Source organism: Rhinoderma darwinii, chromosome 1 (assembly GCF_050947455.1).
Source record: "Rhinoderma darwinii isolate aRhiDar2 chromosome 1, aRhiDar2.hap1, whole genome shotgun sequence".
NCBI lineage: Eukaryota > Metazoa > Chordata > Amphibia > Anura > Rhinodermatidae > Rhinoderma > Rhinoderma darwinii.
In genome coordinates this window covers 661,481,208-661,553,296 of record NC_134687.1, presented here as the reverse complement: position 1 = coordinate 661,553,296, position 72,089 = coordinate 661,481,208, and the positions used below count along the sequence as shown (strand labels likewise).

The window sequence follows — 72,089 nt, the reverse complement described above, 5'->3', positions numbered from 1 at the left end:
AAACATAGTATGAACTTCGGGTTAATTACTTTATGATCATATTTTGATGAGACTTCGGCACCATCTACCCAGTGGCAGATTATCATTAGGGTTTGTTCAGCAGCCTGGGGCCCAAGGCTTCCAGGGGGCCCATGGCCGCCCGAACCGCACATGACCCCTCATACCTGGTCGCATCGCTGGCACCGGAGGGGGACCGGTTCTAGCAACAGCCACCAAGGGGCATAGCTAGGGGGGCAGGCGGAGCATGTGCCCCAGGCGCAATTAGGTGGTAAGAGGGGGGAAGCTCCGCAGAGCAGATGATCCGATAAGTCACGTCAGGCAGAGCGGAGAGTGGTAGCGGTAGGCCAGGGCTTCAGTGTGTGGTAATATCTACCGGGAGCAGCGTGTGTGGTAATATCTACAGGGAGCAGTGTGTGGTAATATCTACAGGGAGCAGCGTGTGTGGTAATATATACAGGGAGCAGTGTGTGTGGTAATATCTACAGGGAGCAGTGTGTGTGGTAATATCTACAGGAGCAGTGTGTGTGGTAATATATACAGGGAGCAGTGTGTGTGGTAATATCTACAGGGAGCAGTGTGTGGTAATATATACAGGGGGCAGTGTGTGTGGTAATATCTACAGGGAGCAGCGTGTGTGGTAATATCTACAGGGAGCAGCGTGTGTGGTAATATCTACAGGGAGCAGCGTGTGTGGTAATATCTACAGGGAGCAGCGTGTGTGGTATATATACAGGGGGCAGCGTGTGTGGTAATATCTACAGGGAGCAGCGTGTGTGGTAATATATACAGGGAGCAGTGTGTGGTAATATCTACAGGGAGCAGCGTGTGGTAATATCTACAGGGAGCAGTGTGTGTCGTAATATCTACAGGGAGCAGCGTGTGTGGTAATATATACAGGGAGCAGTGTGTGTGGTAATATATACAGGGAGCAGTGTGTGTGGTAATATCTACAGGGAGCAGTGTGTGTGGTAATATCTACAGGGAGCAGTGTGTGTGGTAATATATACAGGGAGCAGAGTGTGTGGTAATATCTACAGGGAGCAGTGTGTGGTAATATCTACAGGGGGCAGTGTGTGTGGTAATATATACAGGGAGCAGTGTGTGTGGTAATATATACAGGGAGCAGAGTGTGTGGTAATATCTACAGGGAGCAGTGTGTGGTAATATCTACAGGGGGCAGTGTGTGTGGTAATATATACAGGGAGCAGTGTGTGTGGTAATATATACAGGGAGCAGTGTGTGTGGTAATATCTACAGGGAGCAGTGTGTGTGGTAATATATACAGGGAGCAGCGTGTGTGGTAATATCTACAGGGAGCAGCGTGTGTGGTAATATATACAGGGAGCAGTGTGTGGTAATATATACAGGGAGCAGTGTGTGTGGTAATATATACAGGGAGCAGTGTGTGTGGTAATATATACAGGGAGCAGTGTGTGGGTAATATATACAGGGAGCAGTGTGTGGTAATATATACAGGGAGCAGCGTGTGTGGTAATATATACAGGGAGCAGCGTGTGTGGTAATATCTACAGGGAGCAGCGTGTGTGGTAATATATACAGGGAGCAGTGTGTGTGGTAATATATACAGGGAGCAGTGTGTGTGGTAATATATACAGGGAGCAGTGTGTGTGGTAATATATACAGGGGGCAGTGTGTGTGGTAATATATACAGGGGCAGTGTGTGTGGTAATATCTACAGGGGCAGTGTGTGTGGTAATATCTACAGGGAGCAGTGTGTGTGGTAATATCTACAGGGAGCAGCGTGTGTGTGGTAATATCTACAGGGAGCAGCGTGTGTGTGGTAATATCTACAGGGAGCAGCGTGTGTGGTAATATCTACAGGGAGCAGTGTGTGTGGTAATATATACAGGGAGCAGCGTGTGTGGTAATATATACAGGGGGCAGTGTGTGGTAATATATACAGGGAGCAGTGTGTGGTAATATCTACAGGGGGCAGTGTGTGGTAATATATACAGGGAGCAGTGTGTGTGGTAATATATACAGGGGGCAGTGTGTGTGTGGTAATATCTACAGGGAGCAGCGTGTGTGTGGTAATATCTACAGGGAGCAGTGTGTGTGGTAATATCTACAGGGAGCAGCGTGTGTGGTAATATATACAGGGGGCAGTGTGTGTGTGGTAATATCTACAGGGAGCAGTGTGTGGTAATATCTACAGGGAGCAGTGTGTGTGGTAATATATACAGGGAGCAGCGTGTGTGGTAATATATACAGGGAGCAGTGTGTGTGGTAATATCTACAGGGAGCAGCGTGTGTGGTAATATCTACAGGGGGCAGGTGTGTGGTAATATATACAGGGAGCAGTGTGTGTGGTAATATCTACAGGGGGCAGTGTGTGTGGTACTATCTACAGGGAGCAGTGTGTGTGGTAATATATACAGGGAGCAGTGTGTGTGGTAATATATACAGGGAGCAGTGTGTGTGGTAATATCTACAGGGAGCAGTGTGTGTGGTAATATCTACAGGGAGCAGTGTGTGTGGTAATATATACAGGGAGCAGTGTGTGTGGTACTATCTACAGGGGGCAGTGTGTGTGGTACTATCTACAGGGAGCAGTGTGTGTGGTAATATATACAGGGAGCAGTGTGTGTGGTAATATATACAGGGAGCAGTGTGTGTGGTAATATCTACAGGGGGCAGTGTGTGTGGTAATATATACAGGGAGCAGTGTGTGTGGTAATATCTACAGGGGGCAGTGTGTGTGGTACTATCTACAGGGGGCAGTGTGTGTGGTACTATCTACAGGGGGCAGTGTGTGTGGTAATATATACAGGGAGCAGTGTGTGTGGTAATATATACAGGGAGCAGCGTGTGTGGTAATATATACAGGGAGCAGCGTGTGTGGTAATATATACAGGGAGCAGCGTGTGTGGTAATATATACAGGGAGCAGCGTGTGTGGTAATATATACAGGGAGCAGCGTGTGTGGTAATATATACAGGGAGCAGCGTGTGTGGTAATATATACAGGGAGCAGCGTGTGTGGTAATATATACAGGGAGCAGCGTGTGTGGTAATATCTACAGGGAGCAGCGTGTGTGGTAATATCTACAGGGAGCAGCGTGTGTGGTAATATATACAGGGAGCAGCGTGTGTGGTAATATCTCAGGGAGCAGCGTGTGTGGTAATATATACAGGGAGCAGCGTGTGTGGTAATATCTACAGGGAGCAGCGTGTGTGGTAATATATACAGGGAGCAGCGTGTGTGGTATATATACAGGGAGCAGTGTGTGTGGTAATATATACAGGGAGCAGCGTGTGTGGTAATATCTACAGGGAGCAGCGTGTGTGGTAATATATACAGGGGCAGCGTGTGTGGTAATATATACAGGGGGCAGCGTGTGTGGTAATATCTACAGGGAGCAGCGTGTGTGGTAATATCTACAGGGGGCAGTGTGTGGGTAATCAACAGGGAGCAGCGTGTGTGGTAATATCTACAGGGAGCAGCGTGTGTGGTAATATCTACAGGGAGGCAGCGTGTGTGGTAATATATACAGGGAGCAGCGTGTGTGGTAATATATACAGGGCAGCGTGTGTGGTAATATATACAGGGAGCAGTGTGTGTGGTAATATCTACAGGGGGCAGTGTGTGTGGTAATATATACAGGGAGCAGCGTGTGGTAATATATACAGGGAGCAGCGTGTGTGGTAATATATACAGGGGGCAGTGTGTGGTAATATCTACAGGGAGCAGTGTGTGGTAATATATACAGGGAGCAGTGTGTGTGGTAATATATACAGGGAGCAGTGTGTGGTAATATATACAGGGAGCAGCGTGTGTGGTAATATCTACAGGGAGCAGCGTGTGTGGTAATATCTACAGGGAGCAGCGTGTGTGGTAATATCTACAGGGAGCAGTGTGTGTGGTAATATCTACAGGGAGCAGTGTGTGTGGTAATATATACAGGGAGCAGCGTGTGTGGTAATATATACAGGGAGCAGTGTGTGTGGTAATATATACAGGGAGCAGCGTGTGTGGTAATATATACAGGGAGCAGCGTGTGTGGTAATATATACAGGGAGCAGCGTGTGTGGTAATATCTACAGGGAGCAGTGTGTGTGGTAATATATACAGGGGGCAGTGTGTGGTAATATATACAGGGAGCAGTGTGTGTGGTAATATATACAGGGAGCAGTTGTGTGGTAATATATACAGGGAGCAGTGTGTGTGGTAATATATACAGGGGGCAGTGTGTGGTAATATCTACAGGGGGCAGTGTGTGTGGTAATATATACAGGGGGCAGTGTGTGTGGTACTATCTACAGGGGGCAGTGTGTGTGGTACTATCTACAGGGGGCAGTGTGTGTGGTACTATCTACAGGGAGCAGTGTGTGGTAATATATACAGGGAGCAGTGTGTGTGGTAATATCTACAGGGAGCAGCGTGTGTAGTAATATATACAGGGAGCAGCGTGTGTGGTAATATCTACAGGGGGCAGTGTGTGTGGTAATATCTACAGGGAGCAGCGTGTGTGGTAATATATACAGGGAGCAGCGTGTGTGGTAATATCTACAGGGGGCAGCGTGTGTGGGATTATCTACAGGGAGCAGTGTGTGTGGTAATATATACAGGGGGCAGCGTGTGTGGGATTATCTACAGGGAGCAGTGTGTGTGGTAATATCTACAGGGGGCTGTGTGTGGCGTTATCTACAGGGAGCAGTGTGTGGCACTATGTACAGGGGGCTGTGTGTGGCACTATGTACAGGGGGCTGTGTGTGGAACTATGTACAGGGGGCACTGTGTATGTGGTGCTTTACCTTACAGTGTTTGGTGCTATTATATTTAGGGTTGCAGTATATGGTGCTATTATATTTAGGGTTGCAGTATATGGTGCTATTATATTTAGGGGTGCAGTATATGGTGCTATTATATTTAGGTGCGCAGTGTATGGTGCCATTATATTTAGGGGCGCAGTGTGTGGTATTATATTCTGGGGCACAGTGTGTGGTGCCATTATATTTAGAGGCACAGTGTTTGGTGCCATCATATTTAGGGGAATAATGTGTGGTACCATGATAATTTTATCTTCGTTTATAGGTGTGGAAACAATGGAAAAGTGAGAAGCTGAAGACATCTGAGTGGAAAATTCTTCAGAAATGGGTCATGGCCTGGATACGATGGAGAAGAAAAGAGGAAAACAAAACTACTGGAGTCTGAGAAGACGTCACCTGTGAGTCACTAGATTTACAGAGAATCTGTCACCTCTGCTGACATGTTTATTATAGGAAATCCATGTATTTCGCATAATGTCTTTGTGCAGTCCAGGACTGATAGACAAATGTGTGTTACCATTCGCCTTGTCAGGAGGATGTGTCCCTGCAGAGTGTGATACTGTCAGCGATGGTTGGAGATTGTCAGCATGTAGGGACACAACCCTGTGACAAGGGGAATTGTAACACCCAATTGTCAATGATTGCACAAAAAGGTAGTGTTAACAATAGTTACGGCGCAGCAGTGGAGAAGGGGGGCCCAAGTTTGGGTAACAGCCCAGGGCCTATGGTCTACTTAATCCACCACTGCATCTACCTGCTGATTCTCTGGGACATTGTGATTTTCCCCTGGACAGTCCTGGGAATACAGAGGACTGGGACATCTCTCTGGTGGATTTCTTCTACTGGATCCATCTGTAGGAAACACACAGTGACTGATATATAGACAGATATACAGTAGTCATGTATTCAGACACTTCATTAGGCCCACGGCGGCCATAGAACACCCTGCGATCTTACACAGGGTGCCGGTGGGGTGAGAGAGGGAGCTCCCTCCCTCTCTCCAAAACCACTCAGATGCGGCGCTCGCTATGGATACCAAAGAAACGCAACCCAATATTTATTCCTCCGATTCCGCATTTTATAGAAATATCGCACATGTGGCGCATGTGTCCTATTTAGTGAAACACGGGCCCCAGAAATGAAGGAGCACCTTGTGGATTCTGGGGTCTCCTTTTCATTAGGGTGTTTTCTAGGCACCACTATAGGTTTGAGGAGGCCTTAAAGGGGTTTTCAGACCCTAAAAATTGATGATAGGCCACAAATAGCTGAACGGTCGGGGTCCGACTCCTGGTACCCCCAATGTTCAGCTGTTTTGAAGGAGGTGCAGTGCTTGTGTGTTTTTTTTGGGGGGGGGGTGGGGGAAATAGAAAAAAAAACCCAGAAATTCCGCCATCGTTCTATGCATTATAAACTTACGCCTTTACGGCGTTTTTTTTTATGTTTTACGACTTTTGCAGAATAAAATCCCTTTTGAACGAAATTATTTGTTTTTGCATCGTCGCTTTCCAAGAGCCAGAACTTTTTTATTTTTCCATCAATGTAGTGATATGAGGGCTTGTTATTTGCCGGACGAGACGTAGTTTTTATTGGTACTTTTTTGGGGTACATGGGTCTTCTTGATTAACTTTTATTATTACTTTTTTGGGAGCCAATGGAAAAAAAAACAACAATTCCGCAATTATTTTACGGCATTCACCCTGCGGTTTAAATTACATGTTAACTTTATTGTGAGGATCATTACGGTCGCGGCGATACCATATTTATGTACTTTTATTTATTTTTTACACTTTTACTAAATAAAAACACTTTTTAATGGAAAAAAATGTTTCCAATGTAGTCATTTTTATTAATAATTTTTATTTCACAGTAATTACTTATTTTTTTCTCCCACTAGGGCACCTCACTGTGCGATCTTCTGATCGCAGATATAGTGCTTTGGTATACTTAGTATACCGGAGCATTTCTGCTTCTGGTACGGCCTAATAGGCACAGCCAGGGCAGGCCTGGGGGCTTTGTTAGGACCCCGGCTTCCATGGTACCTCATCGTGGGCCCGCGATCACGTTTGCGGGCCGCCCATGGGTGACAGAGGGAGCTCCCTCCCTTCGTAAACTACAATTGATGATGCGATCACCATTGACTGCAGCATTTATGGGGTACCCGCTCCAGCCTACACGGGACGACCGTGCAGAACTTAGACTGGGCTGCCATGAAAAGGCATTTTGGTGGTCACAAAGGGGTTAAACTTGAAATCGTTTTTCTTTTTTTCATCTTAGGCCTCATTCACACTACAGGGTTTCCCGGCCGGGTGCCGGCCGTTCATAAATCGGCCGGCACCCGGCTGCATTAGGAATAATAGACCCCTAATGGGGCTATTCACACGACCGATTTTTTGACGGCCGGGAAAAAAAATAGGACATGCTCTATTTTCGGCCGGGTACCCGGCCGCCCGGCTCCCATAGAAGTCTATGGGCCGGGTAATACACGGCCATCACCGGAATGTGTCCCGAGTGATGGCCGGGTTTTCCGTGGCTTGCGCTCTATCTCCTCCTCCTCAGAGCGCAGAGTGCATGTGAGGAGGAGGAGTTTATGCCATTCGGACGAATGGCTACGCTGTACACTGTGTGGCAGGGTCGGGGTGTACAGCAGGTGGAGGGAGCGCTGCGCTGGCTCCCTTCCCCTGCTTGTTTTAAAAGCGCCCTGGCCCGGCGACACTTTCCATGGCGCTGCTAGCAGCTGCTGCGGCTGCTGTAGCGACGCCACTATAGCAGAGCAGGGAGGTATCTCCCCGCTCTGCTATGTGCTAGCTCCATTTTAGCTCCTTGAAGGAGCGGAATCCCCGTGTGTTCGGGGATTCCGCTCCTGGACAGTGCGCTTGATGTCTCTGTCCATATCTGGCCAGTGACATCAGGGGAAACTCCAGAAGCGGAATCGCCGAACACATGGGGATTCCCCTTCAGGAGTGGCCGCTGATGTCACTGTCCAGACCTGCCCGGCCCGGCACGGATGCAAAACTAATGCAAACCGGCCGGGAAAAATGGCCGATTTTACCGGCCGATACTCGGGCTCGGGCGGGACCCGGTTGTGTGAATCCCGCCTTACTAGGGGACTTGAAGATCCAACGTTGTGGTCACTGGTATAACGCTTATGTGTTGCAGGGTATTACACCCGTCAGCTTTACACTGACAGACTGACTATTAGACTCCCCCTCTGGTAGGGCCTGACAGGCTTCCGTAGATGGCAGACCTGGAGGACATTGTTAGACCTCCAGTTGCCATAGCAAAGCCGAACAGAAACTAAACTGCTGAGCGCTTCTGCCGCTTCGTTTTAGCGATCGGTGGGGGTCTCCGTAGACGTCAGAAGTCTGGTGAACGTTTAGTTACACTTTAAGCATTTTTTTAGTCTAACGTTTAAATTATGTTCTGGGGTCAAACATCTTCTATAAAGTGTTTGTTTGGAGCTGCCAGTGACAGCTCTATAGAATGCCGGACAGCAAGCACTGGACATAAGAGAATAGGGGGGGGGGTGACCCCATTATGTAATACAGCAGTGTGTAGTGAGCATGCTCCCACCTCGCCCCCTGTACTGAGAGGAGGGGGAGGCAGCCGCTCACTCCCTGGACCACACGTCTATCACACACCGCAGTATGGAGATGTGTATTACCAAGCTGCGGATGTGTATACCCCACATGATGACACAGAAGAGGGTCCCGGACAACAACAGTCTCATCATGTGGGGAATACACCCCCCCGGCACGGCAATACCTCTGTATACTGCAGTGTAAAGATGTGCACTCCATGCAGTTATGGGGGAACGGAGGACAATAATAACGGAGGCTGTCAGGACATGCTGGGAGTTGTAGTTCTGCACAGCAGGAGCGACACAGGTTGGAAAACATTGCCCCAGGACATAAAGGCGACGGTGTAAGTGCAGAATGAAGTGTCTGCCAGGAGAACGTCTCATCCATGTGCAGAAGAGAAGACCCCAGTATTAGATCTCACACTGAAGCTGCAGAACATCTTTCCACATGATTGTCATGTCCGAGGTTCACACATGGTAGAACTTTACACTCCTCATGTAGGAGATTATAAGAGCGGCGCAGATCAGTCACTGGTTATATAAGACCATGTTCACACACACAAGTCACTGTCCATCTCACCTGAATGTACCTGCTGCAGAAACTACAACATTCAGATATATGGAAACTTCTACAACAAATCTGTGACCATCGCCTAGTGCAGCACTGCAGCAAAGCGAGGAACGTGCGATCAGAGATCAGGAATCACATGTCTGTATATACTGCACATGACGAAACTAACACTGCAACAACAAACTAATAATATATCAATTATATATCTATATCTCACCCTGTGATGTGCGCGGCCGATAGTCCTCCATCATGACCTCCTCGTACAGATCCTTGTGTCCTTCTAGATACTCCCACTCCTCCATGGAGAAATAGACAGTGACATCCTGACACCTTATAGGAACCTGACACACACAATGATACAGTCATCACCCAGACACCTCCAGTGCTGTTACTGTAGAATTTCCCAGCATTCCCAGCAGTGTCACCTCTCCAGTCAGCAGCTCAGTCATCTTGTAGATCAGTTCTAAGATCTTCTTCTCATGTATCCGGGAGTGAGGGGGAGGCTCTGTGATGGGGCTCTGACTACTGCTCCATCCTCCTGACTCATGGATGATGGGAGTCGTACAGTCACCCGATGTCTTCTTCACTATTGTGGACTCCTGTGTATGGAGTGACACACTTAGAGAACTGAACACAGTATTCCCCCCTCAGTAGAAAGAGGGAGATTGTGACCCCGCTGTATAGAGCTTTAGTGACCCCACATCTGTAATACTGGAGACCTCACCTACAAAAAGACATTGAGAAAATAGAACGAGGCCAAAACTAAAAAGGAAATAATATTGGGGGTCTAGATGGACCATGTGCTCTCCTCCTGCCGTCATCTTCTATGTTTCTATATAGAGGTCATCCTGATCCTCCTGGTTCCTGGTCATTCTCATTGCTCTACAACATTACTATTGCTGCATTGGTGACATGACACATAACTGACCATATTGGTGGCTGATCTGCAGCTTTTCTGCTGGTGGCTTCTTGACGTCACTTGGAAGGTCTGGACGCTGTTATACAGGACACTGGACTCTTCCTATTATGTATTGTCCCTTCCCTATGTGTGACTTGTTCTATAATGTAGAAAAGTTTACCTCTCCGCTCAACAGGTAGATGATCTCCAAGGTGAAGTCTAATATTCTTCTGCTCATCTCATTCCTGTCCTTGTCCATCCTTGGTGGGTCACTCAGGAGAAGGAGCGTTGTGGAGGAGAAGATGAGAAAACTGGAGGCACTGGAGGATCTAGTACTGGAGACGTCTTTATGAAGAAAGGAGAAGATGGGAATCATACAGGGGACAACATCATGTGTGACATACAGAACCTCACTTATTCATCATTGAGAGAAACATCTTCTCAGAGCCGTCACCACATGGAATAAAGGTCTATTCCCAACACGGACATTTCTCCCCAGGATATGCCAGAAATGTCTGATAGATGCGGCTCCACCTCTGGCCGTGCTCGGCTGTTTCTGGACCTCCTATACAAGTGAATGGAGAGAGTCGTGCACATGTGTGGTCACCTCTCCATTCATTCTCCACCTGGATGCAGTCATCACCTCAATAGGCGGGTCGGGGGACCCCCATTCTCCACATAGAGGTGGGACCCCCACATATCAGACATTTATGGCAGATCTCTCAGGTAAGGAGAGTAAAATGAAGACATTTCCCCCCAGACAATGAAGACCTGACTCCTGACAACCTGACACATGGCGGATACTGGGGAGACATTGCTGACATCTGACAAGACGTGGTGCACACTATGCAGTCAGTGTTTGATATGAGGTGTGAGGTTCTGCAGCAGCTGAGGTGTATTTATATATAGGGAACATGCAGTGTGATCTCTTATCATCATGTTATAGCGCAGGTGGAGCGGAGCACAGTGATACATTGTTTTGTGGGATAAGATTCTGTATAAACTTTTATTTTACTCATTTAACCCCTTCCTGCACAGGACATTTACCGCTCAGGAGTTGTTCACATGACATAGAGAAGACCGGACACCTGCTGCAAAGGCCGGAGACCGGAGAGGACTACGATTACAGCCATTTAACCCCTTTGATGCTGCGGTCAATAGCGACTGAGGCATGGGTTTGAGGTTTGGGAGCGGGCTCCTCTGTGAGATCGTCCTCACCTTGAGATTGTGGAGTAATGATGAGATGTCAATTTCAATTGTGAACAGAAACGAAAAAAACTTCACCTTACAAAATGTTTTATTATGGATTTTTTGGAACTATAAATAATTTTGATCGCCCCAAAAATAATGTCCGGACTTATAAATGATGATATTTTACGACTTCTTTCAGCGTGAAGTATAAGGAGCTCAGAAACATTATTGTAAAGTGTCTTCCCATTTGCGGTCAGGACTGGATGACATTATTCGGGATGGTGTACGAGTTATTCCAGAGAGACCCCAACACGAGGACAACGTCTCCCCCGAGTTTATGTGAGAGTGAAATACGGAGTCAGACTTGTCTCACCACTGAAGGTTATTTCCACCGTGGTCATAAAAAGCCGATCCTGGAATTATAACAGAGCTACAAATAGTTCTTGGTCTTGTACAGATAACGGGGTGTCACTAGTAAGACAGATATAGATTATACACATCACGTCATTTATCTCATCCGCTCTCTACAATGTCAGGGTCAATATGTCAGTTGTACAACATTAATGGTGCGAATACATAAACCTCTTCTAGATACTAACAAGAAAGACGCCAGTAATCCATCAGTCATGTCCAAAGGCGGCCAACCCCATGACAACACTGAATGTCATAGTGCGAGGGGGAGAAGTATAGAGCTGGTTTACAGGCTGAGCCCGCTCCACACGCTGCGGGTGTATTACAGCCGACACCTCGCACTGACGGCCAGGATCAGAGAGAACGCCGATCCCGGATATTTAACTACTTAGATGCTGCGGTCAATAGCGAGTGCAGAATCTAAGCTTTTAGAAGAGGGGGGGGGGTCCTCTCTGACAGCTCATCGTCCCCTCACAATGCAATCAGCCTGAGGGTTAATGAAGGGCCGCCATCTTTCTGCTCCTATTAACCCCTTAATCACAATATACTGCGATACATTAGTGTTAGGGCTCGTTTACACTGCTTCTCACGCGTGTCGCACGGACCTATGCCAGTCTATGGGGCCGTGCAGGCGTGTGTCCGCTGCGAAAAACTCACGACATGTCCGATATTTGTGCGTTTTTCGCACATCGCGCACCCATAGAAGCCCTTCCGTGGGATGCGCGTGATTCGCACAACAACAGTAAAAGAATGAACGTAAACAGAAAAGCACCGCCTGCTACAAACATCCAAACGGAGTGTCATAATGATGGCGCCTCATATGGTGATGACACTCAGAGCTGAACCGCACCCGCTGGTGTAGACCCGCCTTACAGTGGATTGTCCCAGCGATCTGATCAGCACCGGTTCACGTCCTCCAGGAATACAATCTGTTACAAGTCACACTTTTTAGTTTTGTACAAAAAAAATAAAAAAATTAGATTTCCCATTTTTTCTCCAAAGCAACAAAAAAACAAAATGATAAACTAAACTGGAATCTCGGCGTCCGTAAAAGTCAGAGTTACGATATAACGTTATTTACCCGCACGGCCAACACAATAAAAACAAACAATCACTACAATCGCTGTTTATTGGTCTAAATCTACAACTCGTCCCGCAAAATCTAATCCTCACTCCGCGCCATCCACGGAATAATAAAAACGTTATAGATCAGAGAAGACGGAGGGGGAACCGGAAACAGAAGCTGGCCTGGTGGTGAAGGGGTTAACCGGCGCTGCGGATTCTAAACACGCAGGATATCGGATTTATAACGCGGATTCGCTGCGTGTGAACATTCCCTTAAACCGCACGGTGAACAACATGAACAAGAAATGTATAAAAGTCAGTGAATAAGTTGTATGTCCCGAATATTATGTCATTACAAAATACGACTCGTCCCACAAAACATCCGAAATAACAACTTACCCCAAAGAGGCCGGCACTGGAGGGGTTACATCCCGGCTAGGAGTCCAGTGGGCGGGGTCACTCAATGATTGACAGCTCTCTGTATACACACTCATACAGGGGTGACTGATAACAGAGAGAACACCCGACCAGCGCTGCTCTCTACCTCATACACGGCAATAGCTGAAGGACCTGTGATGACGTGACCACCACGTGATCGGAGGGCAGGAGGGGCGGGGCTTATCAGTGGAGAGACGTGGAGGATGAATGAGCTGTGATGACGTCGACACTCCACATGACAGACAGAAGGGGTGGAGCTTATCAGTGGAGAGATTGAGGACGTATGAATCACCTGTGATTATATCAGGATCACGTGACTGCGGCATCAGGGGCGGAGCTTAGAAGTGGAAAGATTGAGGCTGTATGAAGGACCTGCGACGAGAATCACGTGGCATGAGAGGCGGAGAAATGTCCCGGTCACATGGTGGTGACGTAATCACAGGTCCTTCAGCTGTTTCCTTGTATTTCCCACGATGCAGTAGTAAGGTAAGGTTACATGAGGTGGTTTCTGTCCGGTTTTGGTGCGTTTTTGTCCGGCACAGTGCTGGTGATTATTTATTATTATCGCTGTAAATATGAAATACAGGAGGGTTTAACCCGTTGGTGACATCAGATCTATAGTATTCTGTTGGACGTGCGGCGTCACACTAGAAGGAGCAGAGCCGGCACCGTACACGACTTCTGACCGCCGCCTGCAACCGCCGAGATCGGAGACAGCGCAATCCCGGCCGTGTAACCCCTCAGATGCCGTGATTAATAGCGACGGCGGCTTCTGATCAGTTCGGCCTCATGCACGGCCATGGCCATTATTTTCTAAGAGTCTGGACCGCAGAACACGGCCGCAATAACACATGCCCGTTCTTTCTATGGTCCCGGCTCCTGGGCCACGCAGGAACCACGGAAACCACGGTCGTGTGCATGAGGCCTAAGAGATAGCGGCTTCCTCTGTCCTCCGAAGAAAGTGCGCGATGCCGACCGGTCACCAGAGTAAGACATTGTAAGAGGGTTTTATGTTTTGTTTTTACAATAAATGATGTAAATATTAATAATCAGTAACGTAATCGCCGCATCCGTTATTATCCAAATTATTAACTATCAAGTTCTAACCGGCAGAAATAATTCACATGTGAACGTCGCTGTTTATGGTCCCCGCGATTCTCCAACATAGGGAATAAAAAGTCCCCAAAATGTCACCCACAAAATCTACATCTCACCCCACAAACCCCCCCCCCCCCCTCACCGCGCAATCACCGGAAATATAAACCCCCCCCCCAACACCACGCAATCACCGGAAATATAAACCCCCCACACCGCGCAATCACCGGAAATATAAAACCCACCACACCGCGCAATCACCGGAAATATAAAACCCCCCACACCGCGCAATCACCGGAAATATAAACCCCCCACACCGCGCAATCACCGGAAATATAAACCCCCCACACCGCGCAATCACCGGAAATATAAACCCCTCACACCGCGCAATCACCGGAAATATAAACCCCCCACACCGCGCAATCACCGGAAATATAAACCCCTCACACCGCGCAATCACCGGAAATATAAACCCCTCACACCGCGCAATCACCGGAAATATAAACCCCTCACACCGCGCAATCACCGGAAATATAAACCCCCCCCCCACACCGCGCAATCACCGGAAATATAAAACCCCTCACACCGCGCAATCACCGGAAATATAAACCCCCCACACCGCGCAATCACCGGAAATATAAACCCCTCACACCGCTCAATCACCGGAAATATAAACCCCTCACACCGCTCAATCACCGGAAATATAAAACCCCTCACACCGCGCAATCACCGGAAATATAAAACCCCTCACACAGAGCAATCACCGGAAATATAAACCCCTCACACCGCGCAATCACCGGAAATATAACCCCCCACACCGCGCAATCACCGGAAATATAAAACCCCCCTCACACCGCGCAATCACCGGAAATATAAACCCCTCACACCGCGCAATCACCGGAAATATAACCCCTCACACCGCGCAATCACCGGAAATATAAAACCCCCCACACCGCGCAATCACCGGAAATATAAAACCCCCCACACCGCGCAATCACCGGAAATATAAACCCCTCACACCGCGCAATCACCGGAAATATAAAACCCCTCACACCGCGCTATCACCGGAAATATAAAACCCCCCTCACACCGCGCAATCACCGGAAATATAAACCCCTCACACCGCGCAATCACCGGAAATATAAACCCCTCACACCGCGCAATCACCGGAAATATAAAACCCCTCACACCGCGCAATCACCGGAAATATAAAACCCCTCACACCGCGCAATCACCGGAAATATAAACCCCCCCCCCACACCGCGCAATCACCGTAAATATAAAACCCCTCACACCGCGCAATCACCGGAAATATAAACCCCTCACACCGCGCAATCACCGGAAATATAAAACCCCCCCACACCGCGCAATCACCGGAAATATAAACCCCTCACACCGCGCAATCACCGGAAATATAAAACCCCTCACACCGCGCAATCACCGGAAATATAAAACCCCTCACACCACGCAATCACCGGAAATATAAAACCCCTCACACCGTGCAATCACCGGAAATATAAACCCCTCACACCACGCAATCACCGGGAATATAAACCCCTCACACCACGCAATTACCGGAAATATAAACCCCCCCCCCCACACCGCGCAATCACCGGAAATATAAACCCCTCACACCTCGCAATCACCGGAAATATAAACCCCTCACACCGCGCAATCACCGGAAATATAAAACCCCCCACACCGCGCAATCACCGGAAATATAAAACCCCCCCCCACACCGCGCAATCACCGGAAATATAAAACCCCTCACACCGCGCAATCACCGGAAATATAAAACTCCTCACACCGCGCAATCACCGGAAATATAAACCCCTCACACCGCGCAATCACCGGAAATATAAAACCCCTCACACCGCGCAATCACCGGAAATATAAAACCCCTCACACCGCGCAATCACCGGAAATATAAAACCCCTCACACCGCGCAATCACCGGAAATATAAAACTCCTCACACCGTGCAATCACTGGAAATATAAAACCCCTCACACCGCGCAATCACCGGAAATATAAACCCTCACACCGCGCAATCACCGGAAATATAAACCACTCACACCGCGCAATCACCGGAAATATAAACCCCCCACACCGCGCAATCACCGGAAATATAAAACCCCTCACACCGCGCAATCACCGGAAATATAAAACCCCTCACACCGCGCAATCACCGGAAATATAAAACCCCCCACACCGCGCAATCACCGGAAATATAAACCCCTCACACCGCGCAATCACCGGAAATATAAACCCCTCACACCGCGCAATCACCGGAAATATAAAACCCCCCCACACCGCGCAATCACCGGAAATATAAACCCCCCACACCGCGCAATCACCGGAAATATAAAACCCCCCCACACCGCGCAATCACCGGAAATATAAACCCCCCACACCGCGCAATCACCGGAAATATAACCCCCCCCCACACCGCGCAATCACCGGAAATATAAAACCCCTCACACCGCGCAATCACCGGAAATATAAAACCCCTCACACCGCGCAATCACCGGAAATATAAAACCCCTCACGCCGCGCAATCACCGGAAATATAAAACCGCCCTCACGCCGCGCAATCACCGGAAATATAAACCCCTCACACCGCGCAATCACCGGAAATATAAAACCCCTCACACCGGGCAATCACCGGAAATATAAACCCCTCACACCGCGCAATCACCGGAAATATAAACCCCCTCACACCGCGCAATCACCGGAAATATAAACCCCCCACACCTCGCAATCACCGGAAATATAAACCCCTCACACCGCGCAATCACCGTAAATATAAAACACCTCACACCGCGCAATCACCGGAAATATAAACCCCCCCCACACCGCGCAATCACCGGAAATATAAACCCCTCACACCGCGCAATCACTGGAAATATAAAACCCCTCACACCGCGCAATCACCGGAAATATAAAACCCCTCACACCGCGCAATCATCGGAAATATAAACCCCCTCACACCGCGCAATCACCGGAAATATAAACCCCCCCCCCCACACCGCGCAATCACCGGAAATATTACCCCCCCCACACCGCGCAATCACCGGAAATATAAACCCCTCACACCGCGCAATCACCGGAAATATAAAACCCCTCACACCGCGCAATCACCGGAAATATAAAACCCCTCACACCGCGCAATCACTGGAAATATAAACCCCCCACACCGCGCAATCACCGGAAATATAACCCCCCCCCCCACACCGCGCAATCACCGGAAATATTACCCCCCCCACACCGCGCAATCACTGGAAATATAAACCCCCTCACACCGCGCAATCACCGGAAATATAAAACCCCTCACACAGAGCAATCACCGGAAATACAAACCCCCTCCACACTGCGCAATCACCAGAAATATAAAACCCCTCACACCGTGCAATCACCGGAAATATAAAACCCCCCACACCGCGCAATCACCGGAAATATAAACCCCCTCACACCGCGCAATCACCGGAAATACAAACCCCCTCACACCGCGCAATCATCGGAAATATAAAACCCCCTCACACCGCGCAATCACAGCAGAGGTGAGAATGGGTAGGAGGGTGTAATAGTGTTAGATGGAAAGCCACAGAGGAGGATATTGGAGTAGTCTAGACGGTAGATGATGAGGGCATATGTACTACCATTTATGTCTGCTCAAGGGTGAGGAAAGACTGACTTCTAGAGGGTTTATGAGGTGGAGGCATCAAGAAGTGGGAAGCGCTTGGCTGCGCCATTTTAAATTAAGGTTTATCCAAATGCAGCGGAAGTGTGAGACGGAGAAAAGTGTGGAGCCATTACCTGTGATTGATAGTTCTGGTAAGGGGGGTGAGTGAAATTGGGTAAATATGATTCAGTTTGCTCCATGTTAATCTTTAGGTAGCGGGAGGTGAAGGAGGAGATAAATGTTATACACTCTAGATAGCAGGTAGGGAACATCAAGACCAGAGCGGTAAATTTGACCAAAAGTTTAGATGGAGAAGACTAAGGGTCATAGGACACTAACAGACAGAGGGTGGGACGACGAGGTGGTGTGCTAGTGTGAGATATTAATGTTTATTTGGTAAGGTATGAGGAGATCCAGGAGAGGGCCAAGTCTATGATGTCAAGGGACTAGAGAATTTGTATCAGGAGGGTGTGGTCTACTGTGTCGTAGGTAGTGGACAGGTCTAGAAGGAGGAGCGCAGAGTAATGTAGAAGCAGAGGACAGGTCTAGAAGGAGGAGCACAGACTAATATAGAAGCAGAGGATAGGTCTAGAAAGAGGAGCACAAAGTAATGTAGAAGGCGTAGGACAGGTCTATAAAGAAGAGCACAGAGTAATGTAGAAGCAGAGGACAGGTCTAGAAGGAGGAGGACAGAGTAATGTAGAAGGCGTAGGACAGGTCTAGAAGGAGGAGCACAGAGTAATGTAGAAGCAGAGGATAGGTCTAGTAGGAGCACAGAGTAATGTAGAAGCAGAGGACAGGTCTAGAAGGAGCAGCACAGAATAAGATAGAAGCAGAGGACAGGTCTAGAAGGAGGAGCACAGAGTAATGTAGAAGCAGAGGACAGGTCTTGAAGGAGGATCACAGAGTAATGTAGAAGCAGAGGACAGGTCTAGAAGGAGGAGCACAGACTAATATTGAAGCAGAGGACAGGTCTAGAAAGAGGAGCACAAAGTAATGTAGAAGGCGTAGGACAGGTCTAGAAGGAGGAGCGCAGAGTAATGTAGAAGCAGAGGACAGGTCTAGAAGGAGGAGCACAGAGTAATGTAGAAGGCGTAGGACAGGTCTAGAAGGAGGAGCACAGACTAATATAGAAGCAGAGGATAGGTCTAGAAAGAGGAGCACAAAGTAATGTAGAAGGCGTAGGACAGGTCTATAAAGAAGAGCACAGAGTAATGTAGAAGCAGAGGACAGGTCTAGAAGGAGGAGGACAGAGTAATGTAGAAGGCGTAGGACAGGTCTAGAAGGAGGAGCACAGAGTAATGTAGAAGCAGAGGATAGGTCTAGTAGGAGCACAGAGTAATGTAGAAGCAGAGGACAGGTCTAGAAGGAGCAGCACAGAATAAGATAGAAGCAGAGGACAGGTCTAGAAGGAGGAGCACAGAGTAATGTAGAAGCAGAGGACAGGTCTTGAAGGAGGAGCACAGAGTAATGTAGAAGCAGAGGACAGGTCTTGAAGGAGGATCACAGAGTAATGTAGAAGCAGAGGACAGGTCTAGAAGGAGGAGCACAGACTAATATTGAAGCAGAGGACAGGTCTAGAAAGAGGAGCACAAAGTAATGTAGAAGGCGTAGGACAGGTCTAGAAGGAGGAGCGCAGAGTAATGTAGAAGCAGAGGACAGGTCTAGAAGGAGGAGCACAGAGTAATGTAGAAGGCGTAGGACAGGTCTAGAAGGAGGAGCACAGACTAATATAGAAGCAGAGGATAGGTCTAGAAAGAGGAGCACAAAGTAATGTAGAAGGCGTAGGACAGGTCTATAAAGAAGAGCACAGAGTAATGTAGAAGCAGAGGACAGGTCTAGAAGGAGGAGGACAGAGTAATGTAGAAGGCGTAGGACAGGTCTAGAAGGAGGAGCACAGAGTAATGTAGAAGCAGAGGATAGGTCTAGTAGGAGCACAGAGTAATGTAGAAGCAGAGGACAGGTCTAGAAGGAGCAGCACAGAATAAGATAGAAGCAGAGGACAGGTCTAGAAGGAGGACACAGAGTAATGTAGAAGCAGAGGACAGGTCTTGAAGGAGGATCACAGAGTAATGTAGAAGCAGAGGACAGGTCTAGAAGGAGGAGCACAGACTAATATTGAAGCAGAGGACAGGTCTAGAAAGAGGAGAACAGAGTAATGTAGAAGGTGGAGGACCGGTCTAGAAGGCGGAGGACAGAGTAATGTAGAAGCAGAGGACAGGTCTAGAAGGAGTAGCACAGAGTAATGTAGAAGCAGAGGACAGGTCTAGAAGGAGGAGCACAGAGTAATGTAGAAGGTGGAGGACCGGTCTAGAAGGAGGAGCACAGAGTAATGTAGAAGCAGAGGACAGGTCTAGAAGGAGGAGCACAGGGTAATGTAGAAGCAGAGGACAGGTCTGGAAGGAGAACAGAGTAATGTAGAAGCAGAGGGCAGGTCTAGAAGGAGGAACACAGAGTAATGTAGAAGCAGAGGACAGGTCTTGAAGGAGGAGCACAGAGTAATGTAGAAGCAGAGAACAGGTCTAGAAGGAGGAGCACAGAGTAATGTAGAAGCAGAGGACAGCAGCTTGCGTTTTTTTGGCCAAAACAACAACTAATACCCCATGTTTTTTCATGGTTACTTACATTGTACATACTTTTTTTCAGGACGCGCCCGGGTCTTATGAGGCTGGGATAGCCTGGTGTGCGGATGTTTGGCACTGCATGCAGGGCAGCCCGCTCTCTTACAGTATGGGCGCTATAAATAGGCTGCTATTCGGCGATATATGCTGTGCCTCACTATCCAAACGCTGTGCCTCACTATCCAAACACTATGCCTCCATGTTTTACACTCTACACACTTTTTTTTTTGTTTCACTCACAGCCCTGATTTCTACACACTACACTTAGTCATGTCCCCTATACCTCACATGTGCACTATACACAGTACTTTATTATTTATTTATTATTATTACACATTTGCTTCCATGCCCAACACACCACTCCCCTCAAGGTTAGTGGGAGTGGCTATCATTGTTTGGAACGGGTATTTTACCCACCACCTAATCTGTGAGTATGGCCTTTTCTGTGGTTTTAATTACATTCTATGTCCCATTTTTTTTGTATATCTTAGAAGCAGAGGACAGGTCTAGAAAGAGGAGGACAGAGTAATGTAGAAGGCGGAGGACAGGTCTAGAAGGAGGAGCACAGAGTAATGTAGAAGCAGAGGACAGGTCTAGAAGGAGGAGCACAGAGTAATGTAGAAGCAGAGGACAGGTCTAGAAGGAGGAGAACAGAGTAATGTAGAAGGTGGAGGACCGGTCTAGAAGGCGGAGGACAGAGTAATGTAGAAGCAGAGGACAGGTCTAGAAGGAGGAGCACAGGGTAATGTAGAAGCAGAGGACAGGTCTAGAAGGAGGAGGACAGAGTAATGTAGAAAGCGGAGGACAGGTCTAGAAGGAGGAGGACAGAGTAATGTAGAAGGAGGAGGACAGAGTAATGTAGAAGGCGGAGGACAGGTCTAGAAGGAGGAGCACAGAGTAATGTAGAAGGAGAGGACAGGTCTAGAAGGAGGAGCACAGAGTAATGTAGAAGCAGAGGACAGGTCTAGAAGGAGGAGAACAGAGTAATGTAGAAGGTGGAGGACCGGTCTAGAAGGCGGAGGACAGAGTAATGTAGAAGCAGAGGACAGGTCTAGAAGGAGTAGCACAGAGTAATGTCGAAGCAGAGGACAGGTCTAAAAGGAGGAGCACAGAGTAATGTAGAAGGTGGAGGACCGGTCTAGAAGGAGGAGCACAGAGTAATGTAGAAGAGAGGACAGGTCCAGAAGTAGCAGGACAGAGTAATGTAGAAGCAGAGGACACGTCTAGAAGGAGGAGCACAGACTAATGTAGAAGCAGGGGACAGGTCTAGAAGGAGGAGCACAGAGTAATGTAGAAGGCGTAGGACAGGTCTAGAAAGAGGAGCACAGAGTAATGTAGAAGCAGAGGACAGGTCTAGAAGGAGGAGCACAGAGTAATGTAGAAGGCGTAGGACAGGTCTAGAAAGAGGAGCACAGAGTAATGTAGAAGCAGAGGACAGGTCTAGAAGGAGGAGCACAGAGTAATGTAGAAGCAGAGGACAGGTCTAGAAGGAGGATCACAGAGTAATGTAGAAGCAGAGGACAGGTCTAGAAGGAGGAGCACAGAGTAATGTAGAAGACAGAGGACAGATCTAGAAGGAGGAGCACAGAGTAATGTATAAGGCGGAGGACAAGTCACACTTTACAGAAGTCTGTGTGTAGGATGTGACTGCTAATTGATAAGATAATGCAGAGATCCTGCACACACAGCACAATACATGCTGCTTCCTCACACTTCACTGCGGGGACCTTCCGTACGTACACACTGGACAGCTGGGACCTTCCGTACATAAACACTGGACGGCCGCGACCTTCCATTCGAACACACTGGGCGGCCGGTTTCCATGAACCGTGATTAGTTTCTGTCATTCAGATGTGAACAGAGTTACTATCCGGTAAAACAATCTACAAGGAATTGGGGAATACTGTAATAAATAAGAATTTTAGATGTCTCTGAAGATCCCGGATGCCTGGGGTAACTTCTAATATCTGTAAAAACTTATATTAGGGGATGTATTAATTCATAAAGGACATCTGTCACATTGACCACCAGTCTGATCTGTTGGCAGCAAATTACATAGCAGGGGGAGCTGAGCAGATTGTGTCTCTCCATTCACTACTATAGGAGTTACAGGAACCACCTAACAAGTCACCCAGAGGTGGAGCCGCATCTATGAGACATTTCTGGCATATCCTGGGGAGAAATGTCCGTGTTGGGAATACCCCTTTATTCCATGTGGTGACGGCTCTGAGATGTTTCTCTCAATGATGAATAAGTGAGGTTCTGTATGTCACACATGATGTTGTCCCCTGTATGATTTCCATCTTCTCCTTTCTCCATAAAGACGTCTGCAGTACTAGATCCTCCAGTTCCTCCAGTTTTCTCATCTTCTCCTCAACAACGCTCCTTCTCCTGAGTGACCCACCAAGGATGGACAAGGACAGGAATGAGATGAGCAGAAGAATATTAGACTTCACCTTGGAGATCATCTACCTGTTGAGCGGAGAGGTAAACTTTTCTACATTATAGAACAAGTCCCACATAGGGAAGGGACAATACATAATAGGAAGTAATAGGAAGAATCCAGTGTCCTGTATAACAGCGTCCAGACCTTCCAAGTGACATCAAGAAGCCACCAGGAGAAAAGCTGAAGATCAGCCACCAGTATGGTCAGTTATGTGTCATGTCACCAATGCAGCAATAGTAATGTTGTAGAGCAATGAGATTGACAAGGAACCAGGAGGATCAGGATGACCTCTATATAGAAACATAGAAGATGACGGCAGGAGGAGAACACATGGTCCATCTAGTCCCCCCAATATTATTTCCTTTTTAGTTTTGGCCTCGTTCTATTTTCTCAATGTCTTTTTGTAGGTGAGGTCTCCAGTATTACAGATGTGGGGTCACTAGAGCTCTATACAGCGGGGTCACAATCTCCCTCTCTACTGAGGGGGGAATACTGTGTTCAGTTCTCTAAGTGTCTCTCTCCATACACAGGAGTACACAATAGTGAAGAAGACATCGGGTGACTGTACGACTCCCATCATCCATGAGTCAGGAGGATGGAGCAGTAGTCAGAGCCCCATCACAGAGCCTCCCTCTCACTCCCGGATACATGAGAAGAAGATCTTAGAACTGATCTACAAGATGACTGAGCTGCTGACTGGAGAGGTGACACTGCTGGGAATGCTGGGAAATTCTACAGTAACAGCACTGGAGGTGTCTGGGTGATGACTGTGTCATTGTGTGTGTCAGGTTCCTATAAGGTGTCAGGATGTCACTGTCTATTTCTCCATGGAGGAGTGGGAGTATCTAGAAGGACACAAGGATCTGTACGAGGAGGTCATGATGGAGGAGTACCGGCCGCGCACATCACAAGGTGAGAAGAGACAGATATATATATATATTGGCATTACTGGGGGCACAGGCTGGACTGGCGGCCATGTTGAAGTCTTAATATCGTCATGTGCAGTACATATACATGTGTGTACAATGACGTGTAATGTAGGAGCTCCACAATTTCTGCTCTTTTCACCTCACGTTAGATCCTTATGTTTCCTGTATATGTCCAATAAATCCAGAGCGCTCCGTTCTCCAGAGAGATTTTGTCTTTGCCACAAATGAAGCCCAGAGCAGTACACTGTACGAGCGCAGGAAAGCGAGGGGCACCGTCCTCGGCTTCTTGTGTGTAATGTTCATGCTCTCATTCCCGCTGGACTCCTCTCAGTAACTTGTAATTTCTTTTACTTTTGCTGAAACGGAGGGTTTTGACGTGGGCAGGTTTGGAACACTAAACTCCATCTACATAACGACATGCTCAATGTTATGGCTCCAAACTTACTGACAGGTTCCCTTCTAAATGCTGCCAGGACTCCTAGAGAAAGCCTGTGAGTCCTGCATCCCCCGCCCACTCAGAATGATTGACAGGTTTTCCTTTGTGGTCCTGCTACTAAAATCTGAGGATGTGACAGACGTTTCTTGGGGGCCGATGCCTGAGCTCCAAACACACGTTCCTTGCTTTACCTCCTGTTCGTGCAGAACATGTAAGGAGCAATGATGGAAGGGTTAATATCAGCCCCCAACAGACATTGAGATCAGCTGCTGGAAATCTGTGATGTGGGGGCCATTACTTTACACATCTGGGCACATTTGTGGGGAGAAACAACACAATCATATTCTGTGACATGCCGCTCATCTGTAGATTGGAGGATGGGCAGTCGTACCAGGTGTATGTTACTGCCGGTCATCACTCTCCACCAGGGTGCTAAGCTGGTCATACACATTAGATGTATGTCGCCCGGACCTGCTGACTTTCTAATGTATATGGCGACCTCCCAACTCTCCCCGGAGGTCAGATGTCCGGAGAGAGAAGGATCAGGCTGTGGAATTTCAACATGCCGGATCCTTTTGTTAGTAGATAAGTCACTATCAGAGGAGTTTGGCAGCGACTTTCCCCTATTGAAGACACATACACACCCGACCGAGCGTTCATGTACATGGAGGAGGGGAGGAACGATGGTTCACCTGACATCTAGAGTGTATGACCGGCTTTAGACTAGTAGTTCACAAATGAAGAACTTCTGCAGGACTCCGATAATGGCTGCAAATCATTTAAGAAAAAATAGTGACCTCAAGACTCATATAAAGGGATTAGTAAAGGGTAGAGACTAAAAACTAACTTTAATAATCACCATTTAAGAAGGTTTATATAGACTCCTAAAACAGACAGAAAACAAGAGAAGTTACCGATCGTTACAACCTTCCCATACATTCTGTGTTATATAGTTACTAAGGAGGGAAAAAGTCACAAGTGCACCAAGTCCGACCTATAATCCCACCGTGTCGATCCAGAGGAAGATAAAACCCCCATGAGGAGGATGATAATTGTCTCATTAGGGGAAAACTCCTCCCCCGACTCCAAACCTGGAAATCACAATAAATCCCTGGATCACCGTCCCATCTCCAGAATCTAGAACCCATAACTGGTAATATTAAAGAGAACCTCCGGTTATACTGACATTATATAGGAAACTATTATACTGCCGGAGTGTGCCGATAATCGTCCTTCTACATGACTTGTATTATCATCGGCACACTCCGGCAGTATAATAGTTTTCTGTATAATGTCAGTATAACCGTGTAAACACTGCGGAACTTCTGACCGGGTTTTCTGTGTGGAGATTCCGCAGCATTTTCACAGGAGATGTTGACACATTATATTTTGAGAATCTGCACCGCCCTTCTTTTCTGCGTGTTTTTTCCGCAGCGTGTGGATGAGATTTGTTGAAATCTCATCCTCATTGCTGCTACTGTAACACGCTGCAGATTTTCCCGCAATTAAATACTTTGTAGAAAATCTGCAGCTTATCCGCCCCGTGTGCACATATTTTGAGAAATTATAGATAGATTTGAGAAATTATCCTCTCTCTTAAATAGGCCGTGGGTTCCACTCCCGGAGGAGTCTCTGACATCACTCTCCCTGTCCATATATGGACAGAGACGTGAGGGGCTCCCTCTAGGAGCACAATTCTCAGCCAAAAATGACAGCAACGCTCTGGCAAGGGATTCCGCTCCTAGAGGGAGCTTTAGTGGCGCTATCTACAGGGGGCGGTGGCGCTGTTTACAGGGGTGTGTGGCACTTTCTACAGGGGGTTAAGGTGCTATCTGCAGGGGTTTGGCATCTAAGTTTGATGAAACTTGCACTTGTTGAGAGAGTCGGCGGACATGAAAGTGCAGCGCTGCACACATTAAATTCTGTCCCATTCTGCCTACGTTTATATATGTGACAACTGCCGGGGCATCAGGTTAATAATAATGTATCGACAATATTGCCTACAGACGTGTACACAGCCTTTAAGAGGCAAATAAGCAGGTGACACCCTGGCACTTTTTTTGGTTGTAGGGAACTCTCGATATAGAAGCGCCCTGTGTCCCGCCACTTTCATGTGTATCCACAGAACACAGATACAGTTAAATACTATGGCGAAGCAGGGAGCCGTCAGCGCCCCGCTATTCACTCTGGTATGTTACAGTCTACTTTAGGCCTGCGGCTTACAAAGTGCAGGAACATCGGCACAGGTAGTGAGGACCTCAACATTGTAATCTCAGCTCTGATCAGTAAACATAGAAGTGTAGAGAGAAGTGTGTGATATATAGACAGATATACAGTAGTCATGTATTCAGTCACTGTGTGTTTCCTACAGATGGATCCAGTAGGAGAAATCCACCAGAGAGAAGTCCCAGTCCTCTGTATTCCCAGGACTGTCCAGAGGAAAATCACAATGTCCCAGAGAATCATCAGGTAGATGAAGCTGAGCCCTATACCACATCTATATAGGGGGGTGTGGAGCTTTTTGGTCCTGCGATCATAGATGGGGTCATAGATTTTGGTGGTTTCTTATGTTGGTCTGTTAGATTCTTCGCACTCTCTGCTGTATTGTACTGAATTTTTACATATGTGACATCAGGGGGAAGATCTGACTAATAATAAAGCGGAGGATGAAGCAGAAGAAGAGCGGGTGAGGGGCGATCAACCGTGTAACCGTGAAGTGGAGGAGGAAATTCCAGGAGGTGTTACCACAGGTCAGTAATAATGATATTAGAAAGTGAATTGGGAGTTTTGTTAAGGTGGGGTTCCTCCTTAGTTCTACATTCCAGTAAGGGTATGTGCACACGACCACTTTTCAGGTGTTATGGAGGCGTTTTACGCCTCGAAATACGCCTGAAAAGACGGCTCCAATACGTCGGCAAACATCTGCGCATTGCTTGCAATGGGTCTTAGGATGTCCTGTGCAGACGAGCTGTCATTTTACGCGTCGCTGTCAAAAGACGGCGCATAAAATAACGGCCATCTCAAAGAAGTGCAGGACACTTCATGGGACGTAATTGGAGCCGATTTTCATTGACTCCAATGAAGAACCGCTCCAAATTACGTCCGAAAAAGATGCGGCAAAAAATGCAGGTACGAGAAATTACGTCTGAAATTCAGGACCTCTTTTCTCCTGAAAAAAGCTTAATTTCAGACGTAATTGCCGTTGTCGTGTGCACATACCCTTACACGTCAGACAATGTGTTATACATAGTGCAGGACTTGAGGGAGCTGTGACTGCACATAGAAGTTCTCTACAAGGTGACCTATGGATCCGGGATCTGAGAGAACTCAGTTTAACCTCTTAAACACCACATCAATGCTGATATGGGCTCGTGGGGTCACAGCACATTTTTTGTGTTGTCCATGTTACATAAAAGTCTACAGTGAAATATAATCCAACAAAATGCAAAGTCGTCCCATGGTATGTCTCCCTCTCCTTGTATGTGTAATACAACTGTCCCCCCTCCTCCCACTCCACTTGTCTCTATGGGTATAGTAACTAAGATCCCTTTCATAGTCTATGCAGAGGGTCCCCCATTATGATGCCCATACAATGTATGACACACATGCCAGGAGCTCTGTAGATTGTATGAACAGCTGACTATGAAGAAGATGATAGTTACGATACCCATACAGACAAAGCGGGAGGATGGGGGAGGGGGAGAAGATTTATAAGCCAGGAGCTCTGTAGAAAGCATAAGTGTATCAGAAATAATCTACAGATTACACCTCTGAGAAAGAAGCTGTTATAACATAGACCGAAAGAGAGGGAAGTCCAGATTGGAGAGGCTGCAGTACAGGAAACACAGGCTCTGGATGCTGAGAAGCCTGTGTACGGGAGCGCCCCTGAGGTGTGCTGGGAAGATTGGGAGCGCGCCTGAGGTGTGCTGGGAAGATTGGGAGCGCGCCTGAGGTGTGCTGGAAAGATTGGGAGCGCGCCTGAGGTGTACTGGGAAGATTGGGAGCGCGCCTGAGGTGTACTGGGAAGATTGGGAGCGCGCCTGAGGTGTGCTGGGAATATTGGGAGCGCGCCTGAGGTGTGCTGGGAAGATTGGGAGCGCGCCTGAGGTGTGCTGGGAAGGTTGGGAGCGCGCCTGAGGTGTGCTGGGAAGGTTGGGAGCGCGCCTGAGGTGTGCTGGGAAGATTGGGAGCGCGCCTGAGGTGTACTGGGAAGGTTGGGAGCGTGCCTGAGTTGTACTGGCAAGATTGGGAGTGCGCCTGAGGTGTTCTGGCAAGATTGGGAGCGCGCCTGAGGTGTGCTGGCAAGATTGGGAGCGCGCCTGAGGTGTACTGGCAAGATTGGGAGCGCGCCTGAGGTGTGCTGGCAAGATTGGGAGCGCTAGTTAAAATACCCAAAAAAGAATACCTATATATTTAAAGGTCATATATCAATGAGTATAGTTACACATATGGGACCCCCTGCATAGAAACACCAAAAAGTTATCCCTACATGCTGCAATAAGACCAAATCAAACGTATCGTAGAAAGATACAAAAAGACTTTATTGAAGACAAACAACACAGTTGATCAAGACACTTTAAAAATGAACACCCATAAAAACAATGTACAATCAGTACAAAGAAATAGACCGTGTTGAATATAAGGCAGGGCAAACCATGGTGTACTAGGCATACTATATCATGAAATATGAAGTATGTACCATGGGTATAAATATACTTGTACCAATATTACACAGCCTATTACCTGAAGTATGACCACAAAACATATATGGTAACAATCATAGGGAAAACATTAAAACCTCATGACACGCATACCAGAACCCACCATGAGCCATTCCACTGCCACAACACTGTCAGAACACTCGAACACGCGATTCGCACCTGGCTTCGTCAGGGGGTGCTGGAAGAGTGTGACCAGAGGATTTAAATAGGAGGTACACAGCTGGAAGTGTACCTCACTTACTTGTCCATAGGATGTTCAGCTGGCACATGCACGAGGAGAGGCGGCACCTCAATCACGCAGTGCACGGCGTCCGGAAGTGAGTAGTGCGCAGCTGCACAGAGCTCATGTCCATGTTCCGCCGTGGACTACATCATGAACGGCCCCCCACCCCGCGCATGCGCACAACAGCCACGGACCACCGCATCCATCTTGGACAAGTGCAAGGCCGTAGCAGTTGCCCATATCCAATGATAGAAAGCGGTATATATACAGGAGCATCATTTAAAATTAGAGGAATACATTTACAGGACAGCAAAAGTATTGTGGATGAGAACCTACTCAGGCATTGAGAATATATATATATAATAACTCTTTTTTTCTAAGATGGGAGCGCGCTTGAGGTGTGATGGGAAGATTGGGAGCGCGCCTGAGGTGTGATGGGAAGATTGGGAGCGTGCCTGAGGTGTGATGGGAAGATTGGGAGAGCGCCTGAGGTGTGCTGGCAAGATTGGGAGCGCAGGACACAGCCCCTGCTATCCAGTTGATTTAAAAGAGCAGAGCAGCAGAAAAATAATTTTTGAACGCCCTTTTTATTTTTCTAGGACGTTACAAGGCTTATAAGTTAAGCAGCAATTTCTCACATTTTCAAGAAAATTTCAAAAGCCTGTTTTTTTTTTAGGGACCGGTTCAGTGCTGAAGTGGCTTTAAGGGGCCTATATATTAGAAACCCCCATAAAACATTCCATTTAAAATCTGAACCCCGAAAAGTATTCAAAACAGCAGTTTCTTAACCATTTAGGTGTTTCACAGGAATGAAAGCAAAGTGAAGGTGACATTTCCCAAAAAAAATTGTAATTAAATTCTAATGCTTTTTTTTTCCGGATTTTGCAGCTTTCTTTTTATTACATAATTTTTTAGGCACCATGTCAGGTTTAAAGAGGTCTTGTGGTGTCAAAACATAGGAAAAACCCCCAAAATACCCCATTTTGGAAGCTACAGCCCACAAGAAATGAATCTAGGGGTGTAGTGAGCATTTTGACCATACGGGTGTTTCATAGATTTTATTACAAATGGGCAGTGAAAATGAAAAATATATTTTTTTCCAATAAGATGTAGTTTTAGCTCAATTTGTTTTAATTTCCACAAGGAAAAAAAAGGAGAAAAAGAACCTCCCACATTTGTAAAGCAACACCCCATATGACAACACCCCATATGTGCTCATAAACTGCTGTTTGGACACACGGCAGGGCTCAGTAGGGAAGGAGTGCCATTTGGATTTTGGAATGTAGATTTTGCTGAATTGGTTTCTGGTCACTATGTCACATTTGCAGAGTCCCTGTAGTACCAGTACAGTGGAAACCCCCCAAAGGTAACTATTTGGGATACTACACCCCTTGAGGAATTCAATGGATATAGTCAGAATTTTGACCCCAAAGGTTATTTTTGCTAAATTAATTCGTATTAACTCCTTTAGGACACAGCCTGTTTTTGCCTTGTGGACACAGATGATTTTTTCAAATCTGACGTGTCACTTTATGTGGTTAAAAATCCGGAATGCTTTTGCCTATCCAAGAGATTCTGAGATTGTTTTCTCGTGACGTATTGTACTTTATGTTAGTGATAAAATTTTGTCGCTAAATTCAATATTTATTTGTGAAAAACTTCACATTTTAGCAAAAATTTTCATTTTTCTAAATTTAAATGTATTTGTTTGTAAAACCGATAGTAATACCACACAAAATCGTTACTAGTTAACATATGCCATATGTCTACTTTATGTTTGCATCGTTTCTTTTCACGTCCTTTTATTTTTCTAGGACGTTACAAGGTTTAGAACTATAGCAGCAATTTCTCATGTTTTCAAGAATATTTCAATAGGCCATTTATTTCAGGGACCAGTTCAGTTCTGAAGTGGCTTTGAGGGCCTTCTATTTTAGAAAGTCCCCATAAATCACCCCATTTTGAAAACTGCACCCCTCAAGGTATTCAAAACCACATTCAGAAAGTATTTTAACCCTTAAGGCGTTTCACAGGAATTAAGGCAAAGTAGAGGTGAAATTTACAAATTTAATTTTTTGGGCCAAAATTCATTTGTGATAAAAAATAAATCTGTAACACAGAAGGTTTTACCAGAGAAATGCAACTCAATATTTATTGCCCATATTCTGCACTGGCCTCAGAAGCAAAGGAGCACCTAGTGGATTTTGGGGCCTCCTTTTTTTAGGAATATATTTTAGGCACCATGTCAGGTTTGAAGAGGTCTTGTGGTACCTAAACAGTCGAAACCCACCAAAAGTGACCCCATTTTGGAAACTACACCCCTCAAGGCATTTTTCTAGGGGTATAGTTAGCATTTTGACCCCACAGTTTTTTTTGCAGAATTTAGTGGAATTAGGCTGAGAAGATCAAAATCACACTTTTACTTGTGGAAACATAATTTTTTCATTTTTACAAGGAATAAAGGAGAAAAGTACCCCAACATTTGTAAAGCAATTTCTCCCGATTACGGCAATACCCCATATGTGGTCATAAACTGATGTTTGGACCCACAGCAGGGCTCAGGAGGGAAGGAGCTCCTTTTTGACTTTGGAGCGCAGATTTTGCTGGATTGGTTTTCAGTGCCATGTCGGGTTTGCAACGCCCCGGAGTGACCAAAACAGTGGAAACCCCACAAAAGTGACCCTATTTTGGAAACTACACCCCTCAATGAGTTTTTCTAGGGATATAGTGAGCATTTTGACCCCACAGGATCTTTTTTAGAGCTAATGTGACCAAAAAACATTACAAAAAGCTTTACGTTCTTTACTTCTTACAGCCTTTACCGTGCTCAATAATTTACGTTTTACTTTATTCTGCAGGTTGGTACGATTACGCCGATACCATATGTGTATAGTTTCTTACGTTTTTCAACGTTTGCACAATAAAATTAAGTTTCTATAAAATAATTGCGACTTTTTGATCACTTTTTATTCTATATCTTGGGAGGGGTGGTGACCAAAAAACAGCGATGCTGACAGAGTTTTCAGTTTATATTGTTTGCGGCGTTCACCGTGCGTAAAAAATAACATTATAGTTTCATAGTTTGGGTCGTTATGAACACGGTGATACCAAATATGTGTACTTTTTTTTTTTAACGGTTTCATTTGTTTCCTATAATAAATGACTGATTACAGGAAAACAAAAACTTTTATTTTTACACTTTTATAAAACCTTTTGTATTTAACTTTTTTTTTACTTTTTACACTTTCTTTTTTTTACCTGCAGTTCCGATCGCTGCTAGAATACAGTACACTACCTAGTAGTGTGTATTCCAACTGTCAGTGTGATGTCGCAGTCACTCTGACAGTAAGTCTATGAGGACCAGCCTGAGGCTGGTCCTCATAGGCTTCCATACATGGCAGACCCAGAGGCTGTTGCCTGGCCTCCGGATGCCATCACAAGCATCAGCAGCCCCCACAATTGCATGGGGGCTGCTGATGTGCTACAAACCCCCTAAATGTGGTGATGGCAATCGAGCACCACATTTAACGGGTTAATTGCCGAAATCAGCGACGATGAGCCGCTGATCGGCAACACTGGAGTGTCAGCTGTCGGGGACAGCTGATCTCTCAGTTCCCGATGCACACCTTGTCGCCGACAGTGTTAATCGGGAACGACACAGTGACTTCCTGTCACTGACACGAAGCCTATCCGTTGGTCCTGATGAACTTCCGTCCATGGCAGACACCACAAACGGCAGACACCATGGCAGACACCACAATGGCTTCCGTTTGCTAACTATCGGCAAACCCCGCGATTTCGGTCTGCCGATATGCTAGAAACCCCTAAAATTCGGCGATTGCATCCGATCGCCGAATTTAAGGGGTTATTAACCGAAATCAGCGGCAAAGGACCGCTGGCCGGCAAGAGTAGTGCGTCAGCTGTCAGCGACAGCTGACCTCCCGGTTCCTGGTGCACACTGTCGCCGACAATGTGCACCGGAAACAACACAGTAACTATGCATCCTCGTGCGGGAAGTAACCTCCCGCAACGACGTACAGTTACTTACTCTTGCGGGTGGGGGTTAAGAAATTGTTAGGGATCTGCCAGCTACTACGTCTAGGTATACTCCTGGGATTAATCAATCCACACCTGAGGCCAGACCTGTTCGACTGACACCATCTCCCACCAACCAGGGTGGCAGGCTCAGGAGTTGGAGAGCCTATCGTGGCCTGGTCAGTCGGAGTTAGCTCCGCCCCCTGTCCTTTATTACCTGCCCTGTTCTCTTCCTCAGTGCTTGTAATTCTTCTGGATTCCTGGCCTCACTGCTGCTTGCTCCAGCCTGCTCCTGCCGTGCTTCTGCCTTGCTGCAGTTCCGCTTAGCCTGCTTTGCTTTGCCCCTGGCTTGCTTCCTTCTCCGTGCCCACTTTGGTATACGCTCTTCATCCTGGTCCTGCATTTTCTTTCACCGCTGCGTTTCCTTGCGGCGTTCCGTGGCTACTGCCCCTTCCCTTGCGTGTTCCCTGTTTGTTCTCCCGTGCACTTAGACAGCGTAGGGACCGCCGCCCAGTTGTACCCCGTCGCCTAGGGCGGGTCGTTGCAAGTAGGCAGGGACAGGGCGGTGGGTAGATTAGGGCTCACTTCCATCACCTCCTTCCTGCCATTACAGAAATATTTTTAGATCAACATTTGCAGCGTGGATTTTGCTTGGTAGTGCCCTTTTTGTGACTTTCTCTCTTTTGTAATTTGGGAAGTTTTGCTTGGAAAGTGAAGCCCTGGTATGATACGGGTGCCCACGCTACTGGCAGATGTGCTATAACCCTCCCCTTCCTGGTTCCTAAATACTAGGTCCTTGATAACTACTTCTAGAAACTGAAGGAATGTTCCCCTTCGACCTGCACATAGGGTCTTTTTTCCTGGGACGATCTATAGTTTTTACTGGCATCATTATCTGGGAGGCTAGGGACCCAAAAAATGTTTCCTTATTTATTTTTCTTTTTATGGTGTTTCCCGTGCAGTATAAATTACGTTAACTTTATTTGGCGGGTCAGTACGTTTACGGCGTTATAAAATTTATATAGTTTTTTTATATTGTACTACAGGAAGGAATATTCCTCCACGTCAAGCTGTTTTTTACTCTACGCGTTTCTAGAGCCATAACTTTTTTTATTTTTCGGTTGTTGATGTGTGAGGGCTTGTTTTTTGCGGGACAAGATGCAGATTTTATTGGTTCCATTTTGGGTCAAATGCAACTTTTTGATCACTTTTTTTATTTCACTTTTTGGAAGAGGAAATTTAACGAAAACAAGCACTTTGTCACGTTGGGTGCGCGGACCCACAGGGCCGTACCGCCTTGACGATATGGCAGCTGGCCAACAGGATACAAGTCAAAGTCTATAGTTCGGATAGGTATATCTGTGATCAATTCTGACAGTAGCGAAGATAGGCTCGGATGGGACCTTAGCATCAGGCAGACGCTAGGCGTAGTATGGCAAAATAGGCATAGTACTCAGCACAACACGACTCCAACTCTAGACGGCACTTGGACCAGGATAGCACAGGATATAGGATACAGGAAGCAGGAACTGGAACACTGGGAACTGGAAAACACTTAAGGGACCATTTCCAGAGACGAACATAGATAAACGACAGCAACTCTCAGGCAACGCAGGGAGGGGCAGTGCCTTTTATAGTCCAGGATCATGGGTGAATTTGGTAACAGATTGAGGTGCGCGCGCTGGCCCTTTAAGACCGAGCGCGCAGGCGCACCCTCCAGGACACAGCAGAGTGAAACGGAAGTGAGCGCTGGTGTCTCCTGAGGAGGAGATGCGGGCCAGCGCTCACTGATCCATGGCTGCGGCCGTCAAGAGGTGAGTACAGTATCCCCCCTCTTACGCCCCCTCCTCTTGGGACCAGAGTGGGACAGAATCTTCTTCAGGAGGGTAGGGGAATTGAGGTTCTCCTCTGGCTCCCAGGACCTCTCTTCTGGACCAAACCCCCTCCAATCCACCGAATAAAAAGTTATTTCTCCTACTTTCCAGGATCTCCTTAACCCTGACAGTATCTGATGAACCGCTGGGAGCAACTGCAGGACTAGGAATCTTGGTGTAGCGGTTCAGGAACACAGGCTTCAGGAGGGAGACATGGAAGGAGTTGGGGATCTTGAGGACAGGAGGCAGCCGAAGCTTGTAGGAGACAAGCAAGATCTCGAAGGGTCCGAGGAACCTTGGAGCAAACTCATATGATGACACCCTCAGCTCGATATTTCTGGAGGACAGCCAGACCTTGGTACCTGGAAGAAACCTGGGAGGTTGTCCTCTCCTTGTGTCTGCCTTACATTTCATGCGGTCGACCGCCAGCAGAATGGAGGATCGGGTCTGCAGCCAGATCTGCAGGAAGTCCCTAAAAGCAGAATCCGCTGCAGGCACCTCAGACATAACGGACACTGGGAAAGGAATTTGTGGGTGTTGGCCGTAGACTATGAAGAACGGTGTAGTTATTGTGGACTTGCTTGTATGGTTATTGTACGAAAACGCGACCCAAGGAAAAAGCTGCACCCACTCATCATGCTGTCTGGAGATGAAGTGTCATAGGTAGTTCTCCATGATCTGATTGATCCTCTCGACTTGACCATTGGACTGATGATAGTAGGATGAGGAAAAGTCCAAATTTACAATGAGGTGTTTACAGAGGGCTCTCTAGAACCTTGAGGTGAACTGAACCCCCCAATTAGACACGATATGCCACTGTAAGCCGTGCAGGCGGAAGATGTGTTGGATGAAGAGGTTGGCCAGTCGAGAAACAGAAGGTAGACTGGTCAGCGGAACTAAGTGAGCCTTCTTCGAAAATTGGTCCACCACCACCCAGACCACACTGCATCCCGCAGAGGCAGGTCCGTAACAAAGTACATTGCTATATGCTGCCAGGGAGCATCGGGCATAGGCAGCGGCTGGAGCAGGCCAGCAGGTTTGGAGTGAGCAACCTTGTTCGCTGCGCACACCGAGCAGGATGAAACAAAGTCCATGATGTCTTTGGGCAGCGTGGGCCCCCAGAAATGACGGGCAATCAGGTCTCGGGTTTTACGGGTACCCACGTGACCTGCCAGTCTGGAGCTGTGTCCCCAGCGGAGGATTCTCCCTCTGTCTGCCAGGCGCACAAAAGTCCTCCCCGGAGGGATGTTTCTAACTTGCAGGGGGTTGACAGAGACAATGCAAGACGGATCAATAATATTTTGTGGAGACTCCATGGTGTCCTCTGTCTCGAACGACCTGGACAAGGCATCGGCCCTCACATTCTTGTCGGCCAGATGGTAGTGGAAACTGGAACCTGGCAAAGAATAGCGACCACCTGGCCTGATGAGAGTTCAGCCATTGGGCTGTCTGGAGATAGGTGAGATTCTTGTGGTCCGTGAATATCAAGATGGGATGAACTGCGCCCTCTGTTAGATGCCTCCACTCCTCCAGGGCCAATTTGATGGCCAATAACTCCCGATACCCAATCGAGTAGTTGCGTTCTACGGAATAGAAGAGTTTAGAGTAATAACCACATACCATTGCTTGCCCTTGGAACCTCTCTGGAACAGGAGTTCACCACCACCAGCAGAGGAGGCGTCCACCTCCAACGAAAACTGTCGAGATACATCAGGATGATGGAGGGTGGAGGCTCACGTAAAGGCACTCTTCAGGCTATTAAATGCGGATTCCCCTTCTGGAGTCCACACCTTTGTCGTTCATGCCTTTCTTGGTGGGGGTAGAGATGGGAGATGTCAGTGAGGAGAGGTTCGGGATGAACTGCCAGAAAACGCTGTATGGACCTTAAGGGCGTGTCCATTCCAGTACGGCCTTTACTTTTTACGGATTCATCTTGAGACCTTGGTCCGAGATTGTGTAGCCCAGGAAGTGTAGAGAACTCCTCTCAAATATGCACTTCTCCAGCTTGGCATACAGACGATTTTCCCTCAATCGCAGCAGAACTTGACGGACATGTCTCTGATGAGTCAATGGGTCTGGGGAAAAAATGAAGAGATCATCAAAATAGACTACAACACAAACATAGGGGAGATACCGGAAGATGTCATTGACAAATTCTTGGAAGGCCGCGGGAGCATTACACAGGCCAAAAGGCATCACCAGATATTCATAGTGCCCGTCTCGGGTGTTAAATGCTGTCTTTCATTCGTCACTCCGGTGAATTCGGATTAGGTTGTAGGCCCCATGCAGATCTAGTTTGGAGATTTTTTTATCTCCTCCTATGCGGTCAAAAAGCTCTGAAATCAATGTCAACGGATATCTATTCTTGACCGTGATCTGGTTGAGACCCCAGTAGTTAATGCAAGGTCGCAGAGAGCCGTAGTTTTTCCTGACTAAGTAGAATACGGCTCCTGCCGGGGCTTAGGACTTCCGTATGAAATCCTTCTCCAGATCCTCCTTAATATAAGTGGACATGGACTGAGTCTCTGGCAAAGAGAGAGGATATATATACTACCAAGGGGAAGGGATGCATCAGGAACCCGCTCGATAGGACTGTTATACGCCCGGGGTGTGGGCAGTGACTCGGCCTCCTTCTTCCTGCAGACATCCGAGAACATAGCATAATGAGAGGGCAATCCTGTCAAAGATTGAGGAGGAGGAGGCGGGGCCAGATGGAGCAGTCAAGGCACTTGGGACCCCACTGGAGAACCTCTCCGGAATTCCAGTTCAGAACTGGGGCGTGTAGTCGGAGCCAGGGCAGGCCCAGCAGTACAGGTTTGACGGCCTTGGGTAGAACAAGAAATGAGATGAGTTCGGAACGCAGAGCCCCTACCTGAAGCCTCAGTCGTTTGGTCACAGCAGCAATCAGGTCTGGCAGAGGTAGCCCATTCACCGAGGCGACGATCAATGGCCTCTCCAGAGAGGTCGTAGGCAACTGGAGGAGATCCACTAGATCCTTGAAGATAAAACTGGCTGCGGACCCAGAGTCAAGATAGGCAGAGACCAAGTGGTTCTTCTCGCCGGACAGAATCGTCACGGGGATAGACAGTTTAGAATAAAAGTGTCTGTCCAGCCCAGTATCGCGTCGGATTGTCTCCCCAATCAATCCTAGGCGTTGGGGTTTTTTTTACTTCTGAGGACACAGGCGCACAACATGGCATCCGAAGCCGCAATAAAGACAAAGTCCCGAGGTGCATCTGCGCTTTTTCTCCTGAACGGATAATTTAAGCCAGTCTACCTGCATAGGCTCCTCAGGTGGGCCACCTGGTGAGGGTAAGAGGAACTGCTGGAAGGTAGGAGCCAGCCTAGGGAGTCTTCTCACCCGACGAATCTCCTGGCATCGTTCCCGGAGCCTCATATCAACTCGGATGGCAAGCAAAATGAGGGCGTCCAGGGTGGATGGCAGATCACGAACAGCCAGTTCGTCCTTGATCTCTGACAACAATCCCTGCCAGAATGTAGCCACCAGGGCCTTGTCGTTCCAGGACAGCTCTCCTGCCAGGGTATGGAATTGAATGGCGTACTCTCCCACTGAGGTGTCTCCCTGGCGCAAGTTCAGCAAGGAGGCCGCTTCCGACGAAACTCGTCCAGGCTCCTCAAACACAGTACAAAATGTCCGGAGGAACCCCTGGAAGTCACGGGTCTCTGGTCCCTGTCCTTCCCAGATCGGGTTCGCCCATGCTAGGGCCTTGCCAGTAAGCAGAGAAACAATGAAGGCAATCTTGGCGCCATCAGTCGAAAATGCTCTGGCATGAAGAGAGAAGTGGATCTGGCACTGAGTGAGGAATCCCCTGAAGGTACTTGCGTCTCCGTTGTAACGAGGCTGTAGTGGTAGAGCGAATCGGGGATCAACCCTGGTGCTGACAGAATGTGTAGCAGGAGGATCAGTTGGAACAGGAGCTGAGGAGGCTGCATCTTGTTCAGCAAGCCGCTGTGCAATGGAATTCACTGTGGGAGGAGTTGGTCCTGTCGTGGACGCAGGTCTCCCAAATCGGCCTGCTTCGCTTAAGACATCGACATAGTCTTAGGCTGACCAGCGGACTCCATGGCCTAAGCGTATTGTCACGCGGGCCTTGACGGTATGGCAGCTGGCCAACAGGATACAAGTCAAAGTCTATAGTTCGAATAGGTGTACCCGTGGTAAGTTCTGACAGTAGCAAAGATAGGCTCGGTGGGACCTTGGCAGCAGGCCGACACTAGGCGTAGTATGGCAAGACAGGCGTAGTACTCAGCACAACACGACTCCAACTCTAGACGGCACTTGGACCAGGATAGCACGGGATACAGGAAGCAGGAACGGGAACACTGAGAACTGTTTAGCACTTAAGGGACCATTTGCAGAGACGAACATAGGTAAATAACAACAATGCTCAGGCAATGCAGGAAAAGGGGTAGGGCCCTTCTTACAGTCCCGGATCATTGGCTAATTTGGTAACAGATTCAGGTGCGCGCGCTGGCCCTTTAAGAGCACCCCACGGGACACAGCAGAGTGAAATGGAAGTGAGCGTTGGTGTCTCCTGTGGAGGAGATACGGGCCATTGCTCACTGATCCATGGCTGCGGCCGTCAGGAGGTGAGTAATCCTGATGGTCCGCGGCCATGAGTGTTACACAATTATGTAATTCTTTTTAGAAAATGTAAAGTATTATTTTTTCAGCATTCACCGTACGCCATAAATGACATGTTAACTTTATTCTGCGGGGTCGATACGATTACGGCGATACCAAATCTATAACATTTTAGTTTTTTTAGTATTACAGCTTTTGCACAATAAAATCACTTTAAAGAAAAAAAAAACAACATAAAACCATTTGCCATAGTCTAAGATCTATAACAAAAAAAATATTTTTGCGTCGACAAAGCTGTCAGGACGTTTTTTTTTTTGTTTTTATTTTTTGCAGGATGGAATGTGATTATATTGTTTCTATTTTGGGGTAAATATGAGTTTTTCATCACTCTTTATTCCATTTTTTAGGAGGAGATGTGACTTACAAACAGCGATTCTGGTGTTATTTTTTTATATTTTTTTTCTTGTGCGTTCACCGTGTGGGATAAATTACATAATAGTTTTATAGTTTGTGTCCTTACGGATGCTACGATACCAATTTATGTATTGTTCGTTTTTGTTTTTTTTACAATTATAAAAGGCTTATTATGGGAAAAAATTTTGGGTTTTTAACTTTGATACTTTTTTATTATACAACATTTTTATTAACTGTTTCACTAAGGGACTTGAAGGCCTGCAACACTGATCACTATACTAATAAATTACACTACCTACATAGTGCAATATATTAGAGCTGTTAGTGTGACACTGTCAGCAAGTCAATTAGGACCTGCCAGAGGCAGGTCCTAACAGGCTTACGGACTTAGCAAACAAGGAGGCCATTGTTAGGCCTCCAGTTGCCATACCAACCATTGGCACCCACATGATCGGCTCGCAGGGGTGCCAGTCGGCTAAAAAACTCTTACATTCCGTTATTGCTATTGACCTTGGCATCTAAGGGGTTAATCGGGCCGGTTAATCACCTGCTCTCAGAGGGCACTGCACTAGGTCCACCTATTCAGTGCTAGATAGAAACCTCTTTCCTCTTAGAACAGTCTCAATTCTGAGGCCTGCTTCTGACGGCTGTGTTCGGACTGTATGTTGGCTTTATTTCCCTGACCAAATACAGTTCAGGGAGCCAGACTCCTAGCAGCAAAATGATGCATGATACTATGAGTCACTGTCTCTCCACGGGACTACCGTACTAAAGACAAAATTGCAGCACGGCACAGTGACTCCTAATATTATATAATAACTATGATGGTAGAAGTCCGGCTCCCTGAACTGTGTTTGGTCCGGGAAATCCATCCGACATACGGTACGAACACGGCCGTGTAAAGCAGGCTTTTAGTGGAATGGATTCAACAATGTACTGGAAACCTTTATTACAGATTGTGATTGATAACCCCACTCTGTCTATTCAGCGTCCACGGCCGCGGACCGCCATTCCTAGTCACCCCACGGGGGCCACGGCTATGGATCTGTGAGTGCTGGCTGGCATCTCCTTCCTAAAAGAAGTCCAACACTCTCTTCCTCTCTGTTCGGCTGTGTCCGGTAGGGTGCGCGCGCACATAAATTTTATTATTGATCAACCCTAAACGTTCTGGACTATAAAACAGGCCCTCCCCTTTCACTCCCTGCCTGACCATTGTTTGTAATTCCCATGTTAGTCTTTGCACGTGGTCCCTCATTGTTATCCTGTTCCCAAGTTTTCCCGTGCCCTACTGCCTGTTTCTGTATCCTGTACTGTGTTGGTTCCTGAGCCCTATCGAGTGTTGGAGTCGTGTTCTGTCATCAGTCACATCTGCTGTCATCTGCCACACCTGATATCCTCCGTCACATGTGGCATCCACTGCCGTCTAAAGTTCCATCTGTGCTTAGGTACTGTGACTGCGACTATGCAGGTACCCTTGTGCTGGACTTTGTATTTATTGGGTACTCTATTATTTGGCCAGCTGACTCCCCGCTACGGCGGTGTGGCCTAGTGGGTCCACCTGCCCACAGATTGTGACAGTACGCTCAGGCCATTGACCCCACTGGTCAACCAAAGACGTTGACGACGTCACAAGCCATGCAGGCAGACATCGGAATCGGAACAAGAGCAACTTTTCCTGTTGGTGAATGCCATTGCACGTCTGCCGGATGCGCAAGCTGGAGTCATCACCGCACTGTCCCCCGTAGACGTCTAATGGGGGACTATAGGTTTAGAAAGTATAGTTTGTAATTGGATACGGTCCTTGAGCCAATTCTCAATCCAGAGAGTTGTGGTCAATGATTCCTGTTGTGAATGGTCCTCGGTTATGAGTGGTGTACCCCAGGGTTCCGTGCTGGGACCATTATTATTCAACTTATTTATTAATGAGATAGAGGATGGGTTTAATAGCACCATTTCTATTTTTGCAGATGACACCAAGCTATGTAATATAGTTCAGTCTATGGAAGATGTTTGTGAATTGCAGGCAGATTTAAACAAACTAAGTGTTTGGGCGTCCACTTGGCAAATGAGGTTTAATGTAGATAAATGTAAAGTTATGCACCTGCATGCATCATATGTCTTAGGAGGAGCTACACTGGGGGAGTCACTTGTTGAGAAGGATCTGGGTGTACTTGTAAATCGTAAACTAAATAACAGCATGCAATGTCAATCAGCTGCTTCAAGGGCCAGCAAGATATTGTCGTGCATTAAAAGAGGCATGGACTTATGGGACAGGGATGTAATATTACCACTTTACAAAGCATTAGTGAGGCCTTATCTAGAATATGCAGTTCAGTTCTGGGCTCCAGTTCATAGAAAGGATGCCCTGGAGTTCGAAAAATACAAAGAAGAGCAACGAAGCTAATAAGGGGCATGGCGAATCTAAGTTATGAGGAAAGATTAAAAGAACTAAACCTATTTAGCCTTGAAAAAAGACGACTAATGGGGGACATGATTAATTTATATAAATATATGAATGGCACATACAAAAAATATGGTAAAATTCTATTCAATGTAAAACCCCCTAAAAAAACAAGGGGGCACTCCCTCCATCTGGAGAAAAAAAGGTTCAACCTGCAGAGACAACAAGCCTTCATGGACTTAAAAAAGGCTTCGATAATATCCTAGAACAAAAAAATATAAGCTCTTATGTGTAGAAATTTGTTACTTCCCTTTTCCCATCCCTTGGTTGAACTTGATGGACATGTCTTTTTTCAACCGTACGAACTATGTAACTATTCCTGCTGTTCCTCCTGTTACACCTTCTGTCAGTACCAGTGCCGACCCCGATGCTCCCTGCCGCTACCTCCTCGCTATGATGGAGACACGAGGTCCTGCAGGGGATTTCTGAACCAGTGCCAGATCCACTTCAGACTACATACAAAGGCCTTCCCCTCTAATGACGCAGGGATCGCCTTCATAATCTCTCTCCATACTGGCAAGGCCCTGACAAGGGCGGACCCTCTTTGGGAATATCCGGGACCAGAGACTCGTGACTTGCAGTGTTTTTTACAGACTCTCAGTTCTATACTTGAAGAATCTGGGAGAGTTTCTTCTGCTGCTGACCCTACACCAGGGAGACATCTCTGTGGGCAAGTATGCCATTCAGTTCCGTACGCCGGTGGCAGAACTAACCTGGAACAACGAGGCCTTGGTGGCTACATTCTGGCAGAAACTGTCTTCTGGGATTAAAGACGAGCTTGCCGCTCGCAATCTGCCACCTACCCTGGACAATCTCATTCTACTAGCCACCCGGGTTGACATGAGGATCCGGGAGCGTTCCCAAGAGGTTCGCCGGGAGAGAGGATTTCCTGGGCTAGCTCCTAGTTTCAAGCAATCCCTGCTGTCCTCATCAGTTGTTCCACCAGAGGAGCCTATGCAGGTGGACCGGGTCAAATTTTCTACTCTGGAGAAACCATGCAGACACACTTTAGACCTTTTGTCTCTATTGCGGCCTCAGAGGCCGTGTTGTGCATTTGTGTCCCCAGAAGCCAAAGAAATTCCAGTGCCTAGGAAAGGTTGGAGAGACAACTCTAGGCGGAATGGCACTAAATAATAAATTCTCTTCCAAACTAACCATTCCTGTTACAATAGTGTACGGCGAGAAGACACTCCGGGTTTCCGCCTATCTGGACTCCGGATCCGCGGCAAACTTTATCCAGCAAGACCTAGTGGATCATCTCCAGTTGCCCACTGTTCCACTGGAGCCGTCTTTGGCTGTTGCCACGGTGAATGGTCTTTGTCTGCCTGATCCAATCGTGTCTGAAACCAAGCCGCTGAAGCTCCAAGTTGGAGTCCTTCATACTGAACTGATTGAACTTCCTTTTCTTGCCGTCAATCCGCTTCTACTGGGCCTGCCTTGGCTCCGGCTGCATGCTCCTGTCCTGGATTGGAGTTCAGGAGAAGTTCTTTATGGGTCCCAAATGTCTCCAGCGTTGCCTTTTTCACATCCACCCCGTCCAGCCTCCTCGGCCTCAGTCATTAGCGGGATTACCTACTTATTTTTCTCGATTTGCAGATGTCTTTAGCAAAAAGGAGGCTGAGATGCTTCCCCCCACACCGGTCTTAAGACTGTCTAATTGAACTGTTTCCAAATGCTTCTCCACGTGTATGGGTATATCATCTTTCCTTGCCAGAGACTCAATCCATGTCAGCCTACATCAAGGAGAATCTGGAGAAGGGTTCCATATGAATGTCTTCCTCTCCGGCCGGGGCCGGGTTCATTTTAGTTAAGAGGAAAGGCGGATCTCTTTGACCCTGCAGGATTTTTTCGTAACTAAACTTGCGTGGGGCTTACTATTTGATCCGAATCAGTCCAGGTGACGTGTGGAAAGCGGCATTAAGCACTCGAGACTGGCACTACGTATACCTGGTGATGCCGTTCGGTTTATGTAAGGCGGGCTTCCAGGAATTAGGATATCTTGATTTCTTCCGAGATCTCTATGTCTCTGTTGTGGTCTCTCTCGATGATATTTTGATTTTCTCTCCAGATCCCACGACTCATCGAAGGCATGTTCGTCAACTTCTACTGTGATTTAAGGGAGAACCGTCTGTATGGCAAGCTGGAGAAGAGTGTCTTTGTAAATAATTCTCTGCCCTTCCTGGGCTACATCATTTCGGATCAAGGTCTCAAGATGGACCCTGAGAAGGTAAAGTCCGTCCTGGAATGGCCACGTCCTCATTGCCTGTGATCCATATAGCATTTTTCGGGATTTGCCAACTTCTACCGGCAGTTTATCCCAAACTTCTCATCACTGACGGCTCCAGTCTCTCTACCCTTACCAAGAAGGGTGTGGACTCGAGAGGCAGAATCTGCATTTAATAGCCTCAGGAGTGCTTTTACCTCCGCCTCAATTATCCATCATCCTGACGTCTCTTGACAGTTTTTGCTGGAGGTGGACGCTTACTCTGTTGGTGCAGTTCTGTTCCAGAGAAGCTTCAATTTAAAGGCAGTGGTGTGTGGCTATTATTCAATAATTTTTTCCTCCACTGAGCGCAATCACTCTATTGGGGTTCGGGCGTTATTGGCCATCAAATTGGCTCTGGAGGAGTGGAGACATCTGCTAGAGGGCGCAGCTCATCCCATCTTGATATCCACTGACCACAAGAACCTCCCTTATCTCCAATCGGCTTAATGGCTAAATCCCCGTCAAGCCAGTTTGTGCTTCCCTAATGTCCTGCTGACAAAAATGTGAGGGTCCATTCCCTATCCAGGTAGTTTGAAACAAAGGACATTATGGAGTTCCTGCAATGTATCATAGACCCATCCTGCATTATTACAGCTAATCCTCTTCAAATTAGAGACATCCCGCCGGGGAGGACTTTTGTGGGGCTGGCAGAAAGGAGGATAATCCTTCGCTGGGGACACTGCTCCAAACTGACTGGACACGCGGGTGTTCATAAGACTCTAGACCTGACAACTCGTCATTTCTGGTGGCCCACACTGCCCAAGGATGTTGTGGACAATCTGTCTTCCTGCACTGTGTGTGCTTCTAACAAGGTTGCTCACTCCAAGCCTGCCGGTCTGCTCCAACCTCTGCCTGTGCCCAACGCCCCCTCGCAGCATATTGCAATGGACTTTATCACTGACCTTCCTCCATCAGTGTGATGCAATGTGGTGGTGGATCGGTTCTCCAAGATGGCTCATTTTGTTCCGCTGACTGGCCTATCTACTGCTCTTTGACTAGCTAATCTCTCTTCATTCAGCACATCTTCCGCCTGCATGGCTTGCCTCTCACATATGGTCTGATCGAGGGGTTCAGTTCACCTCGAAATTCTGAAGAGCTCTCTGTAAACTCCTGGATGTGACATTGTACTTTTTCTCAGCCTACCATCCCCAGTCCAATTGTCAAGTCGAGAGGATTAACCAGATCATGGATAATTATCTCTGCCACGTCATCTCCATGCAGCATGATGACTGGGTACAGTGTGAGTTCTCATGCAACACTCGCACAAGTGAGTCCACCAGTTCCACACCGTTCTACATTGTGTACGGTGAACATTTTAGAATCCCTCTTCCTGTGTTGGCTACATCTCAGGTACCTGCTGCGGACTCTGCATTTGGGGACTTTCTGCAAATCTGGCAACAGACCCGGTCCTCTATTCTGCTAGCAGTTGATCGCATGAAGCGAAAAACGGATATTAAAAGGAGAGAGCCGCCTCTGTATCTTCCAGGTACCAAAGTCTGGTTGTCCTCACAGAATATCCGTCTGAAGATGCCTTCGTACAAGTTTTCTTCCAGGTTCCTCGGACCCTTTGAAATACTACAACAGATAAACCCTGTCTCCTGTAAGCTTCGGCAGCCTCCTACCCACGGAATCCCCAAAACTTTTCATGTGTCCCTCCTGAAACAGGTTGTCTTGAGCCACTACAGTAAGACTCCCAGTCCCGCAGTTGCTCCCAGCGGTTCATCTGTGGTGTTTTTTTAGGTGAGGGAGATCCTGGACTGCAAGAGGGTAAGAGGAAGGACTTTCTATTTGGTAGACTGGAGAAGGTTTGGTTCTGAGGAGAGGTCCTTGGAGCCAGAGGAGAGCCCTAATGCCCCTACCCTCATTAAGAAATTTCTCTCTCGCTCTGGTCCCAAGAAAAGAGGGAGTAAGAGGTGGCATACTGTAGTGTACACGGCCGCGAACCGCCGTTCCTACTCACCCCTCAGCGGCTGCGGCCATGGATCTTCCTAGGAGACGCCAGCACTCACTTCCGCTCTGTTCGGCTGTGTCCCGTAGGGTGCACGCGCACGCTCATGCCCGGCTTTAAAGAGCAAGTGCGCGCACATGAATTTTATTATTAATCAGCCCTAATCTCTCTGTACTATAAAAGGTGCCCTCCGCACTATAAAAGGTGCCCTCCCCTTTCACTCCCTGACTGAGCATTGTTTGTAATTCCCATGTTAGTCTTTGCAAATGGTCCCTCTGTGTTATCCTGTTCCCATGACCTACTGCCTGTTACTGTGCTGTGTTGGTTCCTGAGCCCTAAGTCGTGTTGGAGTCGTGTTCTGTCATCGGTCAAGTCTGCTGTCGTACACCACGTATGGCCTAGCCTGATATCCTCCGCCTTGTGTGACATTCTCTGCCGTCTAAAGTTCCATCTGTGCCTAGCTACTGCGACTGTCCAGATTATTCAGGTACCCTTGTGCTGAAGTTTGTATATTTTGGGTACTCTGTTATTTGACCAGCTGCCTCCGCGCTACGGCGGTGCGGCATAGTGGGTACACGTACCCACAGATCATGACATTTGCTACATACTTAATGTGTTCTAGAAAATGGACATCTGGTGACTGCAGCCATTATTATCTAATTTTCATGTCCATGAATCTCTAAAATGATCCTGTTAAATGAAGACTGTGTGTAAGGTTAGATTTTCAGCAAATATATTAAAGCCGCCCCCCCCCCCCCCCCCCCTGGTCTCAGGACAAAATTATAAGTGTGATGGGATACATGGTGTAATATTGCCTGGTGCTGTTCAGTTGTGCCCCTCTGCCGGGGATGCACTGTTTTAGGGTCCCCTCTGTGTTCTCTCAAAGAAGTCATAGCGCTTCTCAGACTGTCGAACATACTCTATCTGTTCAAGTATTGGACAGAACTGCTCACGTGAGCTGCTCTGGCCAATTCGAGAACAGTGGGAGTGTCTCATAGTCAAAGAAGTGCTGAAGTCATTATGGAACAGCACAGAGGGAACCCTAAAACGGAAAATCCACGTGAGAGGGGCACAACTGAAGGGCACCAGGTAATGTTACACCATATACACTATCATATTAAATACATTGTCCTGGAACTGGAGGGTTGCTTTAAGCTGTAGTATTAAAGTGATTTCTAATTGGTATTGAAGGATCAAATGTGTTGGTAGGAGAAAGGCTTGATTGCCAGGTAAGGTGGCACGCACATTTATTTGTTTTATTAAGTCAAGGTTTATGTAATAAAAGCGCTGACTAGGAATAGACCAGAAACCTGTACTTTATCATCGATATATACATTATTTTTCCAAAATGTTTTTATTGCTATTTGCACAATAAATATCTTTTTTACAGTTGAACAAAAACAACAAAGCGATAACACCACTGTATCTAGGAGCGATGTTATATCAGAATTTGTTGCTGATCTTGCGTACAAACTTCAAGTATTTAGAGGCGTCTACTAAGTTATTAAATAGGAATGAACATCGCCACTATCAGTACAATAAATCATATAGTAAAGAAAACAATAAAATAACACCAAGTCAAGTATCAAATAGTGCTTTAAATAAGTATAAGTAGGAGTTCCTAAGAGGAACTCAAAGCCAGCCATGCTTCCCACGTTCCACCAGATATAGCCACCCAATGAGGACTAAGTACCCTATTCCCTTGCGACATGTATAGGTAAAAAAATGTGCCAAAGTGTTTTAGAGTGAATCGTGCGATTCCGCCTATCGGTGAGCATGTCCAGTACTCACATTTCATAATATTGTTGTTATGATATCGGCGGAGACCCCATCAATACCCTTTCCTGGTACCATACAGTGTTCTGGAAATTATTTTGTATAGCTTCCCTGATCCGGTGCGGAAGTACAGAGATAAAACCCCATGTGCCAAAAAAGGAGTCTGAGCGCTGTCTTGCATATCGAAGTCTCCGTCCAATCCATTTTAAACAAAAAAGGAAATTTATCCAAAAACAATTGGAATGGCGGTGCTTGTTTTTGTAACCATGTTTGTAAAATAGATTTTACACCTGCTGCTGCTATTGTTAGGGATCTGCCAGCTACTACGTCTAGGTATACTCCTGGGATTAATCAATCCACACCTGAGGCCAGACCTGTTCGACTGACACCATCTCCCACCAACCAGGGTGGCAGGCTCAGGAGTGGGAGAGCCTATCGTGGCCTGGTCAGTCGGAGTTAGCTCCGCCCCCTGTCCTTTATTACCTGCCCTGTTCTCTTCCTCAGTGCTTGTAATTCTTCTGGATTCCTGGCCTCACTGCTGCTTGCTCCAGCCTGCTCCTGCCGTGCTTCTGCCTTGCTGCAGTTCCGCTTACCCTGCTTTGCTTTGTCCCTGGCTTGCTTCCTTCTCCGTGCCCACTTTGGTATACTCTCTTCATCCTGGTCCTGCATTCTCATTCACCGCGGCGTTTCTTCGCGGCGTTCCGTGGCTACTGCCCCTTCCCTTGCGTGTTCCCTGTTTGTTCTCCCGTGCACTTAGACAGCGTAGGGACCGCCGCCCAGTTGTACCCCGTCGCCTAGGGCGGGTCGTCGCTAAGCCTCTTACGGACCTTACTCGCAAGGGTGCTGATGTCCTCCATTGGCCCCTTGAGGCCGTCCAGGCCTTTGAGACCCTCAAGAAGTGCTTTATCTCGGCCCCCGTGCTGATTCAGCCCAACCAAGAGGAGCCATTTATTGTGGAGGTTGACGCATCCGAGGTGGGAGTGGGGGCCGTCTTGTCCCAGGGTACCAGCTCCCTCACCCATCTCCGCCCCTGTGCTTACTTCTCTAGGAAGTTTTCGCCCACGGAGAGTAACTATGATATTGGCAACCGCGAACTTCTAGCCATTAAATGGGCTTTTGAGGAGTGGCGGCACTTCCTGGAGGGGGCCAGACACCAGGTAACGGTCCTTACGGATCACAAGAATCTGGTTTTCCTAGAATCGGCCCGGAGGCTTAATCCTAGACAAGCTCGGTGGGCACTATTCTTTACCAGATTTAATTTCTTGGTTACCTATAGGGCTGGGTCCAAGAATATTAAGGCTGATGCTCTGTCACGTAGTTTCATGGCCAATCCTCCTTCTGAGAAGGATCCGGCTTGTATTTTACCCCCCGGTATAATCGTTTCTGCCACGGATTCTGATTTAGCTTCTGATATCGCGGCTCATCAGGGTGCAGCTCCCGGGAACGTCCCTGGGGACAAACTGTTTGTTCCCCTGCAATACCGGCTGAGGGTACTTAGGGAGAACCATGACTCCGCTCTATCTGGTCATCCTGGCATCTTGGGCACCAAACACCTCATTACCAGAAACTATTGGTGGCCTGGGTTGCCTAAAGACGTTAGGGCTTACGTCACCGCTTGTGAGGTTTGCGCTAGGTCAAAAACCCCTAGGTCCCGACCTGCGGGCCTACTACGTCCCTTGCCCATCCCCCAGAGACCTTGGACCCATATCTCCATGGATTTTATCACCGATTTGCCTCCATCTCAGGGCAAGTCGGTGGTGTGGGTGGTAGTCGACCGCTTCAGTAAGATGTGTCACTTTGTGCCCCTTTAAGAAGCTACCTAACGCCAAGACGTTAGCTTCCTTGTTTGTGAAACACATCCTGCATCTCCATGGGGCCCCAGTCAATATCGTTTCTGACAGAGGGGTACAGTTTGTTTCCTTATTTTGGAGAGCCTTTTGTAAGAAGTTGGAGATTGATCTGTCCTTCTCCTCCGCCTTCCATCCCGAAACTAATGGCCAAACGGAAAGGACTAACCAGTCCCTGGAACAATATTTAAGGTGTTTCATCTCTGACTGTCAATATGATTGGGTCTCATTCCTTCCCCTTGCTGAATTTTCCCTGAATAACCGGGTCAGTAACTCGTCAGGGGTCTCCCCGTTTTTCTGTAATTTCGGGTTTAACCCAAGGTTCTCCTCCGTCTCCCCTGGGTGTTCCGATAATCCTGAGGTAGAGGATTTTCATCGGGAACTGTGCACTGTCTGGGCCCAGGTTCAGAAGAACCTAGAGGCGTCCCAGAGCACACAAAAGATTCAGGCGGATAGTAGACGTTCTGCTAACCCCCGCTTTGTCGTCGGGGAATTGGTCTGGTTGTCGTCCAGGAACTTGCGCCTTAAGGTCCCGTCCAGGAAGTTTGCCCCCCGATTTATTGGACCTTATAAGATCATTGAAGTCCTCAGCCCTGTATCCTTCCGTCTGGAGCTGCCCCCATCCTTTCGCATACATGACGTCTTCCATGCCTCCCTCCTTAAACGCTGCTCCCCGTCCTGGTCCCCCTCGAGGATACCTCCTGTTCCCATTCTCATCCCTGAGGGGGTGGAATTCGAGGTGGCCAAGATTATGGACAGTAGGATGGTCCAGGGCTCCCTCCAGTACCTGGTCCATTGGAGAGGATACGGGCCAGAGGAGAGGACTTGGGTACCTGCCCGTGATGTTCACGCTGGGGTATTGATCAGGAGGTTCCACCTTCGCTTCCCTACTAAACCGGGTCCTTTTAGTAAGGGTCCGGTGGCCCCTCATAAAAGGGGGAGTACTGTTAGGGATCTGCCAGCTACTACGTCTAGGTATACTCCTGGGATTAATCAATCCACACCTGAGGCCAGACCTGTTCGACTGACACCATCTCCCACCAACCAGGGTGGCAGGCTCAGGAGTGGGAGAGCCTATCGTGGCCTGGTCAGTCGGAGTTAGCTCCGCCCCCTGTCCTTTATTACCTGCCCTGTTCTCTTCCTCAGTGCTTGTAATTCTTCTGGATTCCTGGCCTCACTGCTGCTTGCTCCAGCCTGCTCCTGCCGTGCTTCTGCCTTGCTGCAGTTCCGCTTACCCTGCTTTGCTTTGTCCCTGGCTTGCTTCCTTCTCCGCGCCCACTTTGGTATACTCTTCATCCTGGTCCTGCATTCTCATTCACCGCTGCGTTTCCTCGCAGCGTTCCGTGGCTACTGCCCCTTCCCTTGCGTGTTCCCTGTTTGTTCTCCCGTGCACTTAGACAGCGTAGGGACCGCCGCCCAGTTGTACCCCGTCGCCTAGGGCGGGTCGTTGCAAGTAGGTAGGGACAGAGCGGTGGGTAGATTAGGGCTCACTTCCATCACCTCCTTCCTGCCATTACAGCTATCATGTGCAATAATTTACCTGCTCCCAGTGTATAGTTATAACTTCCTTTGTCCAAGCATCCAAAAATAGGCCACAAGGCATCATTAGGAACGAAGTTAGTCCGGTGTGTTAAAGTAAAAGTTTTTAGTCTATCCCCAAATGATTTCATTACAGGGCATGGCCACAAGCAGTGGTACAGATTTGCATCAGTCCCACTACATTTAAAACAGGACTATTATATATGCCCATCAAATAACCCATTGTGGGAGTGAGATACGCTCTGTGACATATCTTCATTCTCATTTCCAAATACCTAGCAGACGGTAAATATTTATGAGCTTGTTCTTTTGCCAACAGAACATTTCCATAAGTAAGAGTTGAATAATCCAGTACCCACTTGGAAAGAGAAACTGCCGCCTCTGCATAATTTATTAGTATGTGTAGAGCTTGATAGTTTCGTGATATCGCCCCCTTAACAGTTGTGAGTTTATTGAATTTCGCATGAATAGTGGGGTTCCAATCTCTATCGGTTAGTTTATGTAATAAAGTGTTAATATAATTTTTCGCCTGAAAATACATGAATTGTGGGAATAAGATATCTGGATATTTCCGCAGAAGCTCTATTCTTGTATACATCCTCTTTTCAGCAACATGAAGTAAGAAATATATGTTTTTGATACCCGCCCTTTACCAGTGTCGAAATATTGCATGAGACCCATCATCCTGGAAGTTGGGATTCTTGACTAAGGTTAGATAAGGTGAGATCAAAGGGGAAACTTCCAATATGCATCTGATTTTGTTCCACCCTTTCCATGTAGAAAGCAAGAGAGGATTATCTTTCACTCCTTCCGGCAGCATTTGATGCTGTAAATGAAGCATGGTGGGTAGTGCACAATATGGGAGGAGGTCTTGTTCTAACTTGGAGTCTGAAAAATGTGATTTGTTATTTATCCAATCCCTTATCACCCGAAGTAAGGATGCCAGATTATATATTCTGATATTAGTGAAAGCTATCCCTCTGTTGAGTTTAGGTTGTTGTAACAGTTTGTACGCTATCCTTGGCCTCTCCCCCCCCCCCCCCCCCAATAAAATTACGGTATAAGAAATTTAGACTTTTTTTTTGTCCCCCTGGCGTGGGATAAATTGGGAACGTATGAAATAGATATAAAAGTCTGGGTAATTCGGTCATTTTTAATAAGTATGCTCTTTCCAGTTATGAAAGGGCCAGAGATCCCCATATCTTCAGAGTCCCCTCCAAAGTTTGTATGTATGGACGGAGATTTCAGCGAGAAAGCTTGCCACCTAAACGGATATGCAGATGACCATAAAGGTCGTGACAGTCCCCTAAGCAAAAGTGCCTCAGTTTTATCAATGTTGAGAGTGTAGCCCGAAAGGCTTCAAATGGTGGACAGGTCCCTCAATATATGAGGTATGGCTTGTTTGGGATTGGAAATCAGGAGTATGTCATCCGCAAACGCTGCTAATTTGAGTTCTACCTCGTCTTTTTTTTATGCCCTGAAATGCTGGGGAGATCTGTAAATGATGTAATAAAGGATCTATCGACAAATTAAAAAGTAGGGGAGAAAGTGGGCATCCTAGTCATGCCCCTCTAAACATATCTACATGAGGTGTGTTATGTCCGTTAACCGTGATTTGTAGTCCTAGTGTCAGTTTGTAGGAGCGCTATGTAGTTCATAAAAGTAGCACCGAATTTGCGCTGTGTTAGGGCCTCAGTCAAGAAAGGCCATTCCACCTTATCAAACGCTTTCTCCGAGTCTAGACTCATGAGCATAGTTACCTGGCTATGTTGATTTTGAGCTATCACTGTGGCCGCTACTGCCGCATGAATATTCTTTATGCACTGGCTTCCCTAACTGAAGCTTGTCTGTGTTGGACTAAGTATTTGTGGTACAATGAGCTGTAATCTTTTGGCTAGAATTTTAGATAAGAATTTATAATCGCTGTTCGGCAGTGATATGGGTCTATAAGACTGTGGGTCAATCGGATCTTTGTTTAGTTTTGGCAAGAGAATAATTCTGGAGTCCGTAAAGTAGTCTGACAGAACTGTCTGTGTATAAGCGGAATTATATAGGTTAGTTAAAGTTGGAATTATTTCTGGAGACAGCATTTTATAAAATTCAGCCGAGAATCCATCCGACCCTGGTGTTTTACCATTTACAGATGCTTTAATTACATCACAAACTTCCTCCTTTTGTATAACAGAATCGAACATATTTTGCTGTTCCTCTGGGTGGGCACCTGTAAAGTGTGAAGGAAAGATCAAATTTTTAAAGGGTCCGCTGGGGCAGCTCGATATAAATCTTGAAAGTAGTCCTGGAAGATTTTCCCTATTTTGTCCGGATTACAGGTTAAGCTCTCTGTTTGAGGATTACGCAGTGTCTGGATGGGTTTGTATGGTTTAATTCACTTTGCCATAGTGGCTAGTAAAGATCCTGCCTTATTTCCCCATCTATAGAATCTATTCTGTGTGTGTTTGACCTGCCATTGTGGGTTCACTTGTCCAAAAGTTTCTAGAAGATGTTTAGCTGTTATATTTGTTGAGCTTGAGGGGTTGGGTCCTGAGCATATATTGATTGGGCTGACCGCAAAGATGTATGTAGTTTGTTGAATTGTTCCCGTTGTATTTTTTCCTATGTGCTATGTAGCCAATTATGTGACCTCGGATTACGACTTTTGCCGTTGCCCAGAGCAAAGGTGCATCTTCTAGGTGTTCCATATTATCATCCAGGTAGTTAGTCCATTGTATCTTTAAATAGTATTTAAAGTCCTCTGAATCTACCAGGTACGATGCAAACCTTCAGAACATAGTTCTCTGTTGAGGTATAGCTATCCGAAAAGACATATGTATAGGTGCATGATCCGAAATTGTTATTGGGTTAATTCGGGATACGAGATGGTGTGTAAAGAGTGTAGTGGATATAAAAAAATAATCAATATGAAAATTTGTTGTGTACCGCAGAATGGCATCTGTATTCCCGTGAGTTTAAGTTTGTGATCCTCCAAGGATCGCAGGAACCCAGTTGTTCCTTAAAGTCCACAGATCAATCCACACACTGCTCATGTGGTGACACGTTTCGTCACCACGTAACTTCCTCAGAGCTCTGGGAAAGTCAAGTGGTGACGTAACGCGTCAGCGTACGCACCTCTTTCTGTGACGTCAAATGCCGAGCATTGTGTGGATTGATCTGTGGACTCACCTGTGGAACCGCTTGCTGCATACACGTTTTAAACGTATAACCTTCATGCCGATGAGGGCCTGATGACTCAAGAGCTTGATGACCAGAGAGACGTGGTTAATATACATACGTTTCGTCCTAGTTTACTTGCCTATTAACCCATATGATATATGGTTCATCAAGGAACTCTCTTCATTTGAACAATAACTGTTTCTTTTCAAAAACCACTATTGCCTTTTGGGCTCCTGCGTATTTCTGGCCTGGATGCCGGCCACAACATGATCTCTGGAAAAGCACCAAAGCTTGCAATCTGACAGATCCACAGCACATATGGAATTTAATGACAACATCTCAACCTCCACTTCAGAAGCCATAACTATTGGCGATAAGTATATTATTTGACATGGGCTGTTGAACAAATCTTGTTGGCTAAAATCTGCATGCTATGTTGATGCAATTTATTGCAATTTTTCATTGTAATTTCCTACAGCGAGTTCTATAGGTTACACATATTGTTTACATCCCTTTCATTGTATCCTTACAGTGGGATCCATAGGTTATATATGTGGATGCACTCATGTAGTGCATCAAGTTACACCCATTTTTGTATCCACACCTGACACATTGAATATGTTCCACACATTAAAGGAACAGTGTCATCGCAAATAATTTTTTTATATGTTAAAGATGTTAGTGCTGTAATAAAAACGTTTATATTCATTTGTGTGTTTGTGTTTTACTGTTTCTTATTTTTACACTTTTTCTTCCCTATGGGGGCTGCCATTTTTTGTTCCATTTCTGTGTGTGCCGATTAACGACACACACAGACATGGAATACGGCAGCCACAGTCCCATAGGGACTGCGAACGGCTCCCGTCCCATTGACTGCCGTGTACGTCGTCTGTGTGGGAACTGCGCATGCGCCGCTCCCACACAGACCTATTCAAAATTGGTGCCGTCCGGCGCCATTTTCCTGTGGACCGGAAGTCGCGGCCGGACAGTAATATTACTACTTCCGGTCGCGGCTTCCGGACTTGTGCACATGGAACAGCGGCAGCAAACGGAGCGGACGGGCCAGAGGGAGCCGCGGCGGCAGGAGCAGGTAAGAGATTTCAATGTATGTTAGTGTTTGTGTGTGTTTACTACTGTATGTAAACCTACTACACTGTGGGTTACCTCAAAAAATGGCGACACACAGTGTAGGAGGTTAAACCTTTCAAACCCCTCGTTTATCCCGGCACTAGCCAGGATAAAGGAGGGGGGGATGCTGAGAGCTCACTAGAGCGAGGGCTTTTAACCCAATGTTGCAATGCTGCAATTTAGAAACAGCCCCATCTAGTGACCAAAAATGGGTAGTATTATAAATTAGAAATAATTTATAATATTTCCTGGCTCGTGCCAAAAAAAAAAAAAAAATTTGAACAATGTTTAATCACCCACACACTAAATGTTTCTTTTTTTTAAAAAAAACATGTTTTTCTGGCAACACATTCCCTTTAATTCCAATCGCTAAACGCATGATCTGCACATTGCCCATTACTAAACGGGTCTATTAAACGCATGATCTGCACACTGCCCATTACTGAACGGGTCTATTACTAGCTTACCATACTGCAACACTTGATCTTGAACTTGATGTTATAATCCTTGATTATTATTGATAATTCATGTGTACTAGTGACCCGGCCGGGCCTGTGGTGTCTATTTTTGTTTGTCTATTGTATGTATTTTGTGTTTGATTGTTTAAATTGATACAGGGTCGCACTTATCGCTACCCTCTGTTTCTTAACTTACTGATAATACATTTTTGATATTTTTATACATCGCTGAGCCGAGTGCCAGTTTACCAGTGGTTTCCCCTCAATTTCCCTTTCTCCTTGCCCCTTTCCCAGTTCCCTTTGTCCCTTTCCCCTTTTCGCATTATAATAGTTTACACTTACTGGTTGGCACCGTACGATTTGTACTGAGCTCTAGCATTTAATATGATCCAATCTCATATATAGTTTAGTACATAGTACATCTGCAATTCAACAAGTTTTTAAAGGAATGTGCTAAAGTGGGGACTATCTCTCCCCTAATTATGATTTGATATTCTCAGCCATCTTCCATGTGAAGGTGTCGCCTGGCATCCAAAGGATTGTCAAAGGTTAGTGATCTTGTTCCATCTTTTATTCTCAGCTTGGCCGGGTATAGTAGTTGAAATTTCGTGTTCTCTGCTAGCACTTTACAGATGGGTACAAAAGTCTTCCTCTTTTGCGATACTGCGGCTGAAAAATCTTGGAAACTTAAGATTCGGTTACCCTGAATCCGCAACTCCCTTTGCTGTCTATATGCCCTCAGAATTCTCTCTTTTACCCATAAATTTAGATATTTTTGCAATAACCTAACGTGGTCTGCTATTTCCGTTTCCCCTGTTGGCATCCAGAGGGCCAATTCCAAACGCTCTTTCAATTGTTAGAGGGTCACTCAGTGTCTCCAATTTCAGAGCCGCTGGCAGTTCCTTAGTCAGTCGAAAAGATGTTCCCCTCCTACACCCTCTGGGATGCCAACAAAGCGCAGATTGTTTCGACGATGTTGGTTTTCCATGTCTTCCACCTGGTCTCGGAGTGCCACCTCCAATGTTTGGCTGTGTTGTAGAGTGGTTTCAAGGTGGGCAATAGTTTGTTCCATCCCTTGCACCCGAGTTTCCAATTCCACTATTCTATGCGCATTGTTAGTAATTTGAGATAGCGTGGAATTTATTGAGGTATGGAGCACTTCGAGACGTTTGTCAAACAATGGGATCAATAGTTGTGATACTTTGTCAGCCACCAAGACTGCTTGAAGATCATCCCTATTAAAAAGTCCCAGAGGACTAGAACTAGGAGAGCGGTTTGGAGGAGTGATGTCATCTCCTGAAAAAAGATCAGCCGTATTGGATACCTCATCAGGTGAAACTTTACTTTTAGTATTGGATGTTTTGGAAGTGGCCTTGTATTTGGCCTGCAGCTTTTGTATATGCATTTTTCTGTCCCTGATCTTTAGTCAGCTCGCAGCTGTCTGCCAGACGATTTTGTAGTAAGATTTCTGTCCATAGCAAGGTCCCAGCGGACCGTTTCAAATGCAAGGTAGAGGCAGAGTTATAAATGCAAAATAGGTTACATAAAGAGCACAGTCCCCATGTACCTATTTCTATTGCCTCATTTGAAGAATAGGCGCCCTCTAGTTGCGGTCATCTAGTTAGAAGATGTAACAGAGGAGGGCAGTTTTCCCAATATCTGTGTCGTAAAAGTGAATGTGATGATCCAGTCGGTAGTGATTACCAGAGATAGTAGAGTATCCTGTGCATATAAAAGTATTCTCAGTATAAACCGTCAATGGATGTCAGTCCGCACATAAGAGTATAGTGCACTTCAGCGTCAAGAGATTCAAAGTTACAGGGATGTAGAGAAATCTACAAATCAGCCACTACATGGCGTCAGACACTGTGCAGTTTCTGCAGTAAGTTGTATTTCATATCTAAAAGTTTCCAGTTCACACGCAGGGAACAGTAGTTTTTAAGGAACGTTATTCTCCTCAAGTCACATAGATAAGCAAACCACATCGATATGTTGTCATGCAGTGAGGCAAGTAGGGTAGCAGTGCAGAGAACTTCTCTGTATCCAGGCGGTGATGTAGTGTCCGATACCAGTGAGGTGTCCCGGTCGGTCTTGCGGGAATGTGTGAGAAGTCGTCAGCGGTCAAGCACTGCAAATCATCCCACTACACTGAAGGGAGCCGTGCTGGAAGGGACCCTCATCTCTTTCCGCCCTTTCTCCGGTGGTCGTTTGTGTCACCTCTCTTGTAGCGTGTCAGGGAATTAGGCCCTAGATCCCGCGGCCTGGCGGGTAATGGCACCGCCGCCTCTAAGAGCGATCTCACACTCACCTGTTGGGCCGAATTCGGCAATAGATAATGAGCTCCCGCAGCAGAGTAAGGCTGTCTCCGGGGTGTAGTCGTGTCTCAGGTCTCAAAAGCCTATGATGCTTGGTCCAGAGACTAGGAGCTGCAGCGTGGAGCAGGAGCCAAGTTGAAACGCGGCCATCCTGGATGTCCCGCCATCGGAAGTCCATCTATATATTTTATTTTGTAATCAAAGTTTTCTCTTTAAGCCAAAGCCAGGAGTAGAATCAAAACCAATTACGTATACTTCTCCTTCCTGCTTGATCCACTTCTGGCTTTAATTTAAGAAATAAAAATAAAAAAACTCCGTCAAAACTGCATTTGTGTTTGTCTGAAATGAATGTTATAAATTTTGTCTGCTTTGTGGGTTAAAAAAAGCTAATTATATTCATCCTAATCCTAACAGAAAACTCCAGTAAGAAGACTGAGGGAAACTTCATGCTATCGATAAATCATAAAGTAGAAGATAAAGATATGCAGCAGTCTTCAGGAGAAAACCTCATTACCCTTAATGTAAATCCAGGACTTCACAGTACAGATCTATCATATATTTCCCCTAATCATGAGGAACCTTCTCCTGACCAATCACAGATTGCTACCACAAGTACAGCTCAGAAAGGCGGTAAAAGGTTTCAATGTGGTCAACAATGCACAAAAATCTCAGGTCTTTTAACACAGAGAATTCTCACAGGGGAGAAGCCATATTCATGTTCAGAATGTGGGGAATGTTTTACACATAAATCACATCTTGCTGTACATCAGAGAAGTCACACAGGGGAGAACCTGTATTCATGTTCAGAATGTGGGAAAAGTTTTACAGATAAATCACATCTTGCTTTACATGAGAGAAGTCACACCGGGAAGAAACCGTATTCATGTTCAGAATGTAGGAAATCCTTTAAATCGAAATCACATCTTGCTGTACATGAGAGAAGTCACACAGGAGAGAAGCCGTATTCATGTTCAGAATGTGGGAGAGGTTTTACACAAAAATCACATCTTGCTGTACATGAGAGTAGGCACACAGGAGAGAAGCTGTATTCATGTTCAGAATGTGGGAAATGTTTTGCACATAAATCAGATCTTGTTATACATGAGAGAACTCACACTGGAGAAAAGTCATATTCATGTTCAGAATGTGGGAAATGTTTTACACGTAAATCAAATCTTGCTGTACATGAGAGAATTCACACAGGAGAGAAGCTGTATTCGTGTCCAGAATGTGGGAAATGTTTTACAGATAAAGTAAGACTTGTTGTACATGAGAGAATTCACACAGGAGAGAAGCCATATTCATGTCCAGAATGTGGGAAATATTTTACATATAAATCACGTCTTGTTGTACATGAGAGAAGTCACACAGGAGAGAAGCCATATTCATGTCCAGAATGTGGGAAATATTTTACATATAAATCACGTCTTGTTGTACATGAGAGAAGTCACACAGGAGAGAAGCCGTATTCATGTTCAGAATGTGGGAAATGTTTTACAGATAAAGCAAGTCTTGTTACACATGAGAGAATTCACACAGGAGAGAAGCCATATTCATGTTCTGAATGTGGGAAATGTTTTACATATAGATCACATCTTGTTAGACATGAGAGAAGTCACACAGGAGAGAAGCCATATTCATGTCCAGAATGTGGGAAATATTTTACATATAAATCACGTCTTGTTGTACATGAGAGAAGTCACACAGGAGAGAAGCCGTATTCATGTTCAGAATGTGGGAAATGTTTTAGAGATAAAGCAAGTCTTGTTACACATGAGAGAATTCACACAGGAGAGAAGCCATATTCATGTTCTGAATGTGGGAAATGTTTTACATATAGATCACATCTTGTTAGACATGAGAGAAGTCACACAGGAGAGAAGCCATATTCATGTTCAGAATGTGGGAAATGTTTTACAGATAAATCACGTCTTGTTATACATGAGAGAAGTCACACAGGAGAGAAGCCGTATTCATGTTCAGAATGTGGGAAATGTTTTACAGATAAAGCAAGTCTTGTTACACATTTGAGAATTCACACAGGAGAGAAGCCATATTCATGTTCAGAATGTGGGAAATGTTTTATTACTAAATGCAAACTTAAGGATCATCAGAGAAGTCACACAGGGGAGAAGCTGTTTTGATGCTCTATATGTGGAATATATTTTACAAGGAAATACGTTTTTTAAACTTAGAGAATTTACATGAAGCCATATTCTTGTTTAGAATGTGAGAAATAAGATTCTAGGGATTGCTCATCCAGGGGACAGTGATACACCATGGACCAGGATAAAGGGATAATTCACCTTATCAAAGTCCTACAGTCCACACAACTTTACTCACTAAGTATTTCATGCAGTAGGTAAGCAAGCTAGTACGTCTAAAATGTAGAGATAGGGAAGATACTCCGCTAAGATACCAGAAAACTCGCCACTTGGGCAGATGGTTGTTGAGGATTGGTTGGGCTATTCTCATGCTCAGGAGTTGGCACCACATCCTGGTTCTTTATTGTGTCTACATTTTATTAAAGTAATGGAGGATTGCCTGTACTATAGTGGCACCCTGACTGGTGTAGTTAGTGCTCAAAAACTAAACTGTAATGTAAGAGATAGTAGCCTGGGGTATCAGCATGGACAATAAAGCTCCAACGCATTTCAGGGACTGAACGGACCTATTCGTCAGGGGTAGGATTGCCCTAGCTGATCTGCTTCTCATTATTTCACTAGATAAGAAAAAGAAGAATTAAGTCTAAGGAAACCAAAATCATCTGTTACTGCGTTCTTATAATTAAGTGTACGTGAAAGTGATTAACTGATGTTTAACCCGTTAGTGACCGCCAATACGCCTTTTTCACGGCGGCCACTAAAGGGCTTTATTCTCATGCATAAGCCTTTTTACGGCGCTGCATCAGAATAAATTAAACAGAGCAGGGAGCTGTCAAATCTCCCTGCTCTCACCTGCCAGGCGTAGCTGAGGGCTGGGGGCGTCCCTATTTTAACAGGTGAGATCAATATAAGTATCGATCTCGCCCGTTAACCCTTCAGATGCGGTGCTCAATAGCGTGCACCGCATCTTGAGAGTAATTTTTGGAGAGAAGGAGGGAGCTCCCTCTCATCCCACTGACACCTGGCGATAAGATCGCCGAGGTCCTGTGTCTCCGGGGGCCTAATAAAGGCCCCCAGGTCTGCCTGTAGCGAATGCCTGCTAGGTCATGCCGGAGGCATGTCCTAGCAGATGCCTGACCGTTTTAAACGGCCAGGCAGTAATACACTGCAATACAAAAGTATTGAAGTGTATTACAATAGCGATCGGAGGATCGCATATTAAAGTCCCCTAGTGGGACTAGTAAAAAAAAGTTTAATAAAGTCAATTAAAAAAAAAAATGAAAAACCCGCTTTTTCCCCTTACAAACTGCTTTACTATTAAAAAAGTTACACACATTTGATATCACCGCGTCCATAACGACCCCGTCCATAAAGCTATTACATTACTTAACCCGCACGGTGAACACCGTAAAAAATTAATAAAAAATTACGGAAAAATTGCTGTTTTCTGTGAATCCTGATATTAAAAAAATTTGATAAAAAGTCGCATCTACTCCAAAATGTTACCAATAAAAACTACAAGTCTTTCCGCAAAAAAAAAAAAGCCCTCATACATCTGCATCAGCGGAACAATAAAAAATGTTATAGCTCTTTAAATATGGAAGAAAAGCGTTTTTGCTGTATAAAAATAGTAAAACATACAAAAAAACGATACAAATTTGATATCGTTGCAATCGTAACAACCCGCTGAATAAAGTTATTGTGTTATTTATACCACACGGTAAAACGGCATAGATTCAGGACGCGAAAAAGAGTGGTGAAATGTCTGATTTTTTTCCTATTCCCCCCCCCCCCCCCCCAAGAAAAGTTAATCAAGAAATAATATGTACCTCAAAATGGTGCTATTAAAAAATAAAATTTGTCCAGCAAAAAACAAGACCTTATACTGCTATGTCCACGCAAAAAAAATAAATTATTGTTCTTGGAATGCGACGATGGAAAAACGTAAAAAATAGCTTGGTCATTAAGGTCTAAAATAGGCTGGTCATTAAAGGGGTTAAATAAGTACATTCTGTGTGGACTTCATCTTGGATATTTGGAATCCATTTTGTCTTAAAGGCTCCGTTTTGTGTTTGAAGAGTCATTATATTGAGTGATCTTGACCTATGTTACCGCCATATATGTCCTGCCTTACGATTATGCACTGTCCTCTTTTTGTTTTATTTTAGGTACATTTTGGTTTTATGGCTGCTATTTAAATGGTATTTACAACTGTTTTGTGTCTTAATAAAGAATGTAGTATTTTATTTTCCGTATTGGGTGGATATTCTTTATTATAGCATTATGTGATATCAGGGGACATTACAGGGAGGAGGTAGAAGAGGAGAGGACTAAAAGTCCCAGCATGTCCAGGCTGTTATGATATATCAGAGGACATTACAGGGAGGAGGTAGAAGAGGAGAGGACTAAAAGTCCCAGCATGTCCAGGCTGTTATGATATATCAGAGGACATTACAGGGAGGAGGTAGAAGAAGAGAGGACTAAAAGTCCCAGCATGTCCAGGCTGTTATGATATATCAGAGGACACAACAGGGAGGAGGTATAAGAGGAGAGGACTACAACTTTCAGCATGCCCAGGCTTTTATTATGATATATCAGAGGACACCGCAGGGAGGAGAGGACTACAACTCCCAGTCATAGGCAAAAATTAAGACATTAAAGCGTAACTAAACGTTCGATCAACTTTGTATTTTCTAGCAGCATGTGTAGTATAAATATATTTTGTAATATACTTTAATAATTCATTTGGATCCCTTTTGTATTATAAATGGCCACTCTGACACTTTTCTACCACATTTTATTTCTTGTATTTCTCCCGTTGCTAGAAGAAATCTGTACACCGTTTGAATGTATCAGTGTACAGAGTCTGCTGCCTATGAGTACGGGTGGGTGGTGGCCCCATCCTCACGTCAGATGTTCACGCCCCCATCGTGACGTCAGGAAGGTCTCTCTGCCTCTATACACTACACAGTTCTCTAGCATTAGAGCGCATGGAAGACACTGTGCGCACTGGTCTCTGTGCCTGGATGATTCTCCCCCTTCCCTCCAGCAAAGAGTCTCTGGACACTGTAATCTGAGCTGCTAATTAGCATCAGATAAGACTAGGACTGCTCCGTACCGCCCCCCCCCCCCAATCACCCTGCCGTTTTATCTTCCCTTCCCTTGCCAGGGAAAGTGAAAAGAAAACCTCTGATTGCTTTCTTCTGGAGTGTGCAGAGATATTTCCATCTCTATATATAATGTGTTGTGCTTTGTATAGCTCAGTGCACGCTCACAGTATTGTAATGATCACCTCGGAGTTCACTGCCCATGAAAGATACAGACAAATCATAACATCACACACAGTAAGACACGCCCCTAGCAACTGCCAGAATCAGGAAGTGTGAGAAAATAGATGTGGACGGTTTCACAAGAAAAAAAAGCTACAAAAAAAGGTACTTTGAAGTGAAAAAAATTGCTAGGAGTAATGTATTCACATAGAGGGACATAATAGCAGTTTAAATATGTTTTTAGCTACGCTTAAAACTTTTTACTAATGTATCAATATGGAGAATACTGACGTGTCTAGTAGGAGAACTGAAGCTATACTGATTCTATTGTGTCAGCTAACAGACAGAAAGTTACAGGAAGTTCATCTGTTCAACTAACCTTTGTGTATATGATAAATTAGCCTTACCACATTTTGTTATGTAGACTATTGTTTGATAATTAATTTAACTTGGCCACATTGTGTAATGTAAACATTTGCTATTGTATGCTAATTATTTCGGTTTCCTGGTGCACATGTCACACATACGTCATATTGGCTATATAAACTGCTGTAATTAATGATGATGTCCGTTCTGAATAAGACTTCAGAGCTCTGTACACACAATAAACCTTCTTAACCTAAAGAAAGTGAATGATGTGATTTCATATGGAGATTGAGAAGAGTCTATACTGCCATAACATTTGGTGTTTCCGCATGGTCCTTCAGGACGTCCAGATGGGAACAAGGAGTGGTGCTGACCGAGACAGTGGATTCATTCTTGGGCCCAAGCCGGTGAGCACTTATTGCCTGTGACTCCGCTCTGTCAACCGGTATACACTGGTTCCGTCATTGAGTCTTCTGAAGGTACAATTTTATTTAATGATTTGTATAGATCAGCAGCACAGGATACATTTTTCAAGAGGGTGCACGTCTCCTGGGTCACAGTCCGAGGTGACCCCTCAGTCAAGGCAAAAAAAGAAATGGAGACAGCACTACCAAATTTTCAAAGTGAAGATCCTTTTATTCCACGGTGCAATGTTTCAGCTCAACACGAGCCTTTCTCAAGCATAATAATGTGACACACAGAACACATATATATGTAATACAAGGTCATAAAGCCAATTACATACATATAGTAAAATTGTGTAATAGTGATACAGCAAGTATACAAAAAATGTTTATATCAATGGAATCCCCCATAGATGTGCTAATACATAAATAAAAAAATAAGTTAGAAACACTCCATATACATAGTGTAAATAGTGCATTCACTGTAATAAGGCCAATCAATCAGATGGGCTACATGTGTATAATAACATGTGAGAATGTTGGAAAACAGGTGTATAAAATAAAGTTAAAAACATCTTACCCTCGCTGGATCGGCTGATAGCGTTGTGCACTCTCTTACTACGTAGAACTAAACATTGCGTAATCCTAGCACCTGTGTGTATGAGTCATCGCACAATACGTCATTATGCGCATGCGCATTGTCTACCAGAGGCGCTGATCGCTGATGAGCCTTCAGAGCAAAGAGGGACCGTCAATTTGTCAACAAGGAATACAAACTCAGCAAAAATCCATAGAAAATCTTGTGGTAAATATATCATCACGTGACTTATCTAATGTGGAAATTTCAGCCCTGAATAAGGGATTATCATTTAGTCCCACTTCTAGTGTGGATTGGTTCCAATTAGAACTGGACCTTTTTGATTTTTTTCGTAAAATAAAATTCAAGGTATTGTTTGCCGGTAAAAATTTTGACAATAGATCTGTACACCATACTGAAATTACACTAAAAGAGATTGGGCTACATAAAAAGAGTGCACACCAACCCTTTATTAATGAACCTGCAATTGATACATTTATTGATATTGTGAAACATTGTATTCGTACCCTGAGAGAGAGCGACAATGGTAGATTCGTAGGTCCTCCTAACTTGACGAGGGATGAGATAGTGGCGGTTGATGGCCTTTCTCGTGATGTGTCCCTGACCATCAAGCCCGCAGACAAGGGTGGTGCCTTGGTGGTCATGGCCACATCACGCTATTTGGCTGAATTGGCTAGACAATTGTCAGATGTTAATGCCTATGAGCCACTTCCTGGGGATCCTAAATTTAGAATCAAAAATACCATTGACACAATATTGGTTGAGGCCCATAATGCGGGTATCATTGATAGTGACCTGTTGGATTTTATGACGGTGCGGCATCCGGTGGTCCCTGTGCTGTACTGTCTTCCAAAAATCCATAAGGCATTGGTAGACCCTCCGGGCAGACCGATTATATCGGGTTGCGGCTCCATTTTTTCACCGATAGCCATTTTTTTAGATAAAATGTTACGTGATTTTGCCATTAATGCTAAATCATATATTCAGGACACTACTGACTTTTTGACCAAATTGAATGAGGTTGAGTTGATGGGGGACTGCACACTTGTATCGTTTGATGTGTGCAGTCTCTATACTTCAATTAACCACACGAGAGGTCTTAATATTGTATCTGAAGCGTTACAACAGTCCAATTATACCCATGAATGCATTAATCTTCTTATGTGTCTCTTGGAAATTGTCCTTACAGAAAATTATTTTTTGTTTGGTGACTCCTTTTATGCACAGAGGAGGGGTACGGCCATGGGATCTAACGTGGCTCCCACATACGCAAATATGTTCATGACAGCTTTGGAGGAAGGCGCCGTCTATGGCTCTCCCCACTTCACTAAGGTTTTGAGGTGGTGGAGATACATAGACGACGTCTTAGTCATCTGGACAGGTACTCAAGTGGAGTTGGAGTGTTTCTTTAGCTTTCTGAATAATATAGATGACGATATTAAATTCACTATGGATTCTTCAACAACATCTCTAAATTTTCTTGACACTAGAGTGTATATTCAGGAACATAAACTCACCACGGATTTGTACAGTAAACCTACGGACCGTAATAATTTACTGAGGTTCGAAAGCTGTCATCCCCACCCTATGATCGCTTCTCTCCCTATAGCCAGATGTTGAGGGTGAAGAGGATCGTGCAGGATCCTTTAACTCTCGACGATAGGTTGAGTGATATGTCTCAGAAATGCAGGAATCGGGGGTACCCTAAAAAATTATTGGACAATAAAAGATCTAAAGTGGAGGGGATTCCGAGATGATCTTCTGCAAAATCGTAAACAATCGCCCTCTCATAGACTAACACTGGTGTCCACATACTCCCATAAGAGCAATGATATTGCCAACATCATTAAAAAAGAATGGGGTATACTTAGGAGTTCTTTTGATAAAATCCCAGAATTTGAAGTCCCACCGCGTATAGCCTACCGCAGGACCAAAAATTTGAGAGATCGTCTAGTACATGCTGATGTGGGCTCTTTGACTAAGAATTATCAGTCTTTATTAGCCCCCAAAAAATTTGGTTGCTTCCCGTGTTTAGGTTGTAATAATTGTAGGAATATGGTTAAAAGCGAGGTATTCATTCATCCCATTAAAGGTTCTACCTACAAAATTAAACATCATCTTACATGTAAATCGGATCATGTAATATATATCATCCAATGTCCTTGCAAATTATTGTATGTAGGTGAAACCTCTCTAGATTGCAGAAAACGCATAAACAACCATAAGTCCACCATTCGTACCAAGAAAATTGACCTACCATTACCTAAACATTTTGTGGAAAATAACCATGGGGAGAATGACTTTAAGTTATATATTGTCGATCATGTACCGCGTCATAGACGAGGTGGAGATAGGATCTCCAAATTGAAAAGGTTGGAGTTGGAATGGATTTTTAAATTAGATACCTTATCCCCTAGAGGTCTTAATATAGACTTCAAGATCTTTCCAAGTTTTTCTAGATAACCAAGTGGGACACTCCGATTTGAACATCTGCTCGTGTATTCATCATCTCCCCCGTGTTCCTCCCCATCCTCATTGCACTGGGAGAATAGGAAATAATTTGACCATATCTATATTATAATTACATTTTATATATGCTATTTACAATGTTTAGGTCTGATATATATTGTCAATGTCCTACAAATTACTTTATACATTTTTCCCTTCATCCTAGATATTATTCTCAAGATTTGCCTCAAGGATCGGTTGAAGCTATATATTTGCACTACTCTTATACCTGATTATATGCATCGTATTTTTTGGAAAAGTTTTCCCATATATGCCGTTCATGTCTTCCGTCCACAATATTTCTAAGACGATATGTAAATCTCTGTGTTTGTATATTATGAGTTTTATATTTACCCATATGTGCTCCAAAATCCCCATCGCTACAGATGAGGTACAAGGATTATTGATCTGAGACATAATATCTATCTTCATTTATATTACAGAGATAGTACATGTAGTTCATATCGCTATATATTTGACCTATTAGACTCTATAGTGGATAGAATAGATGTGTAACATATGGAGTGATAAATGTGTAGAGGAATGATCGAGGCACTCACCGGAACTGGCAAACAAATTCTTTATTACAAAAAGATCTTGGTCAGGATGTGGAATTGGCAATTCCACATCCTGACCAAGATCTTTTTGTAATAAAGAAATTGTTTGCCAGTTCCGGTGAGTGCCTCGATCATTCCTCTACACATTTATATTCAGCCGATTGTGCTACTCTTTCGATGAGCAACTCCGTGGTAATTTACCTGCAATTATCCAAATAGAAAGCAAGCCACACTTCAATACTCCATTCCGACTGTGCGGTTTTGGCAGTGCCAGCCTCCTTCCTTCTTCCCATTGATTGCAACATATGGAGTGATGTTGCCCTTTTTCAAAATGGGGCCAACGATCCTTAATGGGCATTGCGCAGACACGAATCTACGATATGTCCAATGACTCATAGCTGAGACGGACAGGATCCGACGTCATCCATGGGAAACATCTATGGGTGTATAGCCCTCTTTCAATATGGCGATCAGCGCCTCTGGTAGACAATGTGCATGCGCATAATGACGTATTGTGCGATGACTCATACACACAGGTGCTAGGATTACGCAATGTTTAGTTCTACGTAGTAAGAGAGTGCACAACGCTATCAGCCGATCCAGCGAGGGTAAGATGTTTTTAACTTTATTTTATACACCTGTTTTCTAACATTCTCACATGTTATTATACACATGTAGCCCATCTGATTGATTGGCCTTATTACAGTGAATGCACTATTTACACTATGTATATGGAGTGTTTCTAACTTATTTTTTTATTTATGTATTAGCACATCTATGGGGGATTCCATTGATATAAAAAAATTTTGTATACTTGCTGTATCACTATTACACAATTTTACTATATGTATGTAATTGGCTTTATGACCTTGTATTACATATATATGCGTTCTGTGTGTCACATTATTATGCTTGAGAAAGGCTCGTGTTGAGCTGAAACGTTGCACTGTGGAATAAAAGGATCTTCACTTTGAAAATTTGGTAGTGCTGTCTCCATTTCTTTTTATTTAATGATTTGATGTCACACTTCGTGTGTGAAGTGGCGGGTAACCACTTCTGTCCGTGAATCTGGACAGCACTCTTGTGACTACTATTGCGCACATGGTCAGGAGTGAGTTATCGAGTTAACAATTGATCAAAGAAAAATAGAAGTATATGTATGACTTGTTTTGTATACATAAGTTCTGTGTCTTTTCTGTTGGGGTTAGAAGCGTTTCCACTATACTTCTGTGTTGTATTGTCTTGTGATGTGGATGTATGGACGGTTCTCTCGCTATCAATATAGTGAATGAATGAATGAAGGACCTTTGGAAGGTGTGTGAATGTATGAGGCAAGTGAAGGGTAAGGCTGGATTCACACGAGGTCATTACGTCCGTAATTGACGGACGTATTTCGGCTGCAAGTCCCGGACCGAACACAGTGCAGGGAGTCGGGCTCCTAGCATCATAGTTATGTACGATGCTAGGAGTTCCTGCCTCGCTGCCGGACAACTGTCCCGTACTGTAATCATGTTTTCAGTACGGGACAGCTGTCTGGCAGAGAGGCAGGGGCTCTTAGCATCGTACATAAGTATGATGCTAGGAGCCCGGCTCCCTGCACAGTGTTCGGTCCGGAACTTGCGGCCGAAATACGTCCGTCAATTACGGACGTAATGACCTTGTGTGAATCTAGCCTTACTCCTGAACTGTCTGCGTACTATGAGGGACGGTAAAAGTCTCTGAATCCCGTGAAAGGTCCGCTGTCTAATGCTCCGTGTTACACTCCGTAGCAGGAGTTAGTAGAGAGTGAAGCAGGGAATGTTCATGTACGGAGTAATAGTATTATCCTATGTATCTATAAGAATGTTACTCTATTGTATATGCCTGCGCTTGAGTTACTAATATTTGCATTCTATAGAAGCAAAATGTGTCGTGTAGTAGTAAGGTTTAGTCCGGTGATATTGCCTGTCTATTAACCCCTTCCCTCTTTGGCCACTTTTGACCTTCCTGACAGAGCCTCATTTTTCAAATCTGACATGTTTCACTTTATGTGGTAATAACTCCGGAATGCTTTTACCTATCCAAGTGATTCTGAGATTGTTTTCTCGTGACACATTGGACTTTATGTTACTGGCAAAATTTGCCCGATACATTCAGTATTTAATTGTGAAAATCACCAAAATTTAGCGAAAAATTGCAAAAATTTGCATTTTTCTCAATTTAAATGTATCTGCTTGTAAGACAGGCAGTTATACCACACAAAAATGTTGCTAACTAACATCCCCCATATGTCTACTTTAGATTGGCATCGTTTTTTGAACATCATTTTATTTTTCTAGGACGTTACAAGGCTTAGAACTTTAGCAGCAATTTCTCACATTTTCAAGAAAATTTCAAAATGCTATTTTTACAGGGGCCAGTTCAGTTGTGAAGTGGCTTTGAGGTCCTTAGATATTAGAAACCCCCAATAAGTCACCCCATTTTAAAAACTGCACCCCTCAAAGTATTCAAAACAGCATTTAGAAAGTTTCTTAACCCTTTAGACATTGCGCAGGAATTAAGGCAAAGTAGAGGTGAAATTTACAAAGTTCATTATTTTTTTCCATAAATTCATTTTGAATACATTTTTTTTGTACCACAGAATGTTTTACCCAAGAAATGCAACTCAATATTTATTGCCCAGATTCTGCAGTTTTAGGAAATATCCTACATGTGGCTCTAGTGTGCTACTGGACTGAAGCACCGGCCTCAGAAGCAAAGGAGCACCTGGTGGATTTTGGGTCTCCTTTTTATTAGAATATATTTTAGGCACCATGTCAGCTTTGAACAGGTCTTGTGGAACTAAAACAGTGGAAACCGCCCAAAAGTGACCCCATTTGGGAAACTACACCCCTCGAGGAATTTATCTAGGGGTGTAGCAAGCATTTTGACCCGCCAGTTCTTTTGCAAAAATTTTTGGAACTAGGCCATGAAAATGAAAATCTACATTTTTTCAAATAAAATGTAGGTTTAGCTAATTTTTTTTCATTTCCAAAAGACCTAAAGTAGAAAAAGCACCACAACATTTGTAGAGCAATTTCTCCCGAGTAAAACAATACCCCACATGTGGTAATAAACGGTTATTTGGACACACAGCAGGGCTTAGAATGGAAAGAGCGCCATTTGGCTCTTGGAGCTCAAATTTAGCAGGAATGGTTTGCGGACGCCATGTCGCATTTGCAAAGCCCCCCTAGGGGACAAAACAGTGGAAACCCCCAACAAGTGACCCCATTTTGGAAACTATACCCCTCGAGGAATTTATCTAGGGGTGTAGCAAGCATTTTGACCGGCCAGTTTTTTTGCAAAAATTTTTGGAACTAGGCCATGAAAATGAAAA

At 45.6% G+C, this 72,089-nt stretch overlaps 2 protein-coding genes across 2 annotated transcripts; both read left to right on the top strand.

Annotated features, from left to right (window-relative positions):
- The first annotated feature begins 13,194 nt into the window (after positions 1-13,194).
- On the top strand, positions 13,195-23,547 carry LOC142708567 (oocyte zinc finger protein XlCOF29-like). The gene is made up of 3 exons (XM_075848430.1): positions 13,195-13,427; positions 22,661-22,824; positions 23,314-23,547. Exons 2-3 carry the CDS (start codon positions 22,747-22,749, stop codon positions 23,545-23,547), a joined length of 312 nt encoding a protein of 103 aa, XP_075704545.1. The 5' UTR covers positions 13,195-13,427; positions 22,661-22,746.
- A 39-nt stretch (positions 23,548-23,586) lies between these two features.
- LOC142664497 (uncharacterized) lies at positions 23,587-63,283 on the top strand. Its single transcript, XM_075843589.1, has 4 exons — positions 23,587-23,695; positions 26,520-26,617; positions 26,784-26,898; positions 59,342-63,283. Exons 1-4 carry the CDS (start codon positions 23,611-23,613, stop codon positions 61,069-61,071), a joined length of 2,028 nt encoding a protein of 675 aa, XP_075699704.1. The 5' UTR covers positions 23,587-23,610; the 3' UTR covers positions 61,072-63,283.
- The last annotated feature ends 8,806 nt before the right edge of the window (positions 63,284-72,089 follow it).

Coding starts and splice junctions, on each gene's coding strand:
- LOC142708567 (XM_075848430.1), top strand. CDS start 22,747: ATGGACAAGGACAGGAATGAGATGAGCAGAAGAATATTAGACTTCACC. Junction 22,825..23,313: donor TCTACCTGTTGAGCGGAGAG/GTAAACTTTTCT, acceptor CTCCATACACAG/GAGTACACAATAGTGAAGAA.
- LOC142664497 (XM_075843589.1), top strand. CDS start 23,611: ATGGAGGAGTGGGAGTATCTAGAAGGACACAAGGATCTGTACGAGGAG. Junction 23,696..26,519: donor CCGGCCGCGCACATCACAAG/GTGAGAAGAGAC, acceptor TGTTTCCTACAG/ATGGATCCAGTAGGAGAAAT. Junction 26,618..26,783: donor ATGTCCCAGAGAATCATCAG/GTAGATGAAGCT, acceptor ATGTGACATCAG/GGGGAAGATCTGACTAATAA.